The sequence below is a fragment of the Lemur catta genome, chromosome 18 (genome assembly GCF_020740605.2).
Source record: "Lemur catta isolate mLemCat1 chromosome 18, mLemCat1.pri, whole genome shotgun sequence".
NCBI classification, from domain to species: Eukaryota; Metazoa; Chordata; class Mammalia; order Primates; family Lemuridae; genus Lemur; species Lemur catta.
The window spans coordinates 47,705,289-47,774,703 of record NC_059145.1 but is presented as its reverse complement, the minus strand read 5'-3'; the positions used below and the strand labels follow the sequence as shown (position 1 = coordinate 47,774,703).

The window sequence follows — 69,415 nt, the reverse complement described above, 5'->3', positions numbered from 1 at the left end:
GGGCGCAGTGACCTCAGCAGACACCAGAATAGTCTGAGTCTGGCCGGCCTACGGTGTTGTGGCTGGCTGCGGTGTTCCTGGAAGGGAACAGACGCGCCGGCGACCGACTCTTGCTTGGCCCTGTCCAGCCGGGGGACTCTCGGCCGAGCAAACGGGAGTCTCACTGGGATCGTGCAAACAGCCTCAGCCTGTCAGTCCCAGACTCCAGCTGGTTTACAATCCCGAACCTTCCAGTGACCGGGAGGCTGGGCCCTACGAGAAAAGACCCCAGCACGCTGCCAAAAATGCATAGTATTACTCTGACTCCCCCAGAGGGGGCTGCGCACGGCGGGAAGGGAAATAATCAGACATTTCAGAGATTACTGGACGCTGGCTCTGATCTGACGCTAATTCCAGGAGACACAAAACGCCACGATGTCCCCCGGTCGGAATGGGGGCTTGTGCAGGTCAGTGGGGTTTAGCTCAGGCCCGTCTCTCAGTGGGGCCCGGGTACCCGGGAGCCCACGGTGGTCACGTCCCCGGGGTCCAGGATGCATAGCTGCAATGGCCACCTGGGGACTGGCAGCGTCCCCTCCGTGGTTCCCGACCTTGGGGCTAAGGATGGGAAAGACCAAGCGGAAACCACTAGAACATTCCTCTACCTGAAACAAAAGGTAGTAAGCCAAAGCAATATTGACTTCCTGGAGGGACTGAAGAGAGATTGGTGCCATCAGGGACTTAGGTAAGGGCGGTGTTCCCACCGCGGCCCGTTCAACGCTCCCCGCCGCGAACACCCGCGGCCTCGGCGGGTCCGGGCAGCCCCGGCGCGGCGCCTGCGCGGGGGGCTCTGGTGAGTGAGCGCCGCCCGCCCCCGCCTGTCCCCGAATGTGCCCGGGGGACCCACGGCGGCTGCTCGCATGGGGACAGGGCGCTGAGGGGCGCCTCTGCAGCTCCCTGAGCTTCCGGTCTCAGTTTCCCGCCGCGCTTCCCGCATTTCCGGGATGAAGCCAACGCTTGGCGCGGGTCCTTTCCCTGGAGAATCCAAGGTAAGAGGCTTTCGCAGGGCGCGTTTGGAAAGCAGATGGCAGGGGAAGGTGGCTGCCCGTGGGGGGGTGTCAGGCCCGGACGGGGGCGGGGAAGGGGCGCAGGTGTAAGTCCCGGGGTATCTGAGAGAGCCCCGGGCTCAGCGCCAGGCCACGGTTCTGCGCCCTCTGCCTGCACCCGGGTGACAGTCCTGTCCCACCAGACCCACCCTGCTGCTCTGCCCTCGCTTCCCCCTCCCCCCCAGTCTCCGCTTAACCCCTGTGACCCCCCTGCCCGCCTCCCCCAGGGCCCCGCAGGGACAGATTCTCCACCTGCATTAGCACTTTCTGGAGAACCGACTGGCACTCACAGATGTGTCAGAGTCACAGAAGTGATTATTATCCTCACTTTACAGGGAGGAAAATGAGGCGTGAGGAGCCAGCCAGCCAGCTGATTGGAGTGCCCAGTGTCTCGAGTGGTTTTTAAATGAAAAATGCACGTGCAGCTCTCTCCAACGGGACAGAAAGGTCTGCTTGGAAGGTGTGAAATTCCACTAATCAATAACAATATTTTTCCATTGAATTAACTGGTAATTGATAATAGAATATAAACAAAGCTTATGAATTTGGTTAAAACCTTTATTCATGGTTAGTTAGAGGAAAAGAAGAGGGTTTTTTTCCTAGAAATAGCCAAATGTTTAAGCCAATTTATCATTAATTCTTTTAAGTAAATGCTAAAGTCTTATTAGTTCAATAGTGCCCAGAACTGGTAACAGCATATCTTAGCGGCCTTCCTTCTGCACATTTTCAGGAATATATTCAGAGGCATTTACGGAGAGCTGCTACTCGCTGCAAAGTACTGTCTCTCTGCAGTGGATGTCAAACTAGCTTGGAGTCCAAGTGCCTTGTAAGCCAATGTGTGGCACAGAACCAAGGGTCACGTGAATTCAGAAAATCTTTGCAAGAATTAACATGACGTGTCTTCAAGATTAATCCACCTAGAAGTGACTTCCAAAGGACATTTGTTCATTTATTCACCAAATATTGATTTTACACTACCAAGGGCCGTTGCTAGACATATAAACGTTTGAGCCTTTGTGCACCTTACTATTTGGGAACATTTGGAGTCACGTAGAGCCTAAAATTCACTGTTGAAACCCCTAAGACTATACAGTGCTAACATGCTAACCTTCTCCTTCCTCACACTTTCACTAGACAAGCCAGTTATTTTTCAGTGACTACTAACCCAAGTTTACTCTATGATGTTGAAATTTCCTGGAAAGTGTTCAAGATACATATGTATAATATTAGCAGAGATGGTTGTCTACTAAACTAGGAAGTTGTCTTGTGCAAGTCAATTTATGTAAAAATGCTACTTGCTTTTGGGAACTGAAAGTGTGAAGTTGACATAATCTTAAAAAAAAAAAAAAAATTTACCAAACCAGGACAAGAAAGCTAAGATTGAAAGAAATAATGTCTAATCTCTTTTTTATGGTGGTAAAATATATATGACATGAAATTCACCATCTTAACCATTTTAAGTGTACCTTTCTGTGGCATTAGGAACATTCACACTCCTGTGCAACTGTTACCACCACCCGTGTCCAGAGCTTTTCATCTTGCAAAACTGAAACTCTGTCCCCGTGAAGCACCGAATCCCCATTTCTCATCCCCCAGCTTTGATGACCACCACTCTACTCGGCCTTCGTGATTTTAGCTACTCCAGGTACCTCGTCTAAGTGGAATCACACAGTGTCTGTCCTTTCTCCTCTGGTGTATTTCATACTAATGAAACAATGTCCTCAAGGTTCATCCTCTTATAAACACTTACACGTCTAGCAGTGGCCCTTGGTAGTGCAAAATCAATATTTGGTAAATAAATGATTGAATGTCCTTTGGAAGTCACTTCTAGGTGGATTAATCTTGAAGACACCTCATATTCATTCTTACAAAGATTTTCTGAATTCATGGTTCAGAACACATGTAACACAATGGCATTACAAGGCACCTGGACTCCAAGCCAGTTTGACTCCAAGTCAATTTCCTTCCTTTTTAAGACTGAATAATATTCTATGGTGTGTGTAGACCCCATTGTGTTTATCCATTCATCTGCTAGTGGGTGGTGGGGTTGGCTCCAACAAGGGCCAGTACAGCTCAAAGTAAAATGAAAAGTAGTCAGTTTTAGTTCATGTAGACTAGACTATGCAAATAAATGCAAATTAACAAAAAATAACACATATTGTTCTTCATCTTGTTCCCCATCACCAGCTCCTCAGAGCTCACCCTGGCAGTATACTTTGGTAAAGACAGAAGTGTTGATAGGTACCATCTCCAGATATTCCTATGCATGCCTGTGTTGACATAGACCTTTAATCCTATGGTGGGTACAGTTTATTGATTTAATCAGTAAACTCATTGAAATTGCCAGGATTTGAAGGTAAATGCCTTGAGAAGTTAGCTTGATCACAGTCAACTAAGTACTAGCTTATAGTCTATTTATCAATCTATTTCCTGATAAAATATTGCTTCACAAGGACAATGTTGTCTTTAGTATAAATAAATAATGATTACAGAAGGCTTAAACAAATTGGCAGTGATTGGATTACACTAAATATTTATAGACCTATAAAACGCATCCATGCAAAGACGTCTATCAGTGCCTGTTGGGAACGCAACATCCAAAAGGCTACATACATACACTGAGAATTATTTTTATAGACTGCATTCAGCAGCCCCCAGCATCAAACACTTTAAATTCAATTTTTTAAAAAATGTTAACAGAATGCCGCAAATAGTTGATTACTGTTCTTAAAAACTTGCAGCAGTTTTGATCTTAGATTTGACACATGCAACCACACGGGTGCATGCTCCTTCTAGAAGAAAACGTTTGCTTTGGGTGGTAAAGCAAGTAATCAACCCGTCACCCACACACTGCAGCAGACTTAAGACATGGTAGGTGGAGATTTGTCTAATTCATTGGAGAAAATAAATACGGACTGCCTTTAGCTCAGTTGTCCACGATATGATTACAGCATGAAGCACAAAGAAAGTTAGAAGCCACCTCCAGCGTTTGTTTGTTGCAAATGACTGGACCGAGCAGCAGTATGAGAAGTGACAGAAGTGACAGTTACATTTTCTCCGCACTCTTGTCTCGCAGCAGCGGGAGGACGATGGTCTCTGCGTCTTCAGGAGCTCCGGGCACGTCTGCTGGCCAGAGGCCCCGCCTGTCCTGGGGGCTCCTCTGATTGTGCAGGTCAGGGGTGCCCGAGGGAGCGGGGGGGCAAAACTGCTGCCCTTGTCCCATGAAGGGCTCAAAATTAGGCCGGAAATGCTCGTTCAAGACAAACTAGTTTTCTTAGGAATGACACGTACGTTCCCAGTGTTGTTTCTAGAACCTAAATTGTTTGGGAACCCATTCGTAAAACTATAAAAGATCCAAAACAATTGTTAATAAAGGAACAGATATTTTTCTTCTTGCAATGAGATTCTAGTTGGCTCTACATGGCCATTATATGTAATATTTAAAAATGTAAAAATTATAGATTGTTTTAGTTGATCCTAAAAAAGAAAAATGCTACATTTCCCATCAGGCCAGACAAGCGCAGGTTACCAGGCTCTGCTCCGATGTTGGAATGTGGGACAGTATTGGCACGTGTGAGAGAGAGTTACCCGTCAGACCAGTCTTTTAAATAAATTAAAACCTAAGTGATCATGGTGTTTAATTCTTTACAAATATCTAACATGAAGAAAGTGCTTCTTAGCTTAAAATGTAACCTGTTGCTCCCCTCCCTTTATAGTCTCAGCCGTCTACATTAAGTCCTAGAAGAGACAGGAACACCTTACAAATGGAGGTCAACGTGCAGTGACAATCCAAACTGCTAAATGCATCCCAGGATTGAAGGTGATTTGCACCTGAAAGCTAATGACACAGCCAATAACCAGCAGCTATGCTAGGGGATGTCAGGAAGTCAGCTCTACAACAGCCTAAACCTTGGAGAGAAACGTGCAAACCAGTGTGGGACATAACATGTGCATGTCAGATAATAAAATATAGAACCTAGGCCGGGTGCGGTGGCTCACACCTCTAATCCCAGCACTCTGGGAGGCCGAGGAGGGAAGATCACTTGAGGCCAGGAGTTTGAGACCAGTCTGGGCAACATAGTGAGACACCATCTCTTAAAAAGTGGAAAAAACTATCCAGGCATGGTGGTGCACACCTGTAGCCCCAGATACTTAGGAGGCTGAGGTGGAAGGATCGCTTGAGCCTAGGAGTTCGAGGCAGAGTGAGCTGTGATCACACCACTGCACTACAGCCTGGGCAACACAGCAAGACCCTCTCTCTCTCTCTCTCTCTCTCTCTCTCTCTCTCTCTCCCTTTCTCTCTCTCTCTCTCTCTCTCTCTCTCTCTCTCTCTCTCTATATATATATATATATATATATATATATATATATATATATAAAAATACAGCACCACATCAGAAAAGCACAGATGTTAATGCAGTTGAGGAAGAGGATGGTGAGACAGGGCTGAACTCATGGGAACCCAAGGGCAGTCAGTGCTCCTTCCTTTGAGCCTATTGAAGGGTGAAAATATAATTTTTCTGCCATCGATAGACAGTTTGTTAATCCACAAATACCTTGGAAGGCATTTTGAGCCTGATCACTGCTAGGAAACAAGATGATATGTTTGGGGAGGAAAAGTAAACACATAATAAGACTCCCCCACCCGAGACACCCACGCGTCTTGCTCTAACCCTACAATGGAGGTTTCTGATGCAGAGAGAGATTGCATAGATGCTGCATAGACAGTGTAGACAGTAAACTCTATGCTTTACTGAGACTGGTAGGATTAGAAAACAAAACAGCACTTAAGTATTCGGGGACGGGTAGGTGGTTTCCAAATCTCCTGTTTTTAGCCATAATTTTTCCACCCCTTTTTGCCCTGTTATTAATATTTAATCAATATTAATTATAGCTCTTACCACAGTGCCGCTATGGATCAGGTGCCCTGGTTGCTGTTTAGTGTGTTTTTCTAATTATCTCCGTGTCCCTACGGGTTGACTGACTTTTTATGTTATAGATGAGAAGACAAAGAGACGGAGGAAAAGGAACATGCGTTTGAAGCTCACCCGGCTAGTAAGCAGCTGAGCTAGATTCCAACCAAAGCCAGGCTCCAAAGCCCAAGCTCGTTACCTAGAAATCGTGCTCCAGTGCATTTAGAAATACAGGGTGGATTTGCACACCGGCAGGTTCCGGAGAGCTGCAGCAGAGCGTGTGTCCCGGCACAGAGCCCGCAGCCCAGATGCCCGTCTCTGCCGCTCCCTGGTCATGTGCTCGTGGCCCATCAGCTGAGGGTCTGTCCCTGTGCAGTAAGTGGGCACTAATAGCACATTCCTGGCCAGGTTGTTAGGGTGACTGTGGGAACCAGGAATGCTTGCAGGGCTTGGCGTTGTGCCTGGTGCAGAGCACAACACTTAATGGAAAAGCTTTTCCAGAAAAGAGAAACCTCAGTCTGAGAGACCACATGCAAACTGAGATCAAGTGACTGAGCCCAGCACTTGCCAGCTCAGAGCTTCCCTCACAGAGCAGCCCCAGGGTGACCAGCATCACTCCAGTAACATCGTGTTAGGGTCTGCGTAGCCTCTGCTGGGTGTAATTTGTAAACACAACCCACGTGGGAGAAGGAGAGTTTGCTGATGAACTTATTCTTCCCTTCTGTGATAGATAAAGCCCCGTGTTGCTCAGTGCACTCCGGACCTCTTGTGAAAAGAGAACCTAAGGGTGTGAACTCTGCCCTGGATCAAGCAAGCAGGACAGGTTTTAGGAAAGAGTCTCAGTTATGTAAAGTTCAAACATTCCTGGGATCTTTGCTCAACAACCTGGGGGCTGAGACGCAGTTCAGAGCTGGAGTTGGAGGTTCCTCTTTATTAGGACACAATTTTGCAGTAGCTTTGTTTTAATAAGAAAAGTAGAGGAAACTGAAGGCGTCAAATGAGTCAAAATGACCCTCCTACACTAAGGATTAGGAAACCCATGTTTCAGGAAAAATAGTGATGGTGATGACTCCCTAACCGCTTCGGTTCAACACGGAATTTCGTTTGCTCGCTGCGGTTAAAATAGCTGAAGCTGACACCGTGAGCTTCCGACGCTGAGGGGCTGAGGGGCTCCCCTTCCCAGAGTGAAACAGCCTGATGTTAACAAGTAGCAAAGTTCCCGGGGCTCTCAATGGTAACAGTGACGCCTGATCACTCCTTCAGCAGTTACACTGTTTCTAAGATTTCCGACTATTTTTTGCAAAGTTGAATCAAGTCCCTCTTTTATGAATGTTTAGGCGTCTCTCTCCTCCCCCCCCCACTTTTAAAAATTAACAAGCCAAATTTGTCTATAAGCGTAGGGACTTCGTGTCCAGAATGAACTCAGGACCAAAAGCCACTCGCCATGGCTCAGCATCGTCTGAAAGAGCTTATTGGCAGCGCTCAGTAATAATTAATTCGTCTCTCTCCAAAGCCAACGCTGTCCTCGTAGACCAAGAGAAGCACTTAGGACTGCGGAAGGAGGAGCTTGAAAAACAACGCAGTGTCCTTGTACGAGGGCACCACACCCTGAACCAGAAATCTCCTTCCTCAAGACCACGTTCTAAGGGGGCTTTTAACCTGAGGTTCTGTATTCTTTGACGCCAGATTCTTCACTGCCGGGTAATGTCAGCCCAGTACATATGCAGCAATTCGTTACGTGGAGCTTCATGGAAAAAAAAAATTTTTTTATCATACTCCAAAGAGTCTGAGCTGTAAAGATATTAAATAGATTCTGGTTGTAGGTACTCAGTCCTTCTCAATAAAGGATCAGTGAGGACCTCTAGCCCGTGTTATTTCGAGAGTCCTCTCTGCGGGCGCACACCACACGTTTTTTTCTGGGTTCCACTTAATTCCCAGACCTCATCCACACTGAGGCGTCTGCTTCTCCTTTCAAGGCTTTTAGTGCAGAGTTTAGTCTTTGCTCACATCACAGACTTGCGCAAGGTGTCGCCTCTATACCCAGTGACCCCCTGAGCTGTGCGGCTCCGTGTGTGTCCTGGATGATTTTGGACACGGCTCATACAGCTCACGCTTCTCTAGTGAGCGTACTTCCTCCGCGTTCCCCTTAGGGGGGTTGTTTTCGTTTCTACCATGGCAATAAGGGTGGGGTCTTAGGCTCACTTTTTCCAGGAAATCGTCACTGCTACCTAGAAGAGGAACTGAAAATGAATCCTGTGTTTGAGTAGCACCAGGACACACCCAGCAGGTAACCTCGGACTCTGCCTCTCTGTGTCTCCAACCGTCTCTCACACTCACACTCACACCAGGGCTACTTGAAACACTGCGGTTCAATCACTTCAAGCTCAATGTCATGGGGGTTAGACATCGTTATAAAGCCTCTATGAACTCACGATTATCTTTATGTGCATATGCTGGCTGGCCAGATGTGTAATGGGAACCATTCAGTAGAGAGGGTTTTATGTAACGTTATTGTCTCCGCTTTATGAAGGAGAGTTTCCACCTACACCATGATGGTAACCACTTGTTTTTAATAGGGCAACACCATCTGTGCCAGGAAATGGTCCACTTCAGACTGAGATTTTTCAGCAAATTTGAAATTTAAGATTCTGAAGAAAAATGTCCTACATTGAAAAATGACTGGCATTATGCATTCATTGTGATAAAGACATAGCTGTATGAGTTATTTCCTGCAAAAGCAAAATATTTATATGGATATATTCTCCTATAAACACTTAGGCAATAAAGAGCCATTCTGCTCTCAAAGCGTAAGATGAGAGGCACACGGTTTTCAGCCTTAAGCATTTCTGTTTGAATTCAACAGCTTACAGGGCGTCCGGGTTTTCACGTCATGCAGAAAGTATCACACATGTTGTTCTAGCTTGGTTTGCACGTGTTCCCCTTACAGAGAAAGGAATGCTAGTTGCAGAAGTGTTTTAAAATGAATGTTTTATTATCATTTAGGTAGGATGAAGCTAAGCAGATCAGGAAATGAATTTCTTTGAAAAGATATCAATAGTTTGTTACAGTTTCCAAAAGGGGGGAGGGGCAAAGCCTGGGGTGCACATCGCAGCACCGGGGTACACCAGGGGGAGGGGGCTGAGGGGCACGTGGGCCCAGGAAGTTGCGGAGAGGCAGGTGAGCAGGTTTGGGATCAGCTGGTTTGAAAGGTCTTGGTGGGCTCTGGGGCTTGGGGCTGCCCCAGCTGCCTGGCGCCTGGTGCGGGGGTGAGAGGCAGGTGATGGTGCCCGGGCAGTGCGAGAGCCGGGTACAGGAGGGCTGGGTGTTGCGCCTGGAGGGGGTGGGTAGCACGTGACAGGTGCCTCTAGCGAGCTGCCCGCCATCCCTGGGGATTGGCTGGCCGGGGAGGGGCGGCCCCCCAGCATCCTCGGCCCCGAGCATCACAATGAAAAGGCATGTTCAGTACAGTGAGAAAGATAGTGATGCCTGTGATGATGACATCATTTCAGAACCTCAGGTAATACGGCTCCAAGAAAGAAGGAGAAAACGGACTTCCAGTGATCGTGACTAGGAATGAGTGGTGCACACACCTGTAGCCAGGGGGACACGGAAGGAGGGAAACATGGGGAAAAGCAGCAAATCAGGGCAGGGAAACTATTCCTCAAGTAATGAGACAGTTTAGAGCCTTTTAGGGTCTGGCATATTCACCTACATTCAGAACTCAGGTGGATACATCAGAAGTCACAAATATCAAATATTTGCTGCTTCTGTGCTTAGATTTAAAAAGTATCAAATATTCAAGGGTGCAAAATTATGTTTTCCATAACTATTCCATAAGAATAAAAGAAGTGAAGGTAGGTCAGATTGGCAACCAAATACCTTCTGTTCAAATATGAGTAAGTCTGAAATTGTGGTTTATTTTTAAAGCTTCATTTATCAGAATTTTAATGCTGGGGAGAGACTCCTCTGGCATCACCAGCTCGGATTCACACAGCCTGGTGCCGGCGTCCACGGGGCGCTGCCCGTGGGTGGAAGGGGCCTCATGGCTCGGGTCCCGGTGGGTGAGCACCTGGCTCCGGTCCCAGCCCCCCGGCAGGCTGTGTGACCGCCTGAAAGACCCTCCCCTCTCTGAGCTTTGGCAGTAACAGGAGGGTCTGAAAGTCCTGCATCGTAAGACCATTAAGAAGGTTAAACAAGGTCACACTCATAAATCATGCAGACCAACGCCCTGCATGCAGAACGTGCTCAGTGAGCTTCAGCTCTGTTTATACGGCAATAACACAATCCTAAACACCTCGCAGAATGACCTGTGTCTTGCTAACTATACAGTTGATAAGTCTCTCTTGATAAGCAGATTAACCCAATGAGGAAGGGGCCATGGTAAAGGTTAAGGGATCAGCCCAAAGCCAAAGCCAGCAGTGCCACAAACGTGGACCCCAAAGAGCAATTGCAGTCCGTGAGCCGACGTGCCAGGCACGGTGCACACAGGCAGCGAAGTCAGTGCGTTGGTTGCTGTTGAAGGACATCTGGGTACCTCCAAGGACCAAACCAACAGAGCAAAACAGTGGAGATGGCGCCAGGAATCACCGTGCATCCGGCTGCCTAAACATAAAGATGCATCTGCTAGTTTTTATAGAGGCAGAAACAGTCAGTTTTAACTGAAAGAAATTCTGTTCCTTCATGAAGTCACGGAGATTTTCCACCCTCCCGAGGACTGTGCAACTGGGATGAATTTTCCCTTGTCATTAGAATTTTCTAGCAATTACAGTTTTTCATAAATGTGACACACATTTTCTAACATTTTAACATCTCCAACTCATGATACGTCTTGCAATCAGAGGCTTCTTTCTTTCTGATCGGTACATGAGATAGTGGTGTGGCAAAGTAGATGGAATTGAAGATTCAGTGAAAAGCAGTTTTACTGGCACAACCCACAAAGGGACAAAGCCAGTTGAAAAGAGCCTGTGACAAAACCTGAAACTGCAGATACATTTCCTTGGAAAGCTATTATTGTGCTGGGTTCAAAATGTGGTGTGATCCTGTTAAAAAGAGGAACCAAGTAAGAGGGCTCACACTACCTCATCCTTAGAGTCACTGCAAATGCTAAACTAACCAGGGAATGTGGTACTGGGGAAAGGACAGACACATGGGTGAATGGTAGAAGGTACAGAAATGACCTCCCAGGTCTATGGTCAACTGATCTCCAACGGAGGTGCAAAGGAAATTCCTTGGAAAGGGATAGTCTTTTCAACAGATGCTTCTAGAACAAGGAAGCATGTGCATTGCATATGAAAATATATATATATATACATATATATATGTATATATATATATACATATATATGAAACTAAATCCCTACCTCATACCATATCCAAACATTAACTGTGGAATCCATTTAGGCAAATTTTTTTAGATATAACACTCAAATCACAATCATAAAATTTTTTCAAAGTGATAAGTTGGATTTCATCAAAATTCAAACTTATTTAATGTTCAATCTAAAGACTGGGAGAAATTATTTGCCAAACACTCATCTGACAAAGGACTGGTACCTACAATTTTGAATTATTCTTACAACTTGATAATTAAAAAACAAACAACCCAATTAAAAATGGGTAGGCCAGGCACGATGGCTCATGCCTGTAATCCTAGCACTCTGGGAGGCCAAGGCAGGTGGATCACTTGAGACCAGGAGTTCCAGACCAGCCTGAGCAAGAGCAAGACCCTGTCTCTACAAAAAATAGAAAAATTAACCATGCTCGGTGGCACCTGTAGTCCCAGCTACTCAGAAAGCTGAGGCAGGAGGATCACTTAAGCTCAGGCATTGGGGGCTGCAGTGAGCTGAAATGATGCCACTGCACTCCAGCCAGGGTGACCGAGTGAGACCCTGTCTCAAAAAAAGGGTAACAAATTCGAACAGACTTGTCACTGAAGATGATGTACAGATGGTAACAAACGTAAACAGATGCTGAGTGTCAGAGTTATTAAGGAGACACAACTTAAAACCACTATGAGATACCACTACACACACAAAAAGCTCAAAAACTGACCCTGCCAAGTGTCAGTTAGGATTTGGAGCTAGAACTTTCATATACTTCTGGTGGAAATGTACAATCCTACAACCATTCTGGAAAACAATTTAGCCATTTCTTTAAAACTTAAACATATGCCTTCCTATAGTCCTAGCTATTTCTGCAAAAGAAAGGATACTTGTCCACTGATTGCTGCTTGATTTGTAACAGCGAAAACCTGGAAACAACCCAGATATCCCTCAACAAGCGAGTGGATGAACAGACGCCGATGCGTCCTGCCGAGGACGCTGCTCACCTGCACAGGGAAGATCACCTGGTACAGGCTGCGCGGCCCACTCTGGGAGTAATGAGGCCGAGTGAGAAAGGCTGACAGCAAAAGAACGCACACTATTATTCCACGCTGTGAAATTGTAGGAAATGTAAACAAATCCACCGGAAGGAGATCTTTCTGCCCAGGGGTGAAGGAGAGCGGGCAGCAGACAGGGCCGTTTTCCCGACTGCGGTGTGGGTTTCGTGGGTGTGTACACGTCGGAACGCGTCCATTTGTGAATTTTAAATATGTGCAGTTTGCTCTGCATCAGCTGTGTCTCCATAAAGCCATAAGCCGGGGGGAGCAAAAAGAATAATACTAACAAAATAGCAGGAAAAAACAAACTTTGTCCTTTTTGGGTCTCAAAAATATATGCCAAGACTTTTTGGATTTGAAGGCAGACAGGTTCACTCTGGAATACGGAGCTCAGGGGCAGTTCCATAAATCTTGGTGCCCTGAAGAATAGAGTCTCCTAATAAGCTGATTACAACGTATGTTAAATCTGTGTCACATATGAGAAAGCACATTGTACTGAAAGGATAAAAAGCCAAGTTATTAATAACTAACGGAGACCTGTAAACACCTACAGGTGTGGAAAGGAGCATTCCTGGGAGAATATGCAAATCTATTCTTGGGGGGAATTATTCCTTCTCTTCTCACCTTTGAATCTCGCCCACGGAGGGAGGGACCCAGGACACCTGTGTCTGCTGCCGGTCAGTGGGGTTCTGGCGCCCTCGTGTGGTGAGCGAGGAGAATGCAGCTGTCAGAGAAAGGACGGGAGGAAGGTGCGCACAGGTGAGCACAGTTCTCTAAGGCTTAGGGTCTTGTTGGAAAGCTTTGGTCAATTTGCAATCACTAATACCGAAATGATTAAAGTGCTTCCCAAATTCTATTCTGCACAGGAATCACCCAGAAAGTCCTGTTTAAATGAAGTTCTTTTTTTTTTTATTTCAGCTCTTCATGGGTAAATGAAATTCTTAATCCTGTAAACACCTGCAGGTGTGGAAAGGAGCATTCCTGGGAGAATATGTAAATCTATTCTTTGGGGGGGAATTATTCGTTCTCTTCTCATCTTTGAATCTCGCCCACGGACGAAGGGACCCAGGACACCTGTGTCTGCTGCCGGTCAGTGGGGTTCTGGCGCCCTCGTGTGGTGAGCGAGGAGAATGCAGCTGTCAGGGGCTTGCACTCACCTGTCAGAGCAAGGACGGGAGGAAGGTGTGCACAGGTGAGCACAGTTCTCTAAGGCTTAGGGTCCTGTTGGAAAGCTTTGGTCAATTTGCAATCACTAATGCCTAAATGATTAAAGTGCTTCTCAAATTCTATTCTGCACGGGAATCACCCAGAAAGTCCTGTTTAAATGAAGTTCTTAATCCTGTAAACACCTGCAGGTGTCGAAAGGAGAATCCCTGGGAGAATATGCAAATCTATTCTTGGGGGGAATTATTCCTTCTCTTCTCATCTGTGAATCTCGCCTACGGAGGGAGGGACCCAGGATACCTGTGTCTGCTGCCGGTCAGTGGGGTTCTGGCGCCCTCGTGTGGTGAGCCAGGAGAATGCAGCTGTCGGGGGCTTGCACTCACCTGTCAGAGCAAGGACGGGAGGAAGGTGTGCACAGGTGAGCACAGTTCTCTAAGGCTTAGGGTCTTGTTGGAAAGCTTTGGTCAATTTGCAATCACTAATACCGAAATGATTAAAGTGCTTCTCAAATTCTATTCTGCACGGGAATCACCCAGAAAGTCCTGTTTGAATGAAGTTCTTAATCCTGTAAACACCTGCAGGTGTCGAAAGGAGAATCCCTGGGAGAATATGCAAATCTATTCTTGGGGGGAATTATTCGTTCTCTTCCCATCTATGAATCTCGCCCACGGAGGGAGGGACCCAGGACACCTGTGTATGCTGCCGGTCAGTGGGCTTCTGGCGCCCTCGTGTGGTGAGCGAGGAGAATGCAGCTGTCAGAGAAAGGACGGGAGGAAGGTGTGCACAGGTGAGCACAGTTCTCTAAGGCTTAGGGTCTTGTTGGAAAGCTTTGGTCAATTTGCAATCACTAATACCGAAATGATTAAAGTGCTTCTCAAATTCTATTCTGCACAGGAATCACCCAGAAAGTCCTGTTTAAATGAAGTTCTTTTTTTTTTTTATTTCAGCTCTTCATGGGTAAATGAAGTTCTTAATCCTGTAAACACCTGCAGGTGTGGAAAGGAGCATTCCTGGGAGAATATGCAAATCTATTCTTGGGGGGGGATTATTCGTTCTCTTCTCATCCTTGAATCTCGCCCACGGAGGGAGGGACCCAGGACACCTGTGTCTGCTGCCGGTCAGTGGGGTTCTGGCGCCCTCGTGTGGTGAGCGAGGAGAATGCAGCTGTCAGGGGCTTGCACTCACCTGTCAGAGCAAGGACGGGAGGAAGGTGTGCACAGGTGAGCACAGTTCTCTAAGGCTTAGGGTCTTAGAAAGCTTTGGTCACTTCGTAATCACTAATACAAAAGTGATTAAAGTGCTTCTCCAATTCTACTGTGCACAGGAATCACCCAGGAAGTCCTGTTTAAATGAAGTTTTTGATCCAGCAGGTGTGAGGGGCCTAGATTCTGCACCTCTCACGCCCCTTTGGGATGCACGAAACAGACCACGGGCCACACTCTGAGCAGCAGAGGCTTAGAAGGTCGGAAAGAGACAGAAACAAATGCCTACGGGTGGATTTTAATATCTTGAGCTAAATCTAAAGAATTAAGTGATATTATATCGCGAACATATGTGCACCGTGTTCTGATTGCAGGGAATCACTCCGGCTGCCACGTGGGAGCAGGGCGGAGGCATCCTAGGTTAGGCGGGGGCTCTGGGTGTCTCTTGCTGGAACTCGCGGGATCTGGCTGGTTCCTGTGACGCTCACCAGACTGAACATTGAGGAAATCCCAAGTCGGCTTGGCCAGGATTTTGTTTGCTCAATATTTCAGCCATGGTATCATGTATGTAAAACTTATTTATTTCAATTGCTTTTTATATATGTAATATATTTTCTAAGTTCCAAGTGTATATGTCTAGCTGGGGAATACTGCAAAGGCAAGTGTCTGGAGTCCTGCTGGTACAATAAAACTGGACATGCACCCACAGCTCGGGTAACGCTGGTGGAGGGTGTTGCAGGTGTGAGGCAGGACGGGGAGGTCGGGGGGTCCCTACTGGACCTTGTGCAAAGAAGCCAGCCCCTGACCCAGAAAGGCTGTTGTTGTGAGGTCAAGTCCCTGTGAGGCTTCCCGTGTGAACACAGTGTCCTGTCCCTACTGTGTGTGCCACACAGAGTGGCCCCCTTGGTCCTAGTCTTACACAAGTGTCCCGGCTTCTGAGCAGGAACGGGAAGATGGAGGCAGGGAGGGGGAGGGGAGAGAGAAAGGGAACAGGTGTGTCATTTCCTAAATCAGGAAGGCTCTTTCAAAATATTTTTAACACCTTTATTAAAATATAATTCAAATTATTTTTTAAAAACCATGAATCACAGACAAGGTTCTTATTGGACCCACACACAGCTAAAATAAGCTTCCAAAAGCAGTAGTTACCCTTCCAAAATGTGGAGCATTGGGGCATTCTCTATTCGACCTCCTGGCATTAAACAAAGAATGCTGGTCACCCCCTACAGCAGGGTTTTCCCACCCAGTGGCTAAGGCTGGGACACTCACAACCAGCTAACTCATCCCCGACCCGCTTGACGGCACAGGACCCAGCCTTGCAGAGCCAGGGCAGCCTGAGGCCACTGCGGCTGCTCCCCTCTGTCCCTCCCCGCTGGCTCTGGAACCTGCCCCGCAGAGCCCCAGACACGGGAGGGCCGGGCGGCCGTCACCGCGCAGCACCAGGCCGAGCTCCTCTGTGTGGCCATGCACGGCCGGCCAGGCCCTGAGGATGCGCTGGGTGCTGGGTGGGGAGGCTCTGCCAGGGCAGGTGGAAACGGGCCTCTCTCCCAGCCAGGAGGCCAGAGGCCTCCAGTGTCCCGGGAGAAATCTGCACTCCCTGAAAAGAGTATGTCCCCTAAGGCTGGAGGTGGAGGAGTGGCCATGTGTGGGCATCACACCTACACTCTCCTCCTCCCCCACCCCCCTCCACCTGCTCCCTCCCCCTCCTCCCCTCCCAGCTGGCCCTCACCCCTCCTGGACACTGTCCACACCGCCCAGCTCCCTCCCCTCACTGCCTCCCCCCCACGCAGGTCCTGCTTTTTCACAGCTCCTCCCTGAGTGGGCCTCCCCCATCCCCATATCCTGCCCATCCTGTCCCTCAGGCCACCACTTCCAGGAAGCCGGCTTTAATCCCCAGACTCAGTTTGACCCCTCAAACACACTCCCACACTACCTGCTATGGAGCTTTCTTATCATTCCCCAGGTCCCAGGGCCTTTGGCCTTTGAGACAGCTGCACCCAGGCCTGGCCGGGTCCTGCCGGGCAGGGACATGGTGAGTGGGTCCAGGAGGCGGGCCTGGGAGAGAGGCCTGGGCTGTCCCTGACCCTGGAGAATGGGCCGGTCCACAGCCTGGAGCCGGGGTCACTGGTGGGGAAGTAGGCAAGACCCCCGGGCCTCACCTCCTGGGTGCGTGTTCAGCTCAGAAAACAAGGAACCCAAATGCAGTTTGGAGTGAGCTTAATCCTCTAATAGTGTGTGTGTGACTGTGTGCACACACAATGCCCAGCCACCCGTAAACACGCAGGTAAACCGGCTGTGGGCTCCGGAAGAAGGCGGCTCCCAGACCTGCAGAGATTGAGACAAACAGCCATGAAGAAATGAGCAAAAGTCAGGGGAAAACAACTAACTTGGAATGAGAATCTCAGGAATTCATAAACATTATCTGGAAATAGCCATCTCCAGGGAAGAGTTCCAGAAATGGAGAAGCTTACACGGTTATAGAGAGAAATGTGAGGACCCGTCGCCAGCAATGCCGAAGCCATTCCCGGAATGTCAGGGGATACAGCTGGCGAGCTGTGAAAACAAGCTCTGATCACAGAGCTGCATTTTTGAAAGTGAACAGTAAAGAACAGAACAGTCAGAGGACAGTTGTGTCCCGGGGGCAGAGCCGCAGGACCCAGCGCAGCAAAGCGATGCCGTCCCCGCGCCCGCTCGGGGAAGGAAGGTGCAGACTGTGGACGGTCAGCCGGCGCTGGTTCCCTGGGCAGAGGTGGGAGCTGCGCCTCTCTCTGTCTGTCTCCCTCTCTGTCCCTTTCTCTCCCTCTCCCCCGACACCTTGGTGGGAACTCCCCTTCCAACCGCCCAGCGCCTTGCTCTCACCCCGCACCTGCCGACCTGCCTCTGATTGTCCGCCTGGAACCCCCCACTGCTGGCAAACGATGCTGTTAGATTCTTTCTGTGACTCCAAATCCCTAGAAATTAGGGGAAAAAAATCTTCAAGACTCATTAGCCAAAAAATGGGACCTTACGGGGCGTCTCGGCATTTCCTTTTTCATCCTCATCCTTCAGCTCCGGGTCCCAGGTAACTCCAGGACGAGCGTGGCCGGGGGTGCAGGTGCCGCCCTGCCCGGGACGAGCCGTGTGGTTTCCGTCCCATCCTCAGACTTTCCACCTGCAGCTGAGTCACCCACTGTATATGTGTCCTTTTTTATTTTATTTTATTTTATTTTTTTTGCCTGACTTTAAAACAAAATCTGAGACTAAAGTTTAAAAAGAGAGCTTGTGAATCCCCAACTGAGGTCAAAATCTTGGCGCCAAAGCAGAAGATGCGCAGGCCAAGAAGCCCAGAGTTGCCATGTCCCTGAGCCCAGAGCCAGCCAGAGAGCGGAGGGAACAAGGGCCTCTGTGTGCGGCCGGGCAGCGGGACACTGGGGTGCTGGTGTCCCTGCCAAGAGCCAGGTCAAGTGAGGAACTGACCTAAATGGGGCTCGTGCCCCGTCCAGGCCCCGGGACTGCGCTTGAGGCCGCGGGTGGGAGACTGATGGGACCGGGACCCCCTGCCCCGCAGGGCCGGGCCGCTGTGAGGGTCTCTCTTTCTACTCAGTCTGGTCATTGCTGGTGTGTGAAAGTTGGTGCTTATTTTGAATAGTAGCATTTAACTGAATTTCATTAATTCTAATAACTTACCAAAGTATTTTAATATTTCCATGTAACTAACTGCATTGCCCCCAGAATAACTTTGTGTTTCTGGTTAACAGCAATACTGTCTCCTCCCTCCCTACTGGGGAGAAGGCTGTGAGGAGGGACACTGCGGGGGACCTCACAGGTGCCCTGACCCCACGGTGGAGCAGGCGTGAACCAAACACTAAGACGGGTGAAGGAGGACATGGAGCCCGGAGATGTCTGAAGCGTCCTGAGCTTCCATCTTTGCACGTAAGATACACTTAATATCTTTCCCAACAAAATCAACTAAAATGCTGGACGAAACCTACAAAAATAAATCTTTTTAAATGCATGACTGACCTGGCATTAAAGGATGGAATTAACAGAAGTCAATAAAAAAGGATTGGCAGGAACCAAAGCTGGTTCTTACCCGGGAAGTTTTGTCTGTTTGGACGGCTGCTCAGAGCGTGGGCACCAGAAACAAAACCCAAGGGCCTGCCAGAATGAGACCACAGCCCGAGATCTCAGCATTTAAGAATAAAAGCCCCCCCTGCAAACGGAAACAGCAGGGGAGGCTGCTGCTGCACTGGTGCTGGATGGACGGAGGGGACAGGGACCCTGAGGCTTGGTGGCGCTAGGGATCGGTGACAAGCTCTCCCACAGAGCTGCAGCATGGGCTCAGAAGGATTTGTGTGCGAATAGGGTGGGGGTGAAGCTAGTGCCCACCTGGCACCCTTCAGTGTGAACCATGCTCTCGAGGTCTCCCATCGTGAGCTGGGGTGCCAGTGCCCCCACATTTAATTTTCTCCCATGTGTCTAAAGCCCCCTCCCCCGTGCAAGGATCAGACCCAACCATGGTGTGGCCTCAGCCAGCGAACCCTCCTCGGGCCTTTGTCCTTTTTACCAAATGAGGAGGGTGGATTCCGTGATCCTAAAAGCCCTTTCCAGCGCTCTCTGGGTTCTGGAGGACACAGTTGCCCGAGAGACTAGAGAAAGTGCCGTGAAGTCTAAGTAGGTCTGCGCCGGTCACACTGGGTCACCCTGCACAGGCAGGGGAAGCAGCTGGCGGCGGCCCACACGTGGAAAGGTGGACTCTCTCTCCGGGCAGGAGTCTGAGGCAGGTACCCTCACCTGCGCGGTGGACCCGCAGCACAACACGGGGAGGAATTAAGGCAAAATATCCCGTGATCCCTAACTGCCCGGTGCCTGTTACGATGCCCGAAAGCTGTGATACTTCCAGTGCCTGTTCACAGCCAGAAAGGCGGGGTATCTTGAAGCAGACGCCGACCGTCAGAGGTGGGTTCAGAGGTTATTTAATTCGCAATCTGTTAAAGGAAGGAAGCTTTGTCTAAATCTGTTAAAGGAAGGAAGCTTTGTCTCCAACTTGGAGCCAGCAGAAAGGCATGTTTAAGTTAAGACAAGGACGCTAGTCAGAGTGGGTCAAAGGGAGCGGGTCAGCGAGACCGGTGGCCGTGGGCACAGCTTAGGTCTTGCTTATAACTTGGGATCTTATTGCCACAAGGAGCCTGTCCTGTCAGTTGTACAATCTCTGTTTTAACATGAACGCTGGTCAGTTGCGGTGTCTACACTCTGAATGGGAGTGGGTATCAGGAGCTGTGTCCCACCGCCCTACCCGCCGTGGCCGGGAACTCGGTCTTTAGGGTTCCTCTGGGGTTGCCTTTGCTAAGAGGGGCCACTCGGTGGGGGACTTGGGATTTTTTTTCCAGCTTACAGAAGGTTCAGGAGGAGGCAGGGAGGGGCTGGGCTTGCTGTCTCAGGGACACAGAGGCTCAGGCCAGTGTTGTACAGGGGTCAACTGAAAACACCTGAAGGTCTGAAGTGAGCACATTTCACATAGGGTGCTGTGGAGCGGGGGGCATGAATCAGGGCAGGTGCAAGGTCCGTCCCCCACACTCAGAACGAGGATGCCTGACACCCTCCCCTGGGTGTCAGTCTGTGCTGTGCTCAGAGACCACCGGCTCTTTGAGATAAGAGCATCCTGGGCCCCCCCGAGAATGCAGAGCTGTCCGGCCCTCAGCGTGGGGCCACAGCTGTGTCCCTGGAGGGCCAGACTGGCCCAGCTCCCGCAAGGGGGCTCAGCCCAGGCCCACGAGTTCTGTAAACCATGCGACTTGTGGTTGTGTGTGCTTTTAGGCACAGGAAGAGGCCATACAGCCTATATCAGAATCTCAAAGTTTATACCCAAAAAAGGTAAAGCCTCCCGCTGGACGCCGGCATGCCCTGCTAACAGAGGGACGCGGCCCTGGGTGTGCCTGTCCTCGAATCAGAGGAGCGTCACCGTTCACAGCTCTGGTTCCAAATATGTCAGCGAGTTTGCCCTGGGACGCCCCAGACATGAGCCTCTTTGGTTCGAGCTGGCGGCAAAGGAGTTTCAAGAACAAGTAATTATTCATTCAAACCTGCACATGCCGACACAGGTCACAGGTCTGTGGAAGACACCTGTAAGTCAATATTCAGAGGTAGCATTTTATAACTAAATTACCTGAGTCTAACACTGCTAAAATCATGCTTGCTTTTTCTAACTGGGAAATTAATGTATAACCTTTTTTTGGGGGGGGGAGGGGGAGACACAGTCTCGCTCTGTCTCCCTGAGTAGAGTGCGGTGGCATCATCCTGGCTCACTGCAACCTCTAGCTCCTGGGCCCGAGCCTCCACCTGCCTCAGCCTCCCTAGCAGCGGGGACAACAGGTGAGCACCGATTATTTTTCACTGGAGAACAATCTCTCTCCCCCATTCTCTGATGTAACACTGGTAATCACAGAAATGTTCAGTTGTTCGTATTTTTTCCCAAACAATACTTGTTCATGGGAGAAAAAAATACATTACTCATAATAAGCAAAAGGAAGGAAATAAAATACCTAGATGCATTTACATCTAGACGCACACACACACTCTCACACGCTCACACACTCTCTCACACACACACGCTCACACACACACGCTCACACACTCACACGCTCACACACTCTCTCACACTCACACACACACACGCTCACTCACACACACTCTCACACGCTCACACACTCTCTCACACACACTCTCTCACACACACACGCTCACTCACACACACACTCACACGCTCACACACAGACACACGTTGTTCCCAAGATGCCTTTTTACTTAAATGTCCTGAACGTATTTCCATATCAGTAGATATTTATTTTCGTAATTGTAACAGCAATTGGATATTACTCCAGTGTATCTTTTTACTCGCAATTTATTTCACTTGTGTTTGAACTGTTAGTCTGTATGTACCATTTTCTATATTACAATTTGACGACAGATGACCAATTCCCTGACTTTAAATTATAAAAATACTAATTTTATAAGAAGATAAAGGGATTTGGCTGAAATAAATGTGTGTGCACCAAAGTAAAGTGTCATTTGGTCCAGAAAGGCAGGACGGGGTAGCCCTCTTCAACGCAAATGCTGACTGTGGGCCGCCTGGGGGGGCGGTTCTTTGGGCCTGGCCCTGCCCTCCCGCCCGGGAAGGTAACGGCCCCCCAGTGCGCGGCCAGAGCACCCGGCCCTGTCCTGTCTTGTTAGAACAACGATGCTCAGGCTCCTTCCATTAGAGCCACTCTCGGGCTCTGACTCATCAGAATGACCCGGGGGGGCTCGTTAAAAACACAGCTCGCCTGGCTGCTCCCAGACCCCGGACTTGAGTGTGCGGGGGCGGGCGCTGTGCAGGTGATTCTGAGCGCCGTTGCGGGCAGAAATGGCTCCATTAATTCTGGGCAGGGTGGAGATCAGACCGTCCGCTATTGCCTACAGCTGATGCTGTTTCTCTTTTGCAATAAATGTTTGATGATCAGAGCGCTGGGCCGGAGGAGGCGGCGGCGGTGCGCGTCCCACACGGCTTTGTGGCCCTCGCCTGTCGCCAGGATTGCGCTAGAGCAGGTAGCTCCTTCGTGCCGCTGTGGCGGATTCTCGGGCTAACGGAAGCAGCCTTTGCTTAGTCCCCTTTCCCGCTCTCGTCTTTTGTCTAAGAGCGCTGGTTGCGCAGGAGGTGGGCTCGGGCCTGCGCCCTCCCTCCCTTCTCGGATGACTGAAGGGACTGGGTGCCCGCCAGGCCCGTGCTCCTGGTGGGGGACACGCCCCTTCAGCAAAGCAGGCGACAGGCCGCGGACGGTCGATCACCCGGCATGTCGGACGTGGAGATCCCCAGCAGGGCCGCCAGGAGTGCGGGCGTCCTCGCGCAGGACAGCTGTCCCCGCGCCCCGCCCGGCTGCTCTGGCTCCCAGGCCCGGGGCTCGGGCGTCCGCGAGGGTCCAGCGACACCCTCCTACCCGCAACGCCTCCTCGTCCCCAGCGCGGGGCTGGGCCGGGAGAGCCAACGAGACTCCGTTACCGCCCAGCCTGCCGCGCCCGCGCCCGCGCCCGCGCCCGCTGTTCCCTCCCGCTCTGCGTCCCTCCTCCCGCGAACCCGAGGGGTCGTTAGGCAGCGGGAAGCCGCGCGGGCGCCTCCCCGACCCATTCCCCCCGCAGCTGCTCCGAGACAGCGGCCCCCCACCCTGTGCCCAGCCGGGCGCGCGACTCTGCCTCCTGGGTCCCCAACCGCCAGAGCGGCCTCGCGGGAGACGGGGTGTCTTCGCGGGCCTGCGCCTGTGAGCACCCCGGTCCACCCCACCCCACCCGATGAAACCCCGCCCTCCTGCGTCCCCAACTGATGCTCCCTGCACTTGCCCCCACCTGCGGCTCTGAGCCTCCCTCTCTGTGCCCCCCACCTGCGGCACCCCACTCCCTCTGTCCCCCCACCTGCGGCTCTGAGCCTCCCTCTCTGTCCCCCCCACCTGTGGCTCCGAGCCTCCCTCTCTGTCCCCTCCACCTGCGGCTCCGAGCCTCCCTCTGTCCCCTCCACCTGCGGCTCCGAGCCTCCTTCTCTGTCACCCCCCCCTGCGGCTCTGAGCCTCCTTCTCTGTCACCCCCCCCTGCGGCTCTGAGCCTCCCTCTCTGTCCCCCCCATCTGCAGCCCTCCCCCCATCCACCCCACCCTGGCGCCCCCAATAGATGCGATCCCGCCTGCTGGCGCCCCCCCCAGCGACGCTCCCCGCAGGCCCCGCTGGAGGCGCTAGCCCCCCGAGCCCAGTGCCCCCCGAGCCCAGCGCCCCGCCCTCCTGCGCCGCTACCTCCCCTCCCCCCGCGCCTCCGCCCGCGTCCCCGCAGCCAGCCCCACCCGCCGCCGCCCATTGGCGCTGGGGCCGGGCTGGGGCGGGGGCCGGGCGGGGACGAGGCGGGGGCTCAGCCGGGCGGCGGTAACGAGTCGGGCGCGGGCCGGGTCCTCACTGCCTGCTGCGCGCCCCAGGGAGCCGCATCCTCGGCACCTTCGCCATGGACGCCGCCGCCTCCGCCACCGCCACGGGCTCCCTGCGCAAGTTCCTGGAGAACCTCTCGGGCGCCGGCAAAGCCATCGGCGTGCTGACCAGCGGCGGGGACGCCCAAGGTGCGCGCCGGCGGAGGGGGACCGGGAACCGGGCGAGGCCGCGAGGAGGGAGCTGGGGAGGAGCGGGGGCCGCAGGGGTCGAGGCGGGGGTGGGGGGTGGAGGGACACGGCGTTAGGGTTCCGCATCGGGAAGACCTCTGAGTTTTCTGCCGCCACGTTGCTTGTTTAAACCGAGACCCCCGGCGGGGCCGCCTGGAGCGCGCTCGGAGACGGCTGGCCCCCGAACCGCAGGCGGGGCGGCCCCGGGTTAGGAACCGCGCGGCCGCCTCCGAGGCCGCAGCCGCAGCCCGGTCTTCCTGCCCCGCCCCTGAAATGTCGCAGAAAAAACGGCTGGGTCCCCCGGCGTCCCCCGCCGACTGGCGTCCCCCGCGCGGTGCGAGCGGGTCCGGCCGCTGCACTGCGGGGCGCGGGGTCTGGTGCGCGGGGTCCCCGCCCCGGGCTGCCCTGGCGGCCCCGCAGCGCCGCGCGTTTCCGCTGGGAGGTTTGAAAGAGGCTCTTCTCCACTCTTACCGCCTGTCGCCTTCCGGCTCGTGACAAAACCGAAAACGGGTCAGCAGCTCCTCCCCGCCAGCCTCCGGGACGTCACCGGCGCCCCTTCCCCGCAACGCGGGGCTGATTTCCAGCAGGGGGGCCCAGCCAGCGCCCGCGGACGGGCCAGGAGAATATTTAAAATTTAGAAGAGGGGGTGCCGCGGCCGCAGCCCTGGGTGCACGTGGGGGCGCCGGGTTCGCAGACGGCGGCGTTTCCCGGTCGGTGTAAACCCCGGGTTGGGGCCGCGCTTCTCAGGCACTTTTGGCCTCGGAGCCTTGTGCGCCGCTGGCTGGAGACTCTTCCCCAGCTGAGCTGGGTTTGATTTCGATTTTCTCGTCTTCCCCAGATGGGTTGGCGGGCCCGGAGCCTCCTTTCCCCACGTTTCGGGACCACACGCCCTGAAGGGATGATCCCGGGGTGGGCCGGCTGCCCTCAAGTTCTGCCCGCTCTGCCGGTGACCTTCCCCTCGCCCTTGGGCGGGCGGGCGGCGCGGGGGCGGCAGGTTGGGGCGCTGTGGGCGCCGCCCCGCCCGCCACGGCGCGGACGTGATGCCCGGCCCGTCGCTCACGCTGCGCCCTGGGCCCGACTCCCGTGCGCGACGCGGGGCCCCCGAGCGCAGCGCCGACCTCGGGGCCGGGAAGCCGCCCTGCCGGATCCGGGGAGACCCTGGTGGGGTCGCTGAGCGCTGCCCCGCCGGCCTTGGTCCAGGGAAGCCGGGTTACTCTAGCGTTAGTGCTCTAGAAAAACGGTCCCCGCGCAAACGTGCCTCTCGGGGCGCTGGTTTCTCAGAGCATGTGGCGCAGCAAAGGCTGGGATTGGACAAGTAGGAAAGTGAAATGAAAATTACATGGCCCGCCTTCCCGAAACTTGCCCCCGAAGATGAGCGTGCATGAAGAGGGTCGTCTGGGATGGGGTGGGATCGGGCATGACTTCCCAAACGGCTTCAGAGCTGGGGAAGCAGCTTGGGGACCCGCCCTGCGTCGCGAAGGAGGAACCATTGGCGCAGGAAGGGGAACTGACCCCTGGCGGCCGCCAGTCTTGAAGGTCGGGGCGTCAAGGTCATTTTAGAATTAAGGTGCTGTCTCTGTCGAAAACAGGTTGATGGGTCATTCTTTGAGCTCCCTGTTCAAAAGTTTGCTAAAATATTTGGCAGTTCGTGTACAGGCAGGTGAGATCACCTTGCATTTGGCAGAACCAACGTTTCTCTGTTCCTTATCCTAGTGCTGCCCCCTGTGAGGAGTGAGGATGCTGCATAGCAAAGGTTGGGAAGTCCAGCCCTCCTCTCTTCCACGGAAGAGGATACTTTGAAAACCAGGGTTACCAGAGAGCGTTGCCTGGATACTGTAGCCTCGGTGGGTCAGAGACGGCTGCTCCGCGGGTGTGGTCCAGCGAGGCTCACCAGGGTCACATCGGGGCTGTCTGGGCAAGCGCCCTGGCCAACTGTCTGGGGCGTGTCCCTCGCACAGAGCCCAAGCCACTGACTCCGTGTGAGCAGCCCTACCCCGCTGGGATACTGTCTTGAGCCTGCGCGAGCGTTTGGACGCGTCTCTTCTGAGGACGTTCACGTCCAGATGTGCGCAGAGGGTCTGGTCTTGGCGGCAGCAGCTGAGCAGACCCTTAGAGCAGGTTACTGGCTCCAGGTATTGTCTATCATACCCCGACTCTTTCACCATTTTGTCCTGATTCTACATTATTTCAGTACTTGATTTCCCCTGAGATAGAAGAATTTTGCTTGTAGCTGGAGATCAAGGAGAATGAATTCAAGACTTCAATTTTAGGGTGATCTTCTAATCAGATAGGAAATTGTGGCAACAGCCTCTGTTCAGACAGCTACAGCTACTCTGCATGGAGAACACCTTGCGCCCTGGGAGCTTCTCAATTCCCACCTCCAGGCCTGATGACACGGCTGCACGATACGTGTTCTTCATTTTGGAGGAGGGAGAAAGACCCCCAAGGAGATGTCGCTTAGGTAAAGCCACCAGGCTCATGCAAGTTGTGGCAAGATGTAAACCAGGCTCTGCCAGCTCTTAATCCGAAACACGGCACCGTGCACCAGACCGTGTTGGACAGGTTGTATTGTCTATTTAGTTAGTGCTCAAAAGTGAGCAAAGCCCAACTTGCTCAAAATTGTACAGATAATTATACAGTGGCTTTGTCGGTGAAATAGAAAATGCCTTTTTGTAGTGATAGCAAACAAGGCAGCAAAAATGGTGTACCACTTGATCCGGTGGGATGGCGTGCTTTTTAACTCCAAAGGAATTTATATTATTTAATTATAAAATAAAACTGAAAATATCCCGTCCGTATTCCTGACTCTCCAGCCCCCAAATTAAGGAAGAATACCATCTGAGGCTATTTGTTTTTCCTCATTCCTTGGGTATCTTCTAGTGTCACTAGAGATGTCTGCACATTGAAATTGATTTCCACTTCGGCCTGAAATGATTCTACACTGCCGGGCTGGATGGGCAGACTTACCGTGACTAAGTACCCACGCCCAGGCCCAAAATGAATCATTGTCTTAGTCACAGGTTGTGGCCCCTGCAGGGCCTGTGCCTGGCAGAGCTGAGGGTGCATCCGCAGGGTGGGCGGAATTTGGAAGCTGAATCCTTTTTGCGTGTGGTGAGTGGACAGCAACACCACGTTTACAGAAAGTGCAGGTGCATTGAGGACGTAGAGGTCTGTCCAATCGTGGTGGGAATAGCTAGTGTTTGTGGACCCCTGGTGACGCGCCGGGCACGGGGTGCACCCGGGGACTATTAACCATCTATTCCCACATTATACAGGAGCAGGTGAAGCTGAGAGGAGCTGGCTTCCTGAGTTCGCAGAGCTCAGCCGCAGGGCCAGGCCGGGCCCGGGGGCCGTGGGCACCTGCGTGCATTCACCAGACTGTTCCCAGCACCCAGCACTGTGCAAGGTGCTTGGCAGGGACTCAAATGTCTGTTGACTGTCCCCCGCCTGGACTCTCCGCTGGTGAAGTGGCAGGTGACTAGGAGTTCTAGCTGCCGTCCTATTCAGAAAGTACTCTTACCCTCAGAGCAATGTGGGTGAACTGTTATTACTTCAATGTTAGAACGTTAAACCATAATCAGAAGCGTGAGGTTCCAGAAGGCCTGACCCAGGTGCTAAGTCGATGCTTCCGTTTCACAATATTTATCAAACACCAAGTCAGTCTCGCGAGGGCTCCTCAGGGCCTCGGAGCCCAGTAAACGCAGAGGGACGCTGGGCACAACGGGCCTCTCACCTGGGGCTCTGCATCTGTGCTCTCTAATGGGATCTTTTCAGTTTAAAACACGATAATTAGCAAGCATCATTGTGTCTAGGAGGGAGCGTGTTAGATTTATGGTCTAAAGACTGGTGAAATTGGACATTTTCTATGAATGCAAATAGCTTTGTGTGGCATACTCAGATGACCCTTAGCAGCTAGACATTTTGTCATCTTTCCAGTAAAACCGTTTCCCCCCTTGGTTACGGAAAACTAAAGTTTTTGATGGAGGACTTCAGCCTTTTATCGGGGAGAATTAGGGCTGTTCGAATGAGCTCCACCAATCGGATGGGCCGCCGGGAGCAATTGAAATTAGGAAGATGCAGATAAGTAGCACAGGGTCATGGTGACCATCGGGTGCCACGTGGGAAGTGGGCTGCAATTGCAGTGATGTTACGAATGTGCATTTGGATAAGGAACGCATGGCTCTGTGCCAGGAAAGAGTCGAGTCCCTCTGTGAGTTACTCTCCTCAGCAAGCTCTGTCTTGCATTGTGTTTGCATTTTTTCCAAAGTGTGTGCCACGCTCCTCTGTTCTCTGCGTCCTCACCGCTCAGCCGTTTGCTCGGAATTACAGTCATTGTGCTTGTCGGGGCGCACGGCAGAACAGAACACTGAGACTGGGAAATTATTTATAGGTCCTGCTTCCTGGCTCTGCTATCTCAAGTGGCCTGATGGGGTCCTGGTGGCTTTCCTCTGAAGACTGAAGGCGTCACCCAGTCTTCTCCCTTCCCTCCCCTCCTCCCGGACACTTAGCCTCAGGGAAAGTCTCCAGGCAAGAGAGGAAAGGCAGGATTCCCCTGCCAGCCCATCCCTGTCCTTGACGTGCCTGGAGCCACCTGGGGACCCGTCCCCTGGGGGGCTGTGTGCCACACCGAGCTGGGGTGCATGGGGCAGTTTGCAAACCCAGGCAGCTCAGCTCCTTGGAGGTTTCTCCAAGATCGGACCATCCCACAGTCCCATGTGATTGTTTTCTGACTGACCAGAATTGCAACTGAGAAGATTCATTAATGTAGGACCCCCTAGCTACAAATGTAATAGATCTGATCAGAAGTTTTCTAATGAGAAATGATTGGGGTGGAATATAGTGACCTCAGGTCGTCATTCATCCTTCCTTTGTCAGCCCTGGTTTAATATTGGTAAGATTTAGTTTCCGTGTCTGTGACCCTTCCACGTGTTCACTGCCTTCCGCGTGCCAAGGCGGGCGTTAGGCGCACAGTGGAGCCTCTTCCTTCCGGCAGCTCGCAGGCCAGGGGGGCGGGCAGACTGGGCATTGCAGCTGGGCTGGGAAGAGGAGCCCCCCGTCATGTGGTGGGGCCTGGGGAGACCCTGGTCAGGGACCTTGGACCTGCTCCGGCAGCAGCTGGAGAGGGGAGGACTTTGGATTTACCTGTGAACTGGGAGGCCAGGTGGAGGTTACCGGCTCCCTCTGATAAGGGACGCAGGTGGGGAGGAGTGGGGAGGGGTCTCGAGGAGCAGGATCAGGCCACAGATGGAGGGTCCTGGGGGGCTGCAGGATTCTGGGTGCCCACAGGCACCTCCCTCGGGTGGACAGGGGCCCTGAGAGGGTCAGGGTGTGGGTGGGTAGGAGCCCACCCAGTGCAGCCGGACGAAGACAGAGCACGTGTGCAGAGGCGGATACAGGTAGGTTGGTCAAATAATGTTCTTTATCGCAGTGCTCGTAATAGCAAAAAGTGGAAAAACCTGCAAAAAAAAATCAACAGGAAATTAACTCCATTGTGGCATCTGGAGTGGATTTTTATCAGCGTTTCATGAGGAGCTTTGTTGGTCACAGGGACAGGATGTACTCGGTACATCAAGTGTGGTTTTGAAGAGTTTGATTCAAAGGAACCTCTGCCCGGTGGGAGCCAGGCAGCTGTGGTGCCCTGTGTTCTGTGTGGAGTTTCAAACGATCTATTAACCACATTTAAAAAAAGTGAGACCAACAGTGAAATTAACATAAAATATATTTTGTTTAACCCACTATTTTAATACATAATTATTATGTTGATTATTAATAAGATATTTTACATTCTCTTTTTCCCCACTAAGTCTTTGAAATCCTGTGCACACAGTCACGGTGCATCTCCATTTGGGGGAGACACGTGTGGCTGGAGGCTACGCTAAGGGGCAGCGTGGTCACAGAGTGGTGGCCGGCGTGCTGCAGTCTGTACTTAGAAGGTCCCCGTGTGAGTGTCTGTGCCAAGGCTCAGAGTGACGTTCGGGGGCCACTGACACTGTCCAGGCTCCCGCAGCCACTGCTGAGTGCAGCCCGCTGTGCCAGGCTCCGGCCTCAGGCTCCTGGTGGCCTGAGTGGTTTTTCCAGACGTCCATTTGTGAACCTCCCACCCTCCTCCCGCCTGTCCTCAGATGTCACTCTTCAGGGAGGCCAGGTGGGCTCCCGGCTGCAGGTGGATGGAGGCAGCCCCACCCTCTGCCCACCTGTTACTTTCTCCTTAGCACTTGGGACCTGCCCTTGGGTGTGATTGAATTGCTTGTTGTGGTTCTGCTTTGTCAGTGGCGGCCGCCCCAGTGCCTGGCCCAGGGGGACGCTCAGTCCTCACGTAGGGGGAGGTGGGCACATGGTTGAGGGAGACCCCCCCCCAACAGATTTATTTCAAGTTCCACCTGACCTCAACCCAAGACACCTGGCCTGGGCAGCCCAGGAGGACTTGGACCGGGGGTACCAGCCCCCGACAGAGTTCCCTTTGTGTTCACACCTCCCCATCCCAGGGTCACCAGAGAGGAAGTCGCAGGAAGGACCCCGGTGGCAATAGTACGAGAGGGTGGGTTTGATGTTCACTTTCTGAAAAACCAGCATGAGCAGTGAGCAACCTGACTTTATTTATCCAAAGGGAATTTAAATGTTGAAATTAGTGCTCGAGTGATCATGAGCACTGGGAAAATGTGGGAAAGGGGTTCAGGGCTGTGGAAAGTGGTTAAGGGGGAGGTTTGACACTCGCCAGACAACACAGGAGATAAAAGCATCCACCCAAATTATTGCATTAGCATCAATATAGTCCTTGTTTTTTGAAAACAGATTACAATTTAAATGTTATCAGAACAGAATCTCAGGAGGTGTTTGCAAAGGAGAACCCCGGCCCAGAGTGAGGACCTGCCCAGAACTTTCTCTCTGGGCTCTGCTGGGGGCTCAGGGAAGACGCTCTGAGCTCAGGGGGAAGGTTGTCCTGTGACTCTTTCTTACCTGCCCTGTAGTTTAGTAAGAAGCTATTGCAGAATAGGTAATATCAAGAAAATAGCTTAATAACCTGTCTTTTCCATTGCACTTCGAGTAATTATCACACATTTCCTACTTAACTGCTCCCTGACCATCTGAAAGCTCATTTTTGGTTCTCATAACAAGGTTATTTATACCTTTCCTGAGGACTGGGGCTTAAGATTTTTGCAAATTATGATGAGGTTCTTTTCCAAATACTAAAACTTCTGCTTGGTAGGAAGACTGCATGTTTCCACAGAAACACTTAGGAAAGTTGTTTGATTCCCAGGTCAGACTACCAGAACAAAATGCATTAACCCCAGGACAGCTGAAATGTGACCAAGAACAGCGGCGGAAGTGTCGGGTGAAAGACCCTGAAACTGCCCTTCCTCCCGAGGGGCCTGGACATGGCCCACTCAGCGCATTCGCCCAGACCGCGATAGGGGCCCCTTCGGGTCCTCGCGGTGGCTCCACGGGGCTACAGCCGTCCAATAAGTTGTCAGCTGCCCAGGGAGGACTTCAGTGGACAGCAAAACCGAGTCTCCCAGACCTGTATGATGATACTTTGCATAATGCTGCTGTTAATTTCTTTTAAATTGGGGGAAATTTCCTTGATTTACCTTGATTAGGTATGATTATTTATAGTATGCCAGTTTAATTTTTCTGCTAACAAAATCACGTGGTTTATATTTAAGCCCGTTGGCTAGGGTGTTTACACTGGTAGCTGGTGATGAAATAATCCATTTTGCGTCTTCTTCTCAAATCACAGACACAGAATTTGGCTATTTAAAAATGCCTGTCCCCTGTGTCGTGTTGTGACCGGATAGAGTTGCCTGCGTGTCTGTACCAAGTCCAGGCGGCGCCGTGCTGAACCGAAAGCCCCCCGGGCTCTCCCAGGCTGGCCCCCCGCTGTGCCCTGGCTGTTCCTCCTCACCCTCACCCCAGTCCTGGAGGTGCATGTGGCATCCGTTTCTCACATGGGGAAACTGAGGCTGGGAGGTTATGCAGTTTACCCACAGTCTCGGGGACAGGGTGGCAGAGCCAGGACTACCTGAGACTCCTCAGTAACTGTCGTCCCTGTTCCCTTCGCAGGTATGAACGCCGCCGTCCGCGCCGTGGTGCGCATGGGAATATACGTGGGGGCCAAGGTGTACTTCATATGCGAGGTCAGTGCCGCTCCCGTCCCTTGATGCTGTGACGCCGACTCCTGCCTCCCCCTGCCCAGGGCCCCGCAGTCACAGGCCACGGTCCCCCGACCTCCCGCCAAGCACAGCCCGGTCCTGCGGGGCAGCGTGCGACCCCCAGCCCATGGCAGCCCCAGCCGGGGACGCTCACACGCAGGCCCTGCGCCTGGGCTCCGCGGACCCCTGGGCTGCGAGTGGGGTTAGGAAGTGCAGGGAGAAGGGCGAGACGGAGCCCAAAAGGCCGTTTCAGTGTCAACCTCCTGGCCTGGGCTGCTGGGATCAGGGAGCCCAAATCGTCATGTTTGCGTGTAGCTCTCATTCCCATAGAAGTGGCATGTTTGCTTCCAGTGTAGGCTGAGTTTGGAGAAACATTAAGAGAAATGAGGAGAAACAGCCACTTTGAGCTTCTCATCGTTAATGTAAAACCCCATCCACCTCCCTGGCATCTGCTCTGTGTTGGCTTCAAAGCGGAGACTCTGTAGTCAAACGGGACCACGCCTCAGCCCCACCGTGAGGCCCTGGCGACGAGGGCCCAGGGTGTCGGGAGGGAAGGTGCCAGTAGGCTGTGGACTACGTTGTTTATTTCAAAAACTATTTAAAAAAATTTAAATTTATAAAATGCAATATAGCCTTAAAAAATGGGAAGAAGGGAATATATTTTTAGAAATCACTTAATTCCTCCAAAATCACTGTTAGCATCTTAGTCTGATTCCTCCCAGTATTTTATATATATATATGGGAACAGAAGGAAATATGTGCATTATAAAAATTATAGCAAGTGTATTTTGTATACTATGTCTTCTGCTTACCATTGTGACTGTTTTCTACTCGCTACATAGTTTCCACGATGTTGCTTTGAACGTCCACACAGTGTCCCATCACACTGGTGTCTCGTCCCTCCGCCGTTTGTTCTGCCAGTCCCGTGTCTGTGGGCTGCTGAGGTTGTGGCCGTTTCTAAGCTGTCACAACACTGTAAGATCTGTGTTCGTTAATACTCAAAGTTATTCAATGTTTGTATCATTACTTTTATGCCAAGATGTGGCACTGACCGTGTTAAACGGGACTGTCATTGTAACAGGCTGGGATGTTCCTGCCTAGGTGACGTCTGCAACCCACTGCAGCCCCAAGCCCAGCCAAGCCCGGAGTGTCGCACCTGCCCTGCGGGCTCTGTGCGCGGCTGACTCGGGGGCTGGCACGGGCTCCTCTGTCTGCTTCCTAAGTCCTTTGTCCCTTTTGTGAAATGTCCGCTCATATCCTTTGCTCATTCGTATAACCCATGTGTTTATGATTTGCTGGAAAGAGGTTTTTTCCCCTGTGTTTTGCTTTGCTTGGTTTAAACTGTGGTTATGTGGTTTTTATTTGCATCGATCTGATTTGGGGGCAGTTTCAAAAGGACAGGTCTAACCGTAGCATTTCCAGATTATTGTTTTAGCATTTAATGTGCGGATCTTGAAGGTCAGATCACCCTTGTGAATTTCCAGTCCTGGGCCCGGCTGTCCCTGCTCGGGGACGCGGAATGAGCACATTAGACTCTGCATGTTGCAGCCTCTCTCCTCCTCCCGCTCTGGAATTTGCACAGACATCCAGGAGGGTCTCTCACCTGCACCCAGCGTGGCTGGGTGGTTTTTTCTGCCCCTGCCGCAGAGCAGGCGTGTGCACGCTGAGTTAGTTTCCTCTGCCTTCTCTTTTTTTGGGCGGGTCGGGTGAGCGTTGTGCCTTGTACTTGGGCAAGACCGCTGCGCCCTAGCCTGAGGGCAGCTCCTCAGAGTGAAAGTGGCTGTAAAAAGCTCTTTGGGGCTGGAGCATCCTCAGATGAGGTTTTGCCATTATAATTATTAATACCAAAGTGTTTTTGAAGTCACCAAAGACTCGTAGCTCACAGAAAACCCCAGGAAAGCTGTGACTTTGGTGGCCCGCTGCAGTTCTCGGTGTGTCTGACACTGGCAGTCGTGCCCTGAGTCGAAGCCCCTTGGGGACAGCAACCGCCTCAGTCCTCACAGGGGCTCCGTGGGCGCAGGGAGAGAGGAAGGAAGCTGTTTCTGTTATTTCATAGTTAAAGAAACTGGCTGGTCAGGCAGGGCTGGGAAGAGAGTCAACCGCTCTGCCTGCCAGCCCAGGATGGGAGGAGTGATTCACCCCCGGGACGTTTGCCGATGTTTGGAGACATTTTTTGATTCTCCCACTGTTGGAGGGAAGAACTGCTTCTGGCGTAGGGGGTGGAGCCCAGAGGTGCTGCCCAGCGCCCGCAATGGACGGCACGGCCCACCCCAAAGAGCTGTCTGGCCCCAGATGCCAACAGTGCCGGGGTGGAGGAGCCTGGGTTGGGCCAAGAGCCATGTCTGTGCCTGGTCTCAGTGCTGTTCACTGGGGAGGGGCAGGGATGGGGGTGGCGAGGTGGGGGAGGGTGCGTGAGTGCTGGATCGTCGCTGGGGGATCGGGTCCACCTGCTCCGATTTGAGGGTTTCGTGCCTTTGGCTGTCATGGGTCCCTGTGTCCACCTGTGTTCTGGGGCTGCTTAGATGTCTTTGGAGCCACACCTCTGGGACACGGCGCGTTTCAGAATTACGGGATCGATGTGCAGCACACCCCGTGGGCCCACACCTGAGACTGTGGGCTTGCTTTTGAGGCCAACCAGATTTATTCTCCTCGTTGTCAACCAGGAAAGGGGGGGCCCTGAGGTCCAGGGTTACCAGGTGCTTCCTCCAGGCCAGCGTGAGCCCCTCTCTGCTGCCGGGGGCCCGGGGGTTCCTGAGGGATCAGGCCTCATTTCCTGGAGGGAAACGCAAGTCTCTGCAGCTCCTCCATGGGGATGTTGCCAGAATGAATCCTCGCGTGCACATGGGGTTTAGGACTATTCTGGTTCTCGTGACCACTGCTGTGTCAGGAAGTGGCACCTTGGATCGAGGGTATCTCGAAGCATCGCCAAATGCAGTATTTATGGCTTTGGGCACAGAGAATCATCAGGCTTCCGGAATTCTCTTACTGGAGGGAAATGGGAGCAGCCTAGGGATCGACTCACTGGAACTGAAGTCACCTGTCTGGTGATGACAGGACGCTTCTCACGACACCCCTTCCTCACCTCCTCCCAAAAAAGTGAGACAGTCTAGAGAGCGGGTCCTGTTCCTTGTCCCCCTGCAGGAGACGGTCCACAGCATCGGCTGTGCCTCGGGGCTCGCTGGAGACATAAACGTCCCTCTCAGGACAGTGGGACCCTGCACGGGTAGCAGGTGCTCTGCTCAGCAGTAGCGATAGGTGTTCCTAACTGCATCGGATCAGTCTGGGCTATCAGCTCGCCATTGCAGACATAAACATCCCGTATCTGTGATTTTAAAATCCCAAACACCCTAAAATCTGCACGTTTTCTCTCTGCTCACTTGGAAACCAAGCTCTGGCCAGGCTGAAGTGAGGCTTGGCATGACCCACGCACCCCGCCCGGCTTGACGGCTCCGGCCTGGTCTGCAGAGAGGTTTGATGCTGCGCCCACTGCAGAGAGCCCTGGGTTCCAGGTGTGGTCGTGTCCGGGATGCTCTTTAACTTTTAATTATCGTGGGCACATAATAACAGGCATGTATGGAGCATGTGTGATGTTTAGATACAAACGTACAATGTGCAATGATCAAATCAGGGCGACTGGGGTCTCCACCACCTCAGGTGTTCATCATTCCTTTGTGCCAGGAGCATGCCATTTCCACTCTTAGTCACATTGAAATGTGCAGTAAGTTGTTGCTAATTGTACTAGTCCCCTTGTGCCGCCTGTCACTGGCTTTTCTTCCTTCTGTCTCACTGTATTTTCACCCATTAACCAGCCCCACTTTCTCCCCCCTCCTCGCTACCCTTCCCACCCTCTGGAACCGTCATTCTGTTCTGTCTCTAGTTCAATTTTTTTAAGCTCCTGCATATGTTAATAGCTTCTGTGCACGGCTTATTTCACGTAACGTGAGGTCCTCCAGTCCCGTCCACGCTGCTGTGGATGACAGGGTCCGTCCTTTTTGTGGCTGAATAGTACCCCGCTGTCTGCATCCATCCGCTGATGGACACGCAGTGGGTCCCATGCTGTGATCCACGGTGGGACATTATTGAACCATGACACAGACGGCTTCTTCAAACCCCAGACCTTGTGAGTCCTGCGTGCCTCTCTCCTGGGGTTTGGGCGAGTGACCCATGGTGAGCAGCCCGGGGGCTGTGGATAAATAAATTAGCCTTTCACTCCTGTGTCCCCGTCTGACCAATGACAATGACATTAGCCCTCCTGCCTCGCCGGTGGGAAGTGCTAGGAAAATTCCTGGCACCGGCAGGGCACGGGGCTGTGTGGTGGAGGACAAGGTGTGCAGGGCTTCGCCTCTGCTGGCTTGTGGCCAGACGTAGAACCAGGGTCCTCACCTGACTCCATGTGTTTGTGGACGTGTCCGAATTGCAGACACCCGGCCGGCTCCGGGTTGTGCCCACAGGCCGGGGCTTCCCTCCTACCCTCAGGGCTCTGGCCTGGGGGGTCCTGTGCACTGTCGGATGTGGGACAGTACCCCTGCCCCCCCCCGGGGGGCCAAGGGCACCCTGCACCCCACGGTCACCGCAGTCAGAGATGTCTCCAGAGGTCAGCAAACATCCTCTCACGGGCAGAATCGCTCTCTGGGGAGCCACTGTGCTAGACCTACTTGGGCTCGAATTTAGAAGATGTTTGGTTTTGTTATTTTTAAAGCATCATCTAGTAATTTATCCAACATGTTTGTTCCTGCGTAGTCTAGTTTCTAGGTTTACCTAGAGCTTCCCAGGCGACGCACAGACCAGAACAGCTAAGCAGGTGGGCGTCCATTAGGTTCTCTCCTTTAGAAGGATGGATGTGAAAAGGCTGGTATTTCTGCTCACAGCCTGGCGCGTGGTTTGACTGAGGGTCCATCTGGCCGCTGCTGAGCGCCTGTGACTCGGGCCAGGCTGCGAGTGGCGTGTGGTGCCGCCAGGCCTTTGGGCTCCATTTGGGAGACGAGGAAGGGTTTGCCCGTTAACCCATTCCTTTCCGCCTGGTGAGCCAATTGTGGCTTCTTTGTTTTTTTCCACTTTAGCTAGGGTTTTTTCCTTAGAAACCTACAAACAGCTTTAGCTTCTTGGAAGTGGTGACGGCAAATGTATCAAATGCTGTGAGTTAATACAGCAGGCCATGCCCAGTGTAGACGGCCCTGGGCTGGGGTGAGTCGGCACCAGGGAGGGGGGAGTCAGTGAACAGCACCGCAGGGCACGGGCAGCTGCTGGAGTTAGTTTGATGGGGGGGGGTATTTTGTTGTTGCAGTTTATTCTAAAGATTTAAAAATCCTTATAGATCTTTAAATATAACTAATTTAAGGGTCATCTTTAAAAAAAAATTAAGAGTTTGGGCCTGTCCTTGTGTAAATGTTATCAGAGCCTGTCTCTGTCGTCCTCCACACCCCGAAGAAAGAAAGGCTGGGAATAGTTCTGGTCATTCCTGCAGCTAATCGTTTCATGATTAACAACAACAAATTCTAAGTGTGTTAGAACGAGGGACGTTAGAACAGCCGCAGCCGCCGTGCCGTGGCCCTGGCCCCGGCGTGCGGGTCCCCGGGGGCCCCCAGACCAGCCGCCTTCCTGAGCTGGGCTTGTCCACCTGTGGTCTTAGGGCTTCCCGTGTTCCAGCCCCTGAGTGTCAAAGTGGTTTGACTTCAGACACCAATAAGCAAGCTCGGGTGTATCAATTAACAGATTGGTGCCGTTTTTCCCTCCCTGATAGAAAGGGACCCTCTGTAGCCAGAGGAAACATCATTTTCCTCTTGGATAGGATGAGCCCCCCTAAAATGTTTATATTGAGAAATGTCACGCTTTTGACAAAACAAACGAGCAAAACCAACCCTTCTAAGCAGAAGAGCCGTCACCCCTCCCCAGCCTGGACTCTCTGCGGCTGCTTTGCTGCTGGGGAAGGGGACTTGGTCACTTCTCCGTGGGTGTTTTGTGATCCGGATAGTGTCTGTGTTCTTGGAATTTGTGCGCAACAGCGGCAGGTGAAACTGCCGGACAAGGAGAGAGCAGGTCACAGCACCGGTGGTGACGTGTTGGGGACGGTCTGATTTTACCCTTTCTCACCCCAAAGGGACCAAGTGCAGGGCTACATGACGGCTGGTCATGTGCTAACCTCTCTTAGAATTTTAGAGGTGACCAAATCTCACCAGGGACAAATCCTTAGGCTGCTCCGTGGGAATTTTCCACGAATGACTGAATCGGTGAGCGTGCCCGTGTGGGTGACTGGTGGGTCCCCGGGTGAGAGCGTTCCTCAGGGCGGGGGCAGGGCTCTGGGTGTGGGGGAGGAACCCTATGACCTCAGGTTCCGCACGTCAGTGTCCTGTGCGAAATAAAGTCACAATTCCTGACCTCTCAGAGTCATTGGCAGAACATTCTGCCACCCATTTTTCATGAACACCTAGTTTTGAAAAATGGTGTTTTTAAATCTAAGACTAGGCAGCTGTTCAGAGCTGACTGCTCTACACACTTGCTCTGAGCTCTGTAAGTGAAGTGTTTTACAGTATTACAGAATAAACCGGGAAACCTCGATTCTAGGGAAAACAAAAAATAGTTTACTTTACTCAGAAGCAGCAAAGCCCATAGATAAACCCCTGAACGCAGTTAACCATGTCCCTAGGAAGCAGCTGATAAACAGGATCTAGAAAATACTTCTGAAGTGCGTTACCTTGGTGGCTTGTTTCCTTCTGGTAGTTGGAGCGTTTACCATTTGCATGGTTAGTTGTCTGCTGAAGAATTCAGGAAATTTGTAGAGTTGCAAACTTAAGTGTAATTTTTATCAAGAGCAATACCTATCCTGTGCAGGAGAGATCTTCTGAGCTATTACTAAAACCTGCTGAAGAAATGTGGGGGGGGAGAAAAAAAGCATTCAGGAGCTCAGATTGGGACAAAAGCGTCACCCAGTGGAGAAGACATATGGACCCATGGAAGAAACATTCTAAAAGAAATATCACTTTGCTGTAACATGAGACTATAACTTCCCTTCGCATCTTTAATTTAAAAAAAGACACGTACAGGATCTCACAGGACAAAGAGCTGCTGACAGGTGCACTGGCTCTTACCCCGTTTAGAACAGATTCAACAAATACCTGAAAATCTGGGCAGAACCACCCCTAAATCTAGTGCTGTCTCCGGTGTAATCAGTTAGGAGGCTGTTATGCTTTTCTGACATTGTTCGAGGCAATTTCAAACAAGGTGCTGAAATGACCTCAGAGCCTGTGGCTTGTTCGTAGATGAGATCAAATGACTCGATGTAAAAACTTCTGCTGGACGGTGGGTCTGACACAGCCCGGCGAGGAGCTCTTGGGTTCCCGTCGGGAATTAGGATCCACAAGGCAGACGGTGTTATTTTTGTCAAAAGCTGAGCGTAGATTTATAAGGCTTTATGGTTTGTTTTGTTATGTGAGTCATAACACTCATTTAGAAGGCAAATTCCAAAAGGGAATTTTAGAAAATGTTTGGGCTTTGGCTGTATTATAATAAGCGTTCAGCCTTCCAAGGAGACTTTCATAGGAAAAAAACTCCTCTGAGCTTAAACATTATAGTACACTTGGGTAAAATTAGTCCTCCTAATTTAGCCCCATCTTCCTTGTTAGTAAAAGACAGCTTAGAACTGCCGTTGGTACTTACTGTTCCAATGTAACATGGCTGTAATGACTTTGCAGATTAAAGAATGAGTCATTTCCTAGCAGCTTGGGCACATGTGTGTCGTGAGGAGAGCTTTGAATGCGGCCCTAATAAAGTATTCCTTTTTAGGTTTTCAGTTGCTTCCCTCGCCTCTGCGCTCCACAAAACAATCCAATTATTTCTGGAAAACATTTTGCTTTTCACAATGTGTGTGTTATGGTTTGTAGGACATTTCCATGTTATTGCTCGAGAAGCAGGGAGAACGGTAGAAAAGAAAGGCAACGTTTTATTAGATCAGTATTAAACCCTGCGAGTAAGGAGGAAGGAAGTTCTGTTCCCTGCGAATACAGCAAGCAGCGAGATGGCAGGTGGCGGCTGACCGCAGAGCGGCGTCTGGGACGTCACACGCCCCCGGAACGGTCTGGAAGGTGCTGCTGCTGGGTGCGCGGCTGGCACAGCCCCAGGCCGTGAGATGCTTTAGCAAGCGGGGTCTCCGCTTGGGCGGAGCAGCGGCCCGACAGCTGCCTTTCCCGAAGCCTCTTTACTTACCTGACAACCGAATAACGCACAGGATCTGCCGCGGCTGTCGCTGTGCGAGCTCAGTATATCCGTGTCCTGCCTGCGGGCGGGTCCGGTGTGTGGCTGCCGCCCCCGCCTGTTTCTCAGACGTGTTTTCGGGGGAGACGCCTCCCTCCAGCTGGGGTCCCTCTCAGCACAGGGGGTGCCTCTGGCTCCTAGACCCACGTGCCTGCCGCGTGTCTCCCTGCCTCTCAAGCTTGCTGGAAATGAGCCTGCAGAGTCAGGACTGCCACACACGGTGGATGCTTCAGTGTCGTGCTCGTGTCTCAAGAATGGCGTGTCGTGGCACACACAGAAGGAAGCGTGATTCTTAGCAGAAGCCTGGGAGCTGGGGGCGGTGGAGAGAATTCCAGGTGCAGCCCTCGGGCTTGGCTAACTATCATCCATCCCCCATCCACCGACTTTGATATTCTGTAGGAATAAGACCCCCGGGAGCCCCTTAGGGTGAGGAGGGTGTGGCTGTGTGAGTGGTGACTTGTGCCTGGTGGGGTCCCTGGTGTGGGCAGACCGGGCGCACCAGGACCGGATGGAGACGGTGGCTCTGACCAGAGGGGACCCGGATCAGTCTCATTCCTGCGTGACACTCTCACCCTCCACGGGGACAGTTGCACCGCGCTCCGCACTTTAAGGGGAATCTACTAAAAGTCTGTTCTCTGTAAGGTTTTCAGAAAGAGGGGAGACTGTAAGAAAAAGGTAAGTGGTCCCTAGAGTGAGACCGGGGTGTGTTTAGAAGACGCTCTGTGGCTTTGCTGTGGAGGGGGCCACTCTGGGTGGTCCCTGTGGCAGCCCGGGGGCCGGGAGGACGGTGGCGAGTGAGCAGCCTGGGGGCCGGGGCCCTGGGACCATACGGGTCACGCCTGCCAGCGTGAAAGTGAACCTGCTTTGGCTGCTCCCGTCTCTGTTCCCTTCCACGCTTTTTCCTTTCCTGTTTGTCACATATACGGCTAGATTATACACACACACACACACACACACACACACACGCGTGTACATATAACATTTTTTCATGAAAATTGACATTTATAAATATAAGTATACAAACTGATCAACCATAAAGATACCTGCTGTTGATTAATTTATCCACAAAGCTCCATAATCAATGAGCCATTTCATTTTTAAAAACCTTTTTTCCTTTTTCCTTCCCTCTAGACCTTCACTAGGGGGGGTTATGAACCACTGTAATAACCTTCTATGATCAGCTTTTTATAAATGCTTAATAGCACTTCCTTTTTAAGGTTAAACGTTGTGAGTTACGTAGACAAAGACGCAAATGGACATTTCTGCATTTCTTGATCTTGTATGTTTTTTGAAGGTGGGGGATGCCATACAATCAGAGTTGAAAGGTCACCGTCCCTGGGCTTCCGGGCAAAAGTGCGTTGATACCTAAGTCACCAATGCAGTAAAATGTCATTAACTGGAAGGGGAGGCTGACTGAATTATTAAGTTGTGCTGTTTAAGAACATTTGACGTCTATCTAAAGTAGCCTGGATCGCCTTGGCGGGTGGAGCCCCCGACAAAATGCTTTCATGTTTGTGATGTGGTTGACAACACAGTGTGTGTGTGAGTTGGTGTTCAGCTGTAAACACGCAGGGTAAACATGTCCCTTGCAGTCTCTTGGGAACCCCTGGGCCACAGACAAACCACTGGATTCCTTATTGTGCTCTCTGGATGAGTCTGGGTGGAAATTCTCATTACTAGAGATTAAATTTAAGAGGCTTTCTCATCATTTAATATTCCTACCCAGCACCTGTATCGTGCTGTGACTTCTAACTACTGGATGCTTAGGGACTTAATGTTCTGCTCGTTGTCATTTGTATTTCCATTGCCTATAATCTAAGGATCAATTAACATTATGATCCAGTCTAACTCGTGTTTTTATCGTCCCATCTAGGGCTACCAAGGCATGGTCGACGGAGGTACTAATATCGTGGAAGCCAACTGGGAAAGTGTCTCTAGCATCCTCCAAGTGGTGGGTACTGTGTTGCTGTTTGTTTCTGTCAACTAGTAACTCTTCAGTCTGAAGCCTTTTATACTTGTGCTTTAGTAGCACTTGAAACAGATTAATGGGCTTATTGTTACCTATTTGCGTGGAAAGAAAACACTTTTAATTTCTCATTTAGTTCAAGTTTGTTTTTTTTTTTTAATGAAAAGCTTCACATGATGTAAACTCTAAAATGATCCTTGCAAAAAACAGTTATGTGTGACGGCTATGGTTCATTCTAGAACTTCTAGGGGGGTTTTGTGTTGTGGACCAGACTGACAGTGTTGAGCCTACTCTAGTTTGTCGGTGCTGTGTGTTCAGCTGCAAACGTCTGTGTCTGCTGGGTTTTTGCACATCCCTGGGCGTAAAGTTGATGTTAATATAACAAAGCCTGGGAAACATTCCACCTGGCAGCCTCTGAGGGCTGGGAATTTACTGGGGACACAACGTCCCCGTTCTGTCTGAATCAGGGCTGATCTTGTTATGTGCAAAACATGAGGTGTTTGCCGCTGCAGGAGGAACAGGCAGTTTTTAAAATCCTTAGGCCGTGTTCTCTGAGAGCGGAGATTTTACGTCTCGTGCATCCCCAGAGCACCGCAGCGGAGTGAGGGCTCCAAGCCGGCTGAGAAGTGGAGACGGTGTGGGGAGAACGGGCGTCGCGGAGAGCTCTGTGGTTGCATCTTGTAAGATGTGCGTGTTAACCTGCGACTTGTTTTGAGCAACTTTCTAATGGAAAGAAACCGAGTTGGTGGGTCCCCCCGGGAGATGCCGGGGGTCTCAGATGCGGACAGGCACCCAGAGCTGCCGGAGGGGGGGGGCGACGTTTGCCAAACGCTGGGGTGTGTTGGCCGATTCCAGGGGGACGAGCATGTCCCCTCTGCTGTGGGGACAGAGACGGGAAGGCGAGGAGACGTGCGTGGGGCGGATGAGTGAGCGTGTGTGTCTGTGTGGTGTTAGTGAATACGAGGGGGTGTGGGGCGTGTGTGTGTACGGGGGGTGTGGGGTGAGTCTGTGTGAATGTGGGTGCTTTATGAGTGTGTGGTACATGGGGTGTGTGTGTGTGTCTGGGTGTGGTGTGTGCCTTGTGTGTGTGTCCTATGAATGTGTGTAGGGGTGTGTATGTGTGTAGGGGTGTGTACGTGTGTAGGGTCTCTGGGTGCGTGTGTGCTGTCTCTGAGGAGTGTGCATGTGTGTGCCGTGTGTGTGAGGAGTGTGCACGTATGTCTACATGTGTGTGCCTGCTTTGTGTAAAGGAGTGTGCACATGTGTGCGTGCATGTCCATGCCGTGTGACGGAGTGTGCACGTGTGTGTCTCTGTGTTGCACCTCCGAGCCGTGAGTGTGGGGTCACGTGCAGGGCGCTCTCTCGGCAGCTCCCCTCGCCCCGTGTCCTTCCCGAGTCCGCTGTCCTCCCTCGGTGGCTCCTGGGTGTCCCCCCCTCCAGGTGGAGCCGCTGCCCCGTCGGGTCCCGGTGGGCAGCGCGGCGGCTCTAGCCCAGGCTGCTGCTGGGCCAGGTCGGAGTGTTTTCCCGGCCACAGTTGGTTCTTGTGACGGTGACACGGGATCCCTGTCGGCAGGATGGTGCTGGAAGAACTTCACTTCTGTTAGTAACTTTTTTATAACGTTTTGACCCATTAAATGGTAGTAATTTTCGCATGAAAACAAGTGCATTTTTCTGGTTTGATCAGTCGTCTAACACCCAGAGGAGCCGTGCACATGCCCGTGTGTCTAAGCGAACTCTGCACGCAAACTCCAGGCTGTCGGGCGCCGTCTGCCCGCTGGGGCCGTCTCACACCCAGAGCGCCCTGCAGGGCCCGAGTGCAAATTGGAGCTTCACAAGCACATTCAGGATTTATTTAAGGGAATCCTGCATTTTTCTAAACACTACAAACAATTCTTAGATTTTGAAAAACTAAGTGTGACAAATCATGAGTTCTCTATTCTGGAAGTTTGGACGATCAAATTTAATTTTCTTAAGATTTTGCCTTTAGAAAGGGACGGGGGACACAGCACGAAACAGACCCCTCAGGACCCAGGTTCCAGCTCCGTGGGGGCTGCTGGCGGAGTTGTCTCCCCTCCACTGCTGGGGGGCAGCTCGTCTCTGGCTCCCTGAACACCTGTGAGCTCACCTGGCCGGCGTCAGGATGGCGTCCCCGGGGACCCTGTGAGACCGCTGCTGTGGCCTGGCAAACGGGTCGGCGCTTGGCTGCTGGCTGCCACGGGACCGTTTTCACACCTTTGTGGCCCTCCTGGGCGTGATGAGTGTGTCTTTGACCACAGAATTCTAGTCTGGGGAAAAAACAATGGGCCAGGCGTGGTGGTTCACACCTGTCATCCTAGCACTTTGGAAGGCTGAGGTGGGAGGATCACTTGAGGCCAGGAGTTTGAGACCAACCTGGGCAACATAGCAAGACCCCACTTCTTAAAAAATAATTCTAATTTGGGACCAAATGTGGGAAAAATCAGACTTTCACGGTTGACTGACTCCAAAGATGAATGTGAGGGAAGTTCCAAAGTCCCACGTCTGGGCGTTGACCTGTGTGCTGCTGGTCTGTCCGGCGTTCTGTCCGGGTGAGAGGAGGTGAGTGACCCTCCTTGCTGCTCTCTCCCAGGGCGGGACGATCATCGGCAGCGCGCGCTGCAATGACTTCCGCAGCCGAGAGGGCCGCCTGAAGGCCGCCTGCAACCTGGTGCGGCTGGGCATCACCAACCTGTGCGTGATCGGCGGGGACGGCAGCCTCACGGGCGCCAACATCTTCCGGAAGGAGTGGAGCGGGCTGCTGGAGGAGCTGGCCAAGAACGGTGCGTCCCGTCCGCGCCTGCGGGTCCACGTGGCCCCCGGGGGGGGTCCAGGTCCCCACTTGAGTGCCCACCCTGGGCCCCCCAGCTCACTGTTCGTACCCGAGTTGTTGCAAGACTTTGATTTATTGAGATGACAAAGATCTGCCTTTGCATCCTCCTGTGTCACCTTTGACGCCACCTAGGGGAGGATTTCCGAGAACCGTGTGTGTGTGTGTGTGTGTGTGTGTGTGTGTGTGTGTGTGTGTGTGTGTGTGTGTGTGTGTGTGTGTAGTTCTTGTCTCTGAAAACTGATAGTATGTAATCCGATGCAATGTAAGATATGACCGGCAGAAGCATATTGTTGGAACTCATAGCACCTTTATGAAAGGTGTAAACTTGAGACAAAGCAGCTGTCCCCAAGTTTTGTAAAAATCTCCTTAGGGCGCAGAGAACAGTTGCCAGGTTGGCCGCAGCGAGGGCCTCCTGGTTTCTTCTCATCCACCTTGTTCCGGCCAGACACTGGCCGCTCGTAGCTCAGGGCCGGGTGACGGCCACAGTCCAGGCCCACGTCTGCCCCGCGGCCTCACCCACTTCCTTTATGCACAAGTACCCGCCCAGCTCTGTGCCGAGCGTGGCGGGTAGATGCCCACCGCCCACCGGGCGGGTAGGTGCCCACTGCTCACCAGGTGGGTAGATGCCCACCACTCATGCCCACCACCCACCGGGCGGGTAGGTGCCCACCGCCCACCAGGCGGGTAGGTGCCCACCACTCATGCCCACCGCCCACCAGGCGGGTAGATGCCCACCGCCCACCAGGCGGGTAGGTGCCCACCACTCATGCCCACCGCCCACCAGGCGGGTAGGTGCCCACCACACACCAGCTCCCCGCAGATCTGCGAGAAATCAGCGTGAAGGTGACGTAGGGTCTCAGGTCCTTAACTCTGTGATTGTGACGTGTCCTCTGCAGAGTCATGTCATTCTCTGCGGCTGTTGCCAGGTAATACTGAGAGTTTTATCCAGCGACTGCAACACGCGGATCCTTTGTTTTGTTTTCATAATCTCCTGCTGTTGTCTGAGTGCCAAGCGCCAGCGCGCGGTTTGGGTGGCGACTTCCGCCTGTGGCTCTGCTTTCCTTAATTACACAGACTCGGGCCGCGTGGAGTCGTGGGAAAGTAAGACGATAACTAGGGAGAGAGCTGGGGACAGCTGGGGTCTGGCGCCCGGTGCTGAGACCTGCCGTCTGCCCCGCAGGCCAGCTCGACCCGGCCGCGGTGCAGGGGCACATGCACCTCAACGTGGTGGGCATGGTGGGCTCCATCGACAACGACTTCTGCGGCACCGACATGACCATCGGCACCGACTCCGCCCTGCACAGGATCATCGAGGTCGTGGACGCCATCATGACGACCGCCCAGAGGTGGGGGGAGCCCGGGACACCCGGGGTGGGTGCTCCTCTGTCTCTAGAATCTTCCACAGAGGCGTGTCCTGGCACAGGGCTTGTACCTTGAGCATTAGAAACTGGTGCAAGAAAATCGATGGCTGATCTGCTTTTTGCTTTTAATTTTAAAACATTGCTCTTTTCCTTTTTTACCTGATAAAAGAAAAGTGCATTCATTGGAGAGAACTTAGAAAACGGAAGGAAACAAAATAGTTATTATCTAACGTCCTCCCCCGAGTAGTGGCAAAACGTGAAACAGGATGGCATGGACTGTGCCCCGCACATTAGAGACGGGCCCGCGTGGCCTGGCCGCCCGAGTCCAGCCGTGTTGGAGCGTGGGGGGCACAGCACCACGTCCCAGCTCAGGACGGGCGTCGCCAGTGACTCTGTCGGGCACTGAGCGTTTCTGAGGCTCTGTCCTCGGAATCGTGTGAAATAGCAATAGAAGAGGTGTCTCCCAGTTTGTGGGAGCTTGAACCTGGGACATTGAACCCGGGACCCCAAGGGTGGGGCCTCCTGAGCCTCGTGTGTGTCTGTCCTGCTCACGACGCTGCCGCATGGGACAGTCACCCCACAGAGCAAACTCCGCGGCCATCAGAAAACCGCACCATCTCTCTGGGGTTGGGAGGATGCTCGGGGCAGGTGGATTCTTCCATTCCCTGGAAAGACCACAGTCACCGGCGTTAAGCTGACTCCAAGACACTCACAGCCATCGTTTATGTGGGACACATCCGGCCTCTGGTTCTTGATGAAGTCGCTGACTGTGGCCAGCTCAGTGGTTCCCCAGGAAAGAGGACAGGAGAGTCCCAGCGTGTGGGTGTGAGTGTGTCTTGGGGCACAGGCAGGGAGATGCAACCCGGAACTGGCAGGTACAGCTGCTGCCCCAGCCCCTTCGCTCGTGAGAGTCTGACGCACTACGTCAGTAGCATTTGTGTTTGTGGGTAGCGGGTCACTCTCTGGGAGCCCAGGGACCTGCGGCCGTCGGGGTGCAGGTGAAGCACTTAGCAGCAGTGACAAGTGACGTCCCCTTTCTTTCTCTTCCAGCCACCAGAGGACCTTCGTTCTCGAGGTCATGGGGAGGCACTGTGGGTGCGTATCTGCGGGCCCTGTCGCGGGGAGGAGCTGGGTGTTGTCCCCTCCCCTGCCCTGCACCCCACATCGGGAATCGCCCGGGGGGCTCACAGAGGGGCCGGCATTTCTGGCTCATATTCCAGGGTCACATCTGCCTAGATTTGTCACTGAGCTCGGCCGCCCCAAGCTGGCCCCACCAGACGCGTCCCCCTCGGTAAGAACCCCCCGTCGACGCTGCTGCTGTGTCCTCGTAGGTACCTGGCCCTGGTGAGCGCGCTGGCCTGCGGCGCCGACTGGGTGTTCCTCCCGGAGTCCCCGCCCGAGGAGCGCTGGGAGGAGCACCTGTGCCTCAAACTCTCAGAGGTAACTCGTGCCTGTCCGCCGGTTACCACGGTTACGGCCACATCGCTTTCACTAGGATGCGTAACGGCCCTTAGCATGTTCATGTTGGACAGCGCTTTCCACAAGCGAGAACTTTCCGGTTGTCAAATGAGGTCAGGCTCTTCCCAGAGATCTTTGTGCGTTGATCAGTCACGTGTCTGTCCACTTCCTAATGTCACCGACGGTCACGCTACCGAGAAGCAGCTGCCACCGTGTGTTTTGCATTCAGAGCAGCAGTCCCAGCTTTCAGTTCAGCCGGTTCCTGTGATTACAGCTCTGAAAAGAAATCAGGGGAGAAAATCTGTTTCCAATGTTTTTTTTTTTTTCGTACCTGATCTTGAACAGGCCTGTGTTTTGCTTCTCCGATTTTAATTCCCCCAACACTTTGTGTTGGGTGTAGAGACGTTTCTTCCAGCTGGGACGTCTCCGCTGCGGTGGGTTTTGGGGCTTGACCGTTGGCTGTCGTGAGCCAAGGTCCCGTCTTCCTTCTGTCCAAGTTTGTTGCGTGTTTGTGTTTCCTGCTCTGGGCTGTGAGCACGGGGCAAGTCTCTCTCTAAGAAGGCTGATGCTTAAGGCAGAAGACGTCTCTTTTAGGACCATGCTTAGCATTTGAGCAGAAACCCGAGTGTGTGGCTCGTGTCCCTTCCCTTGTTCTTGTAACCGTCCCTTCAGTGTTCTGTGGCGAACTGCACTAAGCGCCGTGGCCTGGACTAATGTTAGTTGTATTCAGCAAACGCATAAGCAGTGCCAGCCACGAGGGCCATGTGAAAGGAAGTCCTCAGTGAGGTGCAGGGTTGGGGCCGTCATTCGGATTTTAGGTGCTGACTTTAGCTTTGTAGGTGATTTCTTTGGCCGTGTGGTCTTATCTGCCAATCTCGGTGGGTCCCACGGCGTAGAAACTGGGCTGTCAGGTATGACGAGAACAAGAACCTGCTGTGGAAGTTGCTGACTTCTGCCTGCGAAGACGCCAGCTGCATTTGACACGAACTCCTTTGTTTTTGCTGTAGCCGTTGTTAACAACAGAGTAAGAATTCGAGGGCTTTCCTTTTCTGTCTCTTTAGAACCGTGCCCGGAAGAAAAGGCTCAATATCATCATTGTGGCCGAAGGAGCCATTGACATGAAGAATAAGCCCATCACCTCTGAGGAGGTCAAGCAGGTGAGCCCCCCGGCCCCCTTTCTCCCCGGGTCGGGAGCTGCCCCCCAGCAGGGCTCTGGCCTAGGACCCGCCGTCATCACTGGGCATTTTGTTCTCCCTGGTATTTAAAAACGTTTCCACGGTGACTCACGACTCGGACGGCGTGGGAAACACACAGCTTCCCAGCAGAAATAGAGGAGTTCTGGCCGAGTGGCCCCGCGTGGACTTTGTAGTAGAAAGTTGTGGCTCTTAAACGCCAGCAGCTCCGAGATGAGGACTGAGCTCTTGGCAGCCGACCTGGGACAGTGGGAAAAGCTGGTGTCTTCCCGTCCCCGTCCCGCCCCCAGCCTGAAGCACCTGCCGGGCACGTTCTCGCTCACAAAGAGGGTGCTGTGTCGGGCTCAGCGCGTCCTTGCGGCCCTGGAGGTGACAGGCGCCTGCAGGCTCAGTGCCACGATGCTCGCTCAGACCGGCGCCCGCCCGCCTCGGCAGGACTGCTGCAGGCAGGGCCACCGACGGCTCTGGGTCAGGCCTCGGGCCAGGGCAGAAGACGGCGCCAACCGGCTTGGCAAGTCGCTGCTTTGTTACGCTCAGTTACGGCCAGTTAACCACAATACGCGTGTCCTGCCGCTGCCAACAGCAGCTCTGCACATGGGTGTTCAAACACGGGCAGATCCTGCGAAAGACGTCTGCCAGTGTTTGTGAGAAGCAGTCAACAAAGTCCGGGCAAAGGTTTCTTTCCCGCTGCAGTGACATGAAACCGTGGAACAGGGGACCAAGGAGGAGCCATGGCTTTGACGCCCCCAGCCCCGCTGTGTGAGGGAGGAGCCAGTGGGGTGCAGGGCGAGGTGGCCGGGACAAGTCACCGCGGGCCTGTGCGTGGCCTGGCGCTGAGGGGGTCGTGCTTTGCAAATCAGAGCTGTACGAATGCCAGGTGGTTAAAGGGAAATGTTACATATTTACAAAATATAAGTAAGACTTCAAATAGAAGCTACTGAAGCTGTTTTCAAAAAATCAAGTTACTTATGTTCATTTGCAAGGATGGCAGATAAAGGTTTTGTTTTGCTAATAAAAGCATTATCTTAAAAGATATGTAGCCATAAATATCAAACTAAACATTCCTTCAGGAAGCAAAATTTAGAACTGATCATTTTTCCCGTTTGGATCTGAAGAAAGGTCAGAAGAGTCTTTCTCGCACCCCCCACCCGCTTCCCGGCCTGAGCCGCTGCGCCCGGTCAGGGCTCCGTGTGTCCTGACGGGGTGTTTCCTTGCAGCTTGTGGTCAGGCAGCTGGGCTACGACACACGCGTGACCATCCTGGGACACGTGCAGAGAGGAGGGACGCCCTCGGCGTTCGACAGGATCCTGGTGAGCGGGGGCAGGGCCGGGCGTTTTCGCGGGACTCTGGGGGCCGGTCCACGGGAAGGCTGGCTGGGCGCTCACCCCCAGAGGTGCCGGTGCCCCGTGACCTTCTCTTAAAGGTCCTTTGAGACTTGCTAGCGTGGGGGGTCCCTAGGCCTGTGGGTGCTCAGACACGGGGAGCAGAGCCACCTGCCACCTGCCCCCGGGGCTGTTCCCAGCGTGAGAATGGAGCCCGGCTGGGGCAGCAGGAGCCGCAAGGCCAGTTCTCTGTTCCCGACGCTTCTCTGTCCACGTGGGCCGACCTTCCCTCTGCCCCTGCCCTGCTGGTCCTCGTGGAACTGCAGTCACTTTGCTGCAGAGTGGCCGGGTGGGGCGGGCTGCGGGCACCCGCCTGGGACCAGGGAGAAAGCAGGAGCTGCCTCCTGCCGCTGCGGGGAGGACAGGACGTGGGCTGCCCGTGACCGGCACGGATGTCGTCCCCAGGCCAGCCGCATGGGGGTGGCGGCGGTCATCGCCCTGCTGGAGGCCACCCCCGAGACACCGGCCTGCGTCGTGTCACTGAGCGGGAACCACACCGTGCGCCTGCCGCTGATGGAGTGCGTGCAGATGGTGAGCGGGGACCGGCTGCCCTGTGGCCGGGGTGGGAGGTGCGGTGGGGACAGATGCTGCTGTCAGGCCGGGACTCGGGGGCTGAACGGCCTTTTTGAGAACGGTGGGCTGCCCCTGGGGGTGGCAGGAGGCTCCTGTCCCCCCCCTGCACCTGTGAGACTGCAGGGAAGTGGCCCTGGAGAGACCTGCTGTGTCCTGTCCCGGGGGGAGTGTGGCCTGGCTCAGCGGCTCCAGGGTCAGCCTCCTCCCGTCCCCCCATCCCTGAGGCCATCGGTTACTGGTGCCACCACGGGAGTGTCTGAGAGGGAGGAAGACGGAGCCATAAGCCCCAGCGACTGACCAGCAGGCGGAGGCCTGGAGTCAGCGAGTTAGAAACTGTTGCCTTTTATTTCCCAAAGCGAAATTCATGGCTCTCGTGTCCTTTAGTTTTGCAGTGGCCCCGAGCTGTGTGCCTGTTATAACCTAGGCAGAGAAGTAACTGAGTAATGGGACAGGGGGCTTGTTGAAAGTGACCTTGGAAACGTAACTTCAGAAGCCCATGTCTGTTCCACATGTGTGTGTGTGTGCATGCCTGTGGGAGCGTGTGTGGTGATGCGTGTGTGTTGCAAGTGTGAGGGCAGAGTGTGGCACTGCGGTGCAGTGCGCTTGCTCCGGGCCACGTCCCCGTCTCATGTCTCAGTGTGGAGTCGGACGTGGCAGGTCCAACCCGCTCGTCCCTCCGACCGTCCTTCCGGGGCTTTGGTGGTGAGAGCGGGAGTGGCCAGTCCCTTGGGGCCGCTGTTGGTCAGGGGTTTCCAAGGGTTTCCACGTGAAGCAGGGGTGTTTCCTCATCACACAGACGAGGAAACTCAAGTTCAGAGACAGGAATAACCTGCCCAAGACCCTGCAGCTCCCGGGGCGGCCGGGGCCCTGCGCCCCCCATGGCCGCTGTGACCTTGCTCAGTCCCCAGCCCCCAGCAAGGCCAGGTGTCGTGTTCTGTTTTCCCACCGGAATCAGATTGAGAACCTTCCAGAGCCTTGCCGGGGAGGGTCATTTGCTCCAGGTTTGCTCTCGTGAGGCCAAAGCCTCAGGGTTTCGTGGCCACGAGCAGCAGGTACCACCTCCTCGCCCGGGGCCTCCGCGCTCCGACCCCCGGCTGCGCAGTGAAGGGTCCGGCGCGGGCGTGGGGGGGATCCAGGCGTGGAAAGGCCGAGTCCTGACACTTTCTTGTCAACATTTGTTTTTACAGACCCAGGATGTTCAGAAGGCGATGGACGAGGGAAGGTTCAAAGACGCCGTGCGGCTCCGCGGGAGGTGAGGCGCCGTGAACAAAGCCCCAGGGCTGGGTTACGGGCACGTGCTCCTCGGGCCGGGCCGCGAGAACGTGCCCAGAGGTTGGGCCTTTTCTCTCTCGATGTCGGGCAACACGCAGGCGCTGTCTGTGCAGGTTGAAGGCCCAGGTGATAGTTAGAAATTTTTTTTAATCTGTTGGTTTTTTCTGGCAAGATCCAGGGTTGTTCGGAGCTAAGGACGTGAGGGTCCGAGGTCACGGGTCACAGACCTGCCTCGAGTGCGCTTGCTGTTCCGCGTGGCCCCTTCTCCCCAGACGCGGCCCCTCCTGCCGCGTCCTCGATTCCCACTCTGGGCCGACCGCGTCCTTTCCTTTCAGGAGCTTCGAGGGCAACCTGAACACCTACAAGCGTCTGGCCATCAAGCTGCCGGACGACCAGATCCCAAAGGTAGGCAGCCTCGCCCCCCTCCGCCCGGGGGACACAGGCCCAGCCCCAACGTCACTCCTGGAAGGTCACCCTGACCCCTGGCGGACCTTCCTCCCTGGCCACCATCCCCGTGTGGCACGAGGCCCCGTCTCCCGGCCTGGCGCCGCGTGGGCCACTGCGGGTGTGCGGCGTGTGGGACTCAGACACGCTGGTGACCCGGCACCGCCACCTCCTGCTTGCAGAGCAATTGCAACGTGGCCGTCATCAACGTGGGGGCGCCCGCGGCGGGGATGAACGCGGCCGTGCGCGCGGCCGTGCGTGTGGGCATCGCCGACGGCCACAGGATGCTCGCGATCTACGACGGCTTCGACGGCTTCGCCAAAGGCCAGGTGAGTAGCCCAGGGGGGCCGCGGGCAGGTGTACGCCGGGGTCTGGGCCTCACTGCGAGCCGTGGTGCACGGCGCCCTGGAGTTCTCGGGTAGTCGTTGCCGGGGACCCGTCACGTCCCGGCACGCTGGGCATCCCACGACAGCATCTCGCGGCCCCGCGTGCCCTGCAGACCTCGCGGGAAGGCAGCAGTCGGAGCTGCAGCAGTCGGAGCTCTCTGTCAATGGTTCTGCCTCCCTTGTCTTTCCTCACTTTCGCCGCCTCGTTCTCTGTTTCTCGTTAGATCAAAGAAATCGGCTGGACTGACGTTGGTGGCTGGACGGGCCAAGGCGGGTCCATTCTTGGGACAAAACGGTAATTTCCAAACCTTGACTCCCGACCTGCTCTTTCGGAAGAGGAACAAGCCGATTCCGGGAGAGAATCGCGGGTGTCCTGAGACTTCTGTGTCCTATGAAATGTGCCTGAAGGATGCGACTTGGGGAGGTTACCGTCCTCAGTCCAGGAAATAAGGAATTGTTGTCCAGGAAGTCCCCTGAGGTCACAGGGGTGACGGGTGCCACTAAGGCTTGGTCACTGCACCGTAAACAAGCCCAAAGCACCGTCCACGGTGGGTCAGTGTTGGTGGGAACAGCAGCTCTGCCACCCGGCAATTCTGGCATAAAAATGTCTTTTTCTGAATCACAGTAAGCTTCAGCGTCCTATGTAGCTGCAGCTGATGGGATATTTTAATGTAGATTAAACGTACGATTTCTCCCCTTTGAGATGAGATTCCTGGCCACTCCTGCCTAGTGCAGCCCTGCCGCTGTCTGCCCCACGACGGCAAGAGGGGAACAGTCCACCCGCCGCTCCTCGGTGCCACGGACGGGGAGCGTGGCCGGGCAGGCAGCGTGGCCCCTGCGGGTTTCCAGCATGACGTGTGTCATGCGCTGGGTGGGGCGGGCGGCGTCTGACCTCCCCTCCCGACTGGGCTGTCCTCAGGGTTCTACCCGGGAAGTACCTGGAGGCGATCGCCACGCAGATGCGCACCCACAACATCCACGCCCTGCTGATCATCGGCGGCTTTGAGGTAGGTCCCTGCGCCCTGCCCGGGGGGCTCCCACGAGCTCAGCACGCGCTGGTGCCCTCGAGACCCGATTCCAGGGTCCCTGCCCCGGTGCTGCTGGCCGGCTGCAGCTCGGCAGTGACCGGTGGTGACAGTGGGCCAGCCCCGTCAGGAAGCCAGAGCTGCACGGTCCCCGCCTGGCCCCTCTGTTCAGGGAGCTGGTGGGTTTCAAATCTGATGACGCGATGCCGACTCTCGAATTTGCTGTCCTTTGGCTTTGGCTGCTCCGCGAGTCAGGTAGTCTAGACCTTAGTAAATCACATATCAGATTGAGTCCTCATTTTTTTTCTATTTAGCAAAGAAAATAGTTCTATGACAACCTTTTGGTTTTCTTTAAAGAAAATGGAAGAACCTCAAATGGTCAGACTGTTACTGATAAGAGATGTAATCTCCCTTCCAAGTGACCATGTCCTGTCTCCTCCTCTGTGCTTAAAACCCGCGTGTCCCGGTCTGTGATCCTGACGTGGCTCTGTTGGTTTCCTAGCGTCCCTGGTCCCCAGAGTCCTCCCCAGGAGCGGAGCCTCCCGCGACGTCCCCGCCCCTCCCTCCCCCTTCCGCCCCCACGACCTCCCGCACTTGTCTGACAGGCCTACCTGGGACTCCTAGAACTGTCCGCGGCCCGGGAGCAACACGAGGAGTTCTGTGTCCCCATGGTCATGGTTCCGGCCACCGTCTCCAACAACGTGCCCGGTTCCGATTTCAGCATCGGGGCAGACACGGCTCTGAACACGATCACGGACGTAAGTGGGTGTGTGCCCAGCAAGGCAGGCGCGGCGACACTAACCTCGGGCCAGGCCCTTTTATCTGCCAGTGACTAGAAAGGGCCGCGTGCCGTCCCCCTCACAGGGACCCCAGTGACAGCCAGCCTTCACGCTTTGTTCCAGAAAAGTGTGAAAAGTTCCTTAGGCTCTGAACATCTCTGATCTAGCTCACAAAACTTTCACCGTCTCTTTTTCTGTGGGGCTGCAGGGATGACAAACCCCTCCCTGCCAAGACTCCTTAAGAGACAGCAGCTGTAGCTCTAGGAGTATTTTCTGATTTGGATAATCATTAAAAAATTTTTTTGAGGTTTTTTTTTTTTTGTTTTTTTTTTTTTAGCTTTTCAATGCTCCAAATTTACCTTTGGGCCTATAACACCTACTATAAATCCTGGGTCCAAGGGCCTCTACTTTGATGTTTATTTTTTTTGTTTTGTTTTGTTTTGTTTTTTTTGGAGACAGAGTCTTACTCTGTTGCCCGGGCTAGAGTGCCGTGGTGTCAGCCTAGCTCACAGCAACCTCAAACTCCTGGGCTCAAGCGATCCTCCTGCCTCAGCCTCCCGAGTAGCTGGGATTACAGGCATGCGCTACCATGCCCAGCTAATTTTTTATCTATATATATTTTTAGCTGTCCAGATAATTTCTTTCTATTTTTAGTAGAGATGGGGTCTTGCTCTTGCTCAGGCTGGTCTCGAACTCCTGACCCCAAGTGATCCACCCGCCTCGGCCTCCTAGAGTGCTAGGATTACAATCATGAGCCATAATGCCCAGCCTACCTTGATGTTTAAAAGTAAAAATTAAACTAGATATTTTATAATTTTATTCATTGACCTGAATCCACTGTTTGCATTTATTAAATATTTGGTCTTGGCTGTAAACGTCATTTTCCCCTTTGTAAATCGGGGATAGTAAATTACATCTAAGATGATATTGATGGAATTTTAGTATTTTTCCAAGAGGCAGTAACAAAACATAGAAACATATTCTTATATTTGTCAATCACACTTGGTAATTCACATGGAAATTTGAAGATCAGTAGCTAACACAGAATGCTTTTTCTAAAATTTAATTATACAATTTTTTATAATTCTCAAGTTCCAATTTTCCCTGTGAGACCTAGTTTTTGTCAATGTTTTTCTAAGATTTTTTTTTTTTTTCTGAAGCCCCTGACATCAAAATTATTTCTAGTACTGGTAAATAAAAACCAAAAAGCGGTAAAAAAACAAAACAAAACAAAAAACCAAACAAAAAAAACCAACTCAAATGGTAAGTAATACTTAACACTTGTTTCTTGCTTTTCTGAACTTAAACTTTTTTTTACCTTTTTTACTAAACAAACCTGCCCAGTGTTGTTTATACGTTCACTGGGTTGGGAAGAGACTTAATCGTACTTACTTGGGGTCACTAACCTCTTACGCAGAGGTCACGGCACCTTCCGGCGAGGGGCGTGGCTGCGTGGCTGGTTGTTCTCTGGGTGGTTCTTTATGCTGTGAACGCAAAGATCAGCGTCTTCCACACGATGGGTCTCACCTTTGTTTTTATCGCTTTTACGTGCCTTGGCTAGATCCTGAATGCACCTATGTTGAGCTCGTGGTAGGAGGAATTGGAATTTCCTTTGTCCTAATTGCTGCCTGAGTTAGAGCCGCCCCAGGGTCCGGGCGGGAGTTTGACGTTGTTCACGGCTGAGACCTGGCAGGTGCTGGGCTCCTGGGGGCGGTGGCTCTGCACTTTCAGGCACCAAGAAAAGATTCTCTCTATAATTCCAGGGTTCTCTGCCATAAAGAACTCTTTTTTTCAAATTATAAATATATAAACGTGTAGCATCGAAAATTTAAGAACCAAAATCAATAGGGAAAAAGAAATTCAACATCCATCTCACTTCTCTTTTACGTCCCTTAGAGGGATTTTGTGATTTATGATGTGATTTTTAAAAATTCAGTTTTTCATTCGAGTTTCTCAGAGCTAGGCTAGCCGATCATAACGTCCGAGAAGGAAAAGGCACGAGCAGGTCTGTCCTCGCTGCTGGCCCGGGGCATGGCTGTCCTTGGTAAGGGGACGAGTGTGTCCCCTGCTGCCAGCGCTGTCCCCGGGGCTTCGAGGAGTGGGGTCCCCTGTCAGTGGCTGCGGTTCTGGTTCCATGGTGGGTGAGGGACGCTGGGCGGGTGGGACAACCTCGGCGAATGCCGTGACCTCTCAGGAGCCGGGCAGGGGTGGGAAGTGGCCGGGAGTCCCTTGTGCGTCCTGGAGGTGGTCGGACTGAAATACGCACTGGCCTGGCGCCAGCTCCCCCCAGAGTTCTGTTCAGTGAGGCCAGAGCGACCTTGTGTCCTTCCGAGTAGGTTTGGGTTTGGGTCTATACGAGGCTCGCCGGCCGTGAGAAGCAAAGGGGCTGGCGGCGTCCCTGGGAAACAAGGTGTGCAGTGACCCGACGCGAGGTCGCCGTCCGGTGGGTGAGGAAGCCCTCGGCGAGGACCCACGTGGGTCACCGTCCGGTCACCCGCCTTCTCAGCAGCTCCAAACAGGTGTCCCAGACAGGCCCCTGCAGGCCACGGCCAGAGGGTCCCTGCGCTCACGTCCAGGCGCTCTGTTCACCGTGGTTCGTAACGTGGCCCGGGGAGCACTGAGGACAGCGATCCGTGGATGTCTCCGGTGCCAGCTGGCCCTTTTGTTCAGAAAGTTCAGTGGTTCTCAGTTGGGGGCGGTCCCCACCCCCAGGGGATATTTGCAAAGTCCAGGGAGGCTTTTGGCTGTCAGAGCTGGGAGAGGGGCTGTCCAGCCGGGGGCGGCCAGAGCTGCCACAGACTGTCCCCCAGTGTGCTCAGCAGTCCCTGCGGCAGCGAGTTCCGGCTTAGACGTCAGCGTGTCGAGCTTGGGAGACCCTGGTGGTCTCGTGCTGTCCCCTAGTGGTCTCAGCTCACAGATGCGTCCCTCCAAACCTCGGTGTGTGCAGCATAGTGGTGACGGGGGCTTCTGGGCAGAACAGAATCGATGAACAGCTCAGAGCAGGCACTGGGAAGTGCTCACGGCGTGGCTGCAGGGCTGCCCCTGGAATTAACTTTCCGAGCATCACATCACTCTGTTCTGGCCCCAAACACACCTGGGCAGGCCCAGGGCTCCCGCCGACGGCCCTGCCGCTGGCCCTGGGTGGGGTCCCGCAGGGAGGGAGGCCGCCGCTGCAGTTTCCCTGCGTGGACGTTGTGCCCAGGGCGGCTCAGTGGAGTTTCAAATGCCTGTCCCTGGAGCCGGGAGCTCCGCGGGGCCGGAGGCTTTTCTTCACCTTTGGAGTCTCACCCTGTCCTGGGCAGGGTCCCCACCCCCACCCACAGTAAAGGGAGTGAAAGCGCTGTCCTAAGGAGCCCCCCAAGTAGCTGTGCACACGGGTCCAGATCCCACCTCCGGCCTGCAGGAGTCTGTCGTCCTGAGTGACGTCCTGTGATAACTGCCACAACCAGAGTCGCGAGGCAGAGCTGGGCTGGGTCACACGCCAGGCTCGGGTGGATGTGGCGGCTGGGGGCTGGGGTCACGCTCTCATGTTGTCCGTGTCCTCCCTGGGCTGCCTGCCTGAGAACTAACCCGTGCAGGTCCACGCCCCACTGCCCAGCCCCCGCCACACGGGCTGCAGGGCTCAGGGGCCGGCATGCGGGGTCCCACCCCGGGGAGGCCTGGGCTCCAGCCTGCACCCACACTCCCGTCTCTGCAGCAGGGCGTGCAGGGCCTCAGGGTAAGAGAGGCGAGTAAAAGACCGAATGGGTCAACCTTGCCACCAGGTGCATTTCAGACACAGCTGTGTGTGCAGCTGCTGGGGTTTCAGAGCAGTGGGGCGGGGACCTGCGTCCTTCCACTAACTCGGTTAACACCCAGGACAGACGGCGAAAGCCTCTGTCCACACCCAGGAACAGCTCACCCTTGTGGCGTCAGAGCCCAGCAGTTTCACTTGGGGTCTTGCTGCTCTGTCCCGCTTTCTGTGAGAATCCGACGGCATGCCTGTCCCCGTGCCTGCCTACAGGTGGCCTCTGCATGGTGATGTCGGTCATTTGATGTTGTCACAGCCATGTTTTCTGTCCCCTACTTACCTGCAGAAGCTCCCAGGAATGGCATTGCACTTAACCTTTCCGACCTAAGGGGCCTTCCTTGCCCCCCGGGAAGCCAAGGACGAGCTGTTCCGCCCCGTGACTAACACGCCGGCCCCACTGCCTGCTGCCTGCTTTGCTGTGCGCTGCGCCCGCTTTGACCCTGCGGTTCCCGGGCCGCGGTCGCCCTGCACCCAGGTGCAGACCTGGAGCGTCCTTTGGCCCCCTTGGCCCGCATGAAAACGCTTCCCCTGGTGACTGCTGCCCTCCCCGCCACCTCCCGGAGCCCAGTGCAGGGCAGGGGACCGGCCGGGCGCCACGCTGACCGCTAACCGCTCGGCCCCGCTGCTGCAGGCTTACCAGGCCGCGTTCACCATCTCGGACGCGCGGGGCCGGCACGAGGAGTTTTGCGTGCCCGTCTGTGTCATTCCCGCTACCATCAGCAACAACGTCCCGGGCACGGACATGAGTCTCGGGTCCGACACCGGCCTGAACACGGTGGTGGAGGTAAGAGCTGCTTCCACTCCTGGAGCCGTTTGTGAGACGGTTTCTCCCGTCCTGAAAGTGAGCCGGACTCCCTGCTCTGTTTCCCTGTGAGCTCGGCTTTTCGGTACCACCGGGCAGAGCGGGACGGACGTTCCCGGCTTCTCTGTCTCGAGGGGAGCCTGTCTGTGCCACCTACAAGTGAGATGTGACACGTGGTCCTTTGGGTGACATTTGCATCCCACCTGAGTGAGGTAGCTGGATCGCAGAGCCGGCCACGGCCACGTGTGGGGGACACGTGGGGGAGTCAGAGACGCCCCCGGCCCCAGTTACCCCCGGCTCTGGAAACCCAGGTCTGTCCTGTCCTGTCCTGGGTTTCTCTCCTTCCAAGTCTCGCTGACGTGCACGTGCCTTAACCCTCGCGCTCCGCACGCGCTTCACAGGTGGGGCATGAGCTCTGCTCCTGCTGGGCGGCTGCGCTTTGCTGCTGGTCCCCAGCCCGTCTGTCACCCCACTTCAGACAGCTTGGCTCCGCGGGGACACGCAGCCCCAGGCACCCGGCCTCCCAGCTCTGAGCGGGGCGAGGCTTCCGCACATCAGAGTCAGGGCTTCTTCCTGCCCTCGTCTTTGCATGTTTGGTTTGCATTTCTTAAAAAAATCCCTGTAGCAAAGGGTTAGTGATGTTGGAACTGCAGCTTGGAGCTCTGCCTCCAGGGGACGCTGCCCAGAGGTCGGCCCTGCCCCTGCCTGCTGTCCCTGAGCTGGGTAGAGGACAGGACCCGCTGTGTCCCTCCTCCCACCTGTGTGCCTGAGTGTCGGGCTGCAGCTGCCCCCGTGCCCGGTCGGCAGTGTGGGGGGCGCTGCGTTTAGCGATCGAGCACATGGGGCAGGAACGGCTCGCTCTGCTCAGAAGAAACCGCTCCGGCCTTCGGCTGCCACTGGGTAACGGGAGAGTATTTAGAAACGGTGCGTTTAAGCTCCGAGCGGAGACAGACTGTCCCAGCCCAGCGTCACTGTTTGTGACTCGGGGCAGACGCAAAGCCGGGCCTGGGCCCCACTCTGGTCTTCCCTCCGTCGGTGGCCTGGCTGGACGGGGACTCAGGCACACGTGGCCTCCCGACAGCGGCCGTGCCAGCCGTGTCCTGCCCCCGAGTGACTGTGACGTCCTCTGAGTTAGCGACAGTGATTTCCCCGCCTGAGGAGGCAGCTGGGGAGGTACAGCCAGAAAAGTCACCCAGGCGGTTTGCACCTGGGGGGGCTCCCACCCCATCCTCCAGGGCAGCGGGGCCTCAGGTAGGGGTGTGATGTGCTCAGGGCTGCCTTGGAGAGCCCGCCCAGACAAACAGGAGCCCCGGAGTCCGGCACCCCAGCCCTGGGACGGGCGGTCCTGGGCCCTTGTGATGCTCGGCTGGTCTCCGCCCTGTCCCCGTGTCAGCGCCACGGTGATCTCTGGGCCCCCGTTGCCCCTGCTGCCCCCGGGCCAGCTCGGGAGGACGCCACGCTGCCCGCCCACTGCAGCACGCACGGGATTTTGAATAAATCAGCTAATTATTTTGGGAGGACAGGAATCCATCAAAGAAACTGGAAGCATAGATTGGGATGATTTTAATCAAGCCTGTGTGCATGGATCAAAGCGCTCTTTTAAATCTAACCCGAAGTATTTCAGTGAAAGTCTCCGCCCTGGTGCTGAGCTTTGGTGCAGACTCGTGTGCTGCCCCCGCAGCCCCGAGCCCCCCACCGTCTCCCCGAGAACCTCGGAGATGAGCTCAGGGAACCCTGACGGCCGCCCTTGACCCGCCGGGGGTGGCCGGTGATGGGGCGTCCATGTCATTCAGGGGCCACACCGTGGGCGCCAGGGCGGGGCTGGTGGCCTGGACTGGTGGGAGGAGGGTGGCGGACGTTTACCTGCAGCCCTGATGCCTGCGTGTGTGGAACACGTCCCTGGCAGACACCTTTGTGTCAGGAGCCACCATCTGCCAAGGGGTGGCGGTGCCATTAGCATGGGGTGACACCCCTGGAGGGTCGCAGGTGACCAAACCCCGACGTCACAGGGAGCTTGTCACGGAAAGGGAAGTGGCCCAGTGAATCCCACCTGCTTAGCCGGTGCTGACGGTAGCTGGAACAGGTCCAAAAGCCAGAGCAGAGTCATGTCCCAGGTCCCCTCATCTGTGGTGCCCGGGGGGCGGGAGCGGGGGTGGCCGGGCCCCGTCCAGGGTCACGGCAGACACCAGCGGGCGGCTGCAGGTCCTCACCTGTGCCCGGCGCTCTCCACCGCGTGCTGGGCTGGGGCGGGGCTCTGGGCGGAGCCCGCAGTGACCGATGTCTTCCCTGTGCCCAGACGTGCGACCGCATCAAGCAGTCGGCCAGCGGGACCAAGCGCCGCGTGTTCATCATTGAGACCATGGGCGGCTACTGCGGCTACCTGGCCAACATGGGGGGGCTCGCGGCCGGGGCTGACGCCGCCTACATCTTCGAGGAGCCTTTTGACATCCGAGACCTGCAGGTACGAGGGGGCTTGGCCTCGTCCTCGCGGGGCTGCTGCAGGCGCCGTGGCCTCGGCGGGTGTCTACCCGGCTCCGGTGGGGCTGGAGATGGGGTCGCAGATGTGACCAGCTTGTGCACCGCGTCCTGCACCTGCTGTGCCCAGCGTTTACCTGGGCGTCGGGTGTGACGACACAGGCTTAGACCTTCTGTCTGTGAATAAGTGGTTCAGTCAGTCGTGTCCTCGTCGTTTTTCTTATGTGTGTCGTGAACCACTTAACGGCGACACTGACTTGTTTTGTCGGATCTGACGCCTAAGGCTGCTTCTCTGGGGCTTTGGAACGTTCACGGCCGGCCCAGACTCGTGGCGTCGTGTCTGAGGTCGGCGGGGGTTGCAGCAGCTGGAGGAACTTCCTCCCCGGAGCACCCAGGAGAAGCAGCCGTTGTCCGCTGCGAAAGGCCACGTTTAACTGGGGGCTGCGCGGTGCCACACGCAGGTGGCCGGAGCTGTGGGGACGGTGATGTCCCTGCTGTGGGTGGGGAAGGCGCACGTGTAGCCAGTTAGAAACGAACAGGAACCAAACTTGCCGCTTCTCCCTGCTGCGAGTGGCTTTTAGAACGTGTGTCTGTTATCTTTCAGCATTAGCTGACTTTGTCATTTAGAGCGGCTTTAGGTTCAGAGCACAACTGAGCCGAAGGTGCACTGGAGACGGCCCCTCCCCCGTCCCCTGCCGCCACACCCCCAGACTGGTCCCCTGTCCCTGTGGATGAGCCGCCACCAACACATGGTCTCCACCATCGTGGTGGCCCAGGGGCTCGCTCTGGGGCTGCTGCTGCTGAATCTCCAGGTCTGATGCGGCGTCTGCTTCTACACGGGCAGAGGAGGTGGCCGGAGGTTACTGGCGAAGGGCTGGTTCCACAGAGCCGCTTCGGGTCCTGGTTCGTGGCCCGCCCAGGCGTGGCCAGAGCCCCCTCGGGCTGCTGGATGGGGGAGAGCCGGGGCGCAGGGCAGCTTGGCAGAAGGTGGGCGGTCGGGCAGCGGGAGGTTCTTTTCCTGGGAGAGAGCTGGGAAGGTGGGGAATAGGAGATAAACGTGCCAGCGTCAGGCAAGTGCCCAGCATAAAGTCCGCGTTGTGAGGGCTACCTGTGTGCGCTGGGACACGTTTCTTGTGAGTTCCATGGCACCTTATTGTCACTGCCGTTGTGTTTATCAACACCCGATGTTTCCTTATTGGTCTCCACAAACACACGAGCTGCAGAACAGCTGCCTCGTGTGTCCTCCCGGCTGCGATTGCTCCAGCGCTGATGGCCGTGCACCCCCCGGCACACAGGCGCTTGGCCCAAGTTTACCGTCTGATTAACCAAACGCTCTTTTGCAGTCCAACGTGGAGCACCTGACAGAGAAGATGAAGACCACCATCCAGAGGGGCCTTGTGCTCAGGTAATGGGAACCCCCTTGTCACCTTACTTTCATTCTAGACTAAGCTGAGTCAATTCCCCGGTTCTCACTATGGTGACTGAAGAGATTCGGACGTAGAGTCACGGTGCCTTGTGTTAAAACGTGCCTGCCTTTAAATAATTAGAGGGGGAGTTTTAAAATTTATTTTTGCTTCGGTAGTCTGTAATTTTTTAAAGGTGTCTCCAGTCATTTCCTTAATTAAGCCCCTGGCCTTTATGAAGAAGGAGGAAAATACAGTTGTCCCCTCCTATCCGTGGGGGACACGTGCCAAGCCCCCCAGGGGACGCCTGACATGCCTACAGGACCGGCCCCAGTGTAGACGGTTTCCTTGATCTGACAACCGGGGTGGCCGCAGAGGGACGGTCCGGCAGGAGGTGGAGACGGGGTGGGGACGATCTGACAACCGGGGTGGCCGCAGAGGGACGGTCCGGCAGGAGGTGGAGACGGGGTGGGGACGATCTGACAATCGGGGTGGCCGCAGAGGGACGGTCCGGCAGGAGGTGGAGACGGGGTGGGGACGATCTGACAACCGGGGTGGCCGCAGAGGGACGGTCCGGCAGGAGGTGGAGACGGGGTGGGCACGCGGGACGGGGGTGACTTGGGTCCCGCCCGCGCGGAGTCACCACGCTGCTCGGCGCACAAACTGACACTTGGACCATTCCAGAAATAGACAGTATTTAATACTTTCGGACCTCGGCTGCCCCGGGTAACTGCAGCCGCACAACCCGGGCCGGGCCCTGCTGTCTGTGGGGTCCGCGAGGGCCCGGGTACCGGGGGGGGGGGGGGGGGCGTGGCGGCGGCCACGTGCTCCGGCGTCCCCCACCCCCCGGGAGCCGTGCCTGGCCACCTGCGCATGCGCGGCCAGAGGCCCCGCCCCAGAAACGCGCCCGGCTACTTCCGTGCGTTGCAGGAACGAGAGCTGCAGCGAGAACTACACGACCGACTTCATCTACCAGCTGTACTCGGAGGAGGGCAGGGGCGTGTTCGACTGCAGGAAGAACGTGCTGGGCCACATGCAGCAGGTGCGCCGGGCGGGGGGACGCTCGGGGACGCTCGGGGCCGCGTCCCGGCGCCTCCTGGGACGGGTCAAACGCCCGAGCTCGTGGGGCGGCACGAACCGCCGCTGATCCGCACGCGGGCGCCCTTCCCTCGTGACCCCCGGCCCTTGTCGCGTAGGGACTGTTAAGCCGGGGCCCAGTGATCGATTCCACAGGGCTCGTGAATCCCAGGATCGTGCGATGAACGTGGGCGAGGTGTTTCTGTGAGAGCGAGTCCACAGGTTATCAGCGTCTTGGGGGAATTGTGACCTGCCCACGCCCACAGCGAGTGCAGAAATCCTCGTGTGAGATTCCAAAGGTTGAGACTGGCGTAGGTGACTGGAACCCGCGTCTCACCAGGGAAGGCGCCGTGATACCCGCGCACCAGGCTGAGTTCAGGCTGCCGGGACCACAGAGTTTTGCTTTGTTTTATCTTGGCTATACACAAAAAGAAATATGCAAAAACAAGAGAAAAAAAAAACCATACTTACACATTGGAGTGTTTTACAAATGTGAATTTTTTTTAAAAAATAGACATTGTGACTCTGATTTAATTTTTAAAAATAAAGTGTTGTCGTGTAACTAATATCTCTTGTGACTTTAACCACCAACAGGGTGGGGCACCTTCTCCGTTTGACAGAAACTTTGGAACCAAGATCTCCGCCAGAGCCATGGAGTGGATCACCTCGAAACTGAAGGAGTTCAAAGGTACGCGGTCCAGGGCGGGATGGCTGAGGCCGGGAGGCGGCGCCCGGCCCTCTCCTTAGGGTCCCCACCGAGCTCTGTGGGGCAGCAGTGATTTACTCCTGCTAGACTGAGTGTTGCTGTCTGTGACTGTGAAGCTCATGAAGAAATATGATTAAGATGAAATGCTTTGTCCCTGCTTATCAGGGACGGAGACAGTTAATTTTGCAGCTTTCTTGCTCCTTCCTGGCCAGGAAGTCGCGGTGCACACACTGGACTGTAAAATGTGACCTTTATTTCTTTGGCCACATGGAACACTTAATGCTCTCACCTAAGATACTTCAGACTTATTATGCCGAGGGTCTCAGACCAAACAGTAGCTCCGGAGCTATCTAGCCTCCCTTCCTCCCCTGCGAAACCTAAGCACGTCTGTCCCCACTTGTGTCTTACCTACTCAGATTGCTGCGGCCCCACCCCCTTGTTCCCTGGGCGCGTCCACCCTGGCCTGGGTGTCCTCGTGTCTGCCCACACGCCACCTGGCACACGCAGGGCTCCTGGGACGCGTCATAGAAACCCTGGGTGGTTCCCACACGCCCTGCGGGCTGTGCTGTGCCCCAGCTCTCGCCGCCCTCAGACCTTCACTGCGCAGGTGTGAGACGGTCTCACGGTGCTGAGGGAAGCGGCGGGGTCTTACGTGTTTGCTGAGCTTCCTGTTTTACTGTGAGCTGCCCAAGTATTGACTGTTCTATTGGTTGGTTAGGTTTAGCTTGTCAACCACACATTGCAAACACGCCTCTCCATCGTGCGGCAGGCCTTGCCCTTTTTTCTAAGTTGTCTTTCAGGGAATTCGTCCTAATGGTAACTCAGTGCATTTACCAACCTTTTCCTTTAGAGGTTGAGTTTATTCTCCATTTCTCTTTAGTTCTTTAATCCACTCGGTATGAAGTTTAAGGTCTAACTTCATCTTCTCCGATGTGGATAACCAATTACCTGGGTGCCATTTATTTAAAATAATTCAGTGCAGTGTAATTTCTATCACAGACGAGGTCTCTGAATGAAGGAGCTACTGCCAGGTTAGTTGGTTCCCTGCAGTGAACCCCTGTCCTGCCTTCTCCTGTCCTGGTCGTCCTCAGCCCTCTGAACAGTCACAGAAATAGGGTCGGACTGTCAAGGGCCACCAAAATTCTGGTGGGTTTTTTTCTTTTTTTTTTTTGGTGGGGGAGCTGCATTTAATCGAACCATTTGGAAGAAGAATTGACATTTTTACAATATTGAACTTTGTAATTCGTGAACACTGTACCCTTTTCCATATATTTAGACCTTTTATTTTTTCCCATAAAGATCTTGTGTATCTTTTGGTAGGTTTATTTCTAGGTTTTTGATTTTTTAAAAAATACATTGTAAGTGGTATTTAATTCTTTTTAATCGCTCCTATATAGAAATACAAGAAAACAAACAGTTGTTTTTCAATTGGCACTGTTTCTGGCCTGAATGCTAGCACTTACCTGCGGATTCATTTTGTTCTTTATGCCCACATTCACCACTGCCAGGGGGCCGCACTCCTGTCTCCTGTCGCAGCCTCTCCATCTGCCCCTGTACCTGCCGGTGGGCTGCGCATCACTGCGCCTGTCCCCGTGAGCCTGAGCAGTCACCGGGTGGCAGGACTCCACCTGGGCTCTGCCACAGTGGGGACAGACCCTGCTGTCAGCACTTCTCGGCCAAGAATTCTTAATACTGAGCTGGCATCTTTCTTTCTGCAATTTAATGTGCGCTGGTCTTTGATAGATGTTCCTTATTAAGTATTTTTAATCATGAAAGGATACTGCATTTTACAAGCATTTTGCATCAAATGAGGCGATCGTTTAGTTTCTGTTTAGCTGACTTTCTAATGTTAAGAGCAGCCCTGAATTCCTGGGATAAATCAACCTGCTCATAACGTGTCATCACCAACTCACCCGCAGCTCTTCTGTGCAGGCCGCTGGCGTCAGCTGCCAGGAGCATCTGCCAGCAGCGTCCCCGTCAAGTGCCGGGTCACATCTGGGGGAGAGGGCCCCCAGAAACAGTGCACGTGGGGGGTTCTGATTTGCTTTCTGGAGGTGTGGTAGGGCCTCCCTGTGAAACCACCCCTCACCACCTCAACTCGTCCTCAAAACTGGACTGCTGAATGGATTTCCCTCAGGCTGAGAGAGAACGATTCCTGTTTTTAGTCAATTTTGTAAGTCACATTTTGAAGTAACATTTTCCATGAAACATTCATCTAAATTTTCAAAAGTATTGGCACAAGATTGTTCATAATATTCCTTTCTTTTTAATGCCTGAAACATTTCTAGTCCCCACTTGCTCCTGAGAGTCGCTGTTTCTGCCATTGTTTTTCTCACTCCCTCTCTGTTGCTGTGATCAAAGTCTGACTGATAAAAATGGCACACTCTATTAAAAATGTAAATAGTTTCAACCTGATTTTAGTTTTCTCAAAAAACTGACTTTTGGTTTTGATTCTAATAGTTTGTCTACATCAATTTCTGCTTTTTTTTTGGATTTATTTTCTTTTGCCAATTTAGCTATGAATGCTTCTCGCTAACTTTTAGCCTCTCCATGGGTGCACTCATGAGCATAAATTTATTAGTATTAAACTATTTCAGTATTTAGTGAAATATGTATTCACGTCTGCTGTAAAAACACAACAAACACCTCCTCTCCAGGATCCCTCCTCCCTGGTGGCCGGAGCCCCTGGGGGGAGCAGAGCCGCCGGGGAAGGCCCCTGGCTCCCAGCCGGGTCAGGGTGGGGCTGAGGAGTCTGATTTCTTCTCCCCACATGACTTTGCTCCCTGATTAGGAACTTTCTTCTCCCTCGAGTTTCCTTCCTTCACGTGCTGTCCTCTGCCCCACGGATGTGATGCTGTTAGTTCTCAGACCTCTTTTTAACTTTTATAGGAAAAAGATTTGTTACGGACGATTCTGTCTGTGTGCTGGGAATAAGCAAAAGAAACGTTCTCTTTCAACCCATAGCAGAGCTGAAGAAGGAAACGGACTTCGAGTAAGTGAACGAGACCCTAAGTCCGAGCCCGCTGCCCGGGGCGGGGAGGACGGGCTGGGGTCCCGGCGTGTCCCTGGCAGGGGCTGCAGCTCACTCAGGTGGGCAAAGGGACCTAGGGAGGCACTGGCTTTCCCGAAGCCGAGTGAAAAAATACTAGACTTTGAGAAATGGGGCAGAATTTAGAAAAATGAAAGTAATTGTTTCATTTTCCCTGTGAAAATGGCTTCCTCCTCCCACTCACTTAGCCGACCCCCCAAAGGCCACCATCTTGGCGGGGTTGTCCCCACGCGGTGGGGCTGTCCCCTAGCGGCCGACGCGGCACTCACTCCTGCCTCCCTCGCCAGGCACAGGATCCCCAAAGAGCAGTGGTGGCTGAAGCTGCGGCCGCTCATGAAGATCCTGGCCAAGTACAAGACGAGCTACGACGTGTCGGACGCGGGCCAGATGGAGCACGTGTATTACCGCAGCACACACGGGGAGCCCGCCGCCATCTGACCACGCGTCCCGGGAGGAGGCCTGGAACTCACCGGGGACCGTCCTTTTTTGTAACATTAAGTTATTTATTGGCACTTTAGTACCTAACCCGAGAGCACCCGTCACCCTGTGTCTTCCCCCCGTGTCTTCCCCCCGTCAGACCCCCCCCCCCCCCCCAGTGTGCGCTGCCTACTGTGCTCACGTCCCTGCTGCAGAACGTGTTTATCGAGTAGATTAAACGTTTGGCTAAAACCCCACCTAGTGCTCGGTTGTTTTTTTAAGCAGTTCAAAACCTCTGGCTACTGAAGGTTTCTCGGCAGTCTTGAGGGAGAGATTAGCAAAATATTTCTATAATAACTGAACTAGGCAAGGAGAAAATCATAAAAGGAGAACAAAGCCAGGATTATGACAAGTGGCAAATATGTAACAGCACGTAAACACAAACTCCCCCTTGGCTGTGCTGAACGGCTGCGGGGCGAGGACGCCCGGGCCTCGGGCTGTGGCAGGGGGGGTCACTCGAGCCAGGCTCGAGCTCTGTTTAGAGGTCAAAAGAGAAAAATGGATGTGAACCTCAGTAAAGGAGCCCCACACGCACAGGCTCGATCTCAGTCCCAGCTGCTGCGTATTAAAGTCACCAGTGGGGGTTTACAAGAATCTGATACCCGAGTTCTCCCAGCCACTGACTGTCCGGGGTGGGACCGGGGCTGCCACCGCAGACGGTGCTGGG

General features: G+C 53.9%; 1 protein-coding gene and 1 long non-coding RNA gene across 10 annotated transcripts in view; both read left to right on the top strand.

Moving 5' to 3' along the window:
* Positions 1 to 7,845, top strand: part of LOC123623548 — an 11,192-nt gene extending 3,347 nt beyond the window's left edge. Inside the window, exons 1-4 of one of the 4 annotated variants that reach the window (XR_006729895.1) lie at positions 1,135 to 1,542; positions 2,565 to 2,727; positions 4,159 to 4,254; positions 4,799 to 4,834. This is a non-coding gene — a long non-coding RNA (uncharacterized LOC123623548). Of the gene's footprint in view, positions 1,026 to 1,134; positions 1,543 to 2,564; positions 2,854 to 4,158; positions 4,706 to 4,798; positions 4,835 to 6,081 lie in introns of those variants that run through there. The other 3 variants (XR_006729893.1, XR_006729896.1, XR_006729894.1) reach the window with 3 other exon arrangements.
* A 15,806-nt stretch (positions 7,846 to 23,651) lies between these two features.
* On the top strand, positions 23,652 to 68,824 carry LOC123623555 (phosphofructokinase, platelet). 6 transcript variants are annotated; one of them, XM_045530761.1, is made up of 23 exons: positions 30,242 to 30,423; positions 31,144 to 31,406; positions 31,947 to 32,020; positions 42,156 to 42,233; positions 44,857 to 45,046; positions 46,277 to 46,442; positions 47,508 to 47,552; positions 47,789 to 47,897; positions 48,977 to 49,072; positions 50,326 to 50,418; positions 50,896 to 51,021; positions 52,251 to 52,315; positions 52,671 to 52,740; positions 52,962 to 53,108; positions 53,390 to 53,460; positions 54,085 to 54,172; positions 54,796 to 54,948; positions 61,858 to 62,022; positions 63,380 to 63,441; positions 64,370 to 64,481; positions 65,111 to 65,204; positions 68,112 to 68,214; positions 68,559 to 68,824. In XM_045530761.1, exons 3-23 carry the CDS (start codon positions 31,949 to 31,951, stop codon positions 68,707 to 68,709), a joined length of 2,256 nt encoding a protein of 751 aa, XP_045386717.1. In that variant the 5' UTR covers positions 30,242 to 30,423; positions 31,144 to 31,406; positions 31,947 to 31,948; the 3' UTR covers positions 68,710 to 68,824. The 6 variants fall into 6 exon arrangements, with proteins under 6 accessions (XP_045386719.1, XP_045386720.1, XP_045386715.1 ...); XM_045530764.1 differs by lacking the exons at positions 30,242 to 30,423; positions 31,144 to 31,406; positions 54,796 to 54,948 and adding exons at positions 23,654 to 23,846; positions 59,391 to 59,543; XM_045530759.1 differs by lacking the exons at positions 30,242 to 30,423; positions 31,144 to 31,406 and adding an exon at positions 23,655 to 23,846.
* The last annotated feature ends 591 nt before the right edge of the window (positions 68,825 to 69,415 follow it).

Bases quoted from the DNA above. Each gene is read 5' to 3' on its own strand.
- LOC123623555 (XM_045530764.1), top strand. From the start codon at position 23,735: ATGGACGCCGCCGCCTCCGCCACCGCCACGGGCTCCCTGCGCAAGTTC. The intron at 59,544-61,857 runs GTAAGAGCTGCT...CCCTGTGCCCAG, and splicing joins GCCTGAACACGGTGGTGGAG to ACGTGCGACCGCATCAAGCA. The intron at 62,023-63,379 runs GTACGAGGGGGC...GCTCTTTTGCAG, and splicing joins TTGACATCCGAGACCTGCAG to TCCAACGTGGAGCACCTGAC.